This window comes from Notothenia rossii (assembly GCF_949606895.1).
Source record: "Notothenia rossii genome assembly, chromosome: 1".
NCBI classification, from domain to species: Eukaryota; Metazoa; Chordata; class Actinopteri; order Perciformes; family Nototheniidae; genus Notothenia; species Notothenia rossii.
In genome coordinates this window covers 20502193-20559158 of record NC_136912.1, presented here as the reverse complement: position 1 = coordinate 20559158, position 56966 = coordinate 20502193, and the positions used below count along the sequence as shown (strand labels likewise).

At 40.0% G+C, this 56966-nt stretch overlaps 1 protein-coding gene across 2 annotated transcripts; it reads right to left on the bottom strand.

Moving 5' to 3' along the window:
* Nucleotides 1–33482: 33482 nt before the first annotated feature.
* On the bottom strand, nt 33483–46655 carry LOC307036834 (activating transcription factor 7-interacting protein 1-like). Of its 2 annotated transcripts, none has more exons than XM_079677450.1 (14): nt 46592–46655; nt 43186–43238; nt 41783–42292; nt 41108–41630; nt 40585–40763; nt 40322–40459; nt 40135–40206; nt 39134–39258; nt 37828–37889; nt 36097–36750; nt 35406–35507; nt 35194–35271; nt 34945–35009; nt 33483–34371 (listed from the first exon to the last, which is right to left on the bottom strand). In XM_079677450.1, exons 3-14 carry the CDS (start codon nt 42284–42286, stop codon nt 33913–33915), a joined length of 2961 nt encoding a protein of 986 aa, XP_079533576.1. In that variant the 5' UTR covers nt 42287–42292; nt 43186–43238; nt 46592–46655; the 3' UTR covers nt 33483–33912. The 2 variants fall into 2 exon arrangements, with proteins under 2 accessions (XP_079533576.1, XP_079533577.1); XM_079677451.1 differs by having other exon boundaries at nt 36097–36720.
* Nucleotides 46656–56966: the final 10311 nt, after the last annotated feature.

The window sequence follows — 56966 nt, the reverse complement described above, 5'->3', positions numbered from 1 at the left end:
TACACTGGCATTGAGGGTTTTAAAGTCATCTTTAATGTTTAAAGTTGAAACAGCTCAAAACCAAGTCCTCCTTTAACCCCCAGAAAAAAATCCCGCTATACAGCCTATCCACCTTTACGAATGTCTCTTGCTCTATAAATGATATGTGAATACTGATTCGATAAAAACACAGGCTTTGAAGATATTTATTTATACATAATCCCATATATAAACGATTGTTAGCACTGAAGACGCTTTAAACATGTGTGACATTTATGAGATTATCATACCAACAGAAATATCACACAACTACAAATATGTTGACACTGCTATAAATACATACTTCACATGTTGTACACAGAACAGGCATGACTAAAATTAACACCTTCAGATCCTGAGCCTAAAGATTCAAGTGCAACCAGGTTCAAACAATGTTTGAATAGCATGCGCCACACTGCTATCGTGCACAGCGCTGCGGCTAACAACATGTATTTTCCATTGTCAGCTACATTAGAATTAATTTACAGTAAACTCCTTGAAACACAAAGAAAGACTGAAAGTGATGTTTCGTGTTAAAAAAACAACTCACAATACAAATTTAACAACAAGCCAAAGCTCAATGTACTATGACTAGCATAGCACTCTGAGTAAGTATCACAATCTAATCCAGAACAAGAGTGAGGATGCAATGACAAACATTGAGTTACTTCCAAATGACAGACAGAAATGTTAAACATGCTTTAAAAGAGAGGGAAAAAAATCAACCTTTAGCAGTACGTGTGGGATTGAGGCCTTCCATGTATTTGTTGGTTGTGGAAGCAGGCTGAGAGGCCAGAAGGAACACAAAAGAAATTAGGAGGGAATCATTTAGGACTAGTCCATCTTGTTAATGGAGGGGGGGGGGGGGGATGGGGGGATGGTACTATTAAGGATGTGTTGCCCACATGAGCCTAGAATAGAAAACAATTTAACCTATAAAAAGAAAAAGTCTGTTCATAACTCCTGACAGAGCATTATATAAAACTTTTTCTTTCTTACATCAACTGCATAATATATTTGAAGGTCATATCTTTATACAAATCTTGTGGGTAAAACATTTTTTAACTACAGCGTGGTGATTTCAACACCAGCCCTAGCTAGCAGCGCACAGACTGAGGGTAAGTACACTGCAATGATTGTTGCTTGGCAACACCCATCCCCCAACTCTAGCACAAACTAGTCCACAGTATGGAAGTCTACAGCCAGCACAGACTAAACCATTCGGGTAAGAGGAAGGGGAAACTTTCCTATCTAAAAAAAACACCATAGGCAAGCAAAGGTTAATGACAAAACAAAAAAAAACAAGGACAACACTGCAAAACAGGAATACTGCAGCATTTGACCTTAATGTTGATTATTTTCCCCACCCAATAGGTTAAAATATAAAACGATTTTTCAATGAACCATTTACATAGCATTGTTGTAAGTCGTCTGCTTGTGCTATAACAATCTTCTCAACAGTTAAACTAAAGTCAAAATAAGAAACCCTGACACTGCTGTAAATAAACTATTTCCATTCAAATGTATTTTGCCTCCCCTGTCCTCTGAAACTTAGACATAATTTGTCTGAACCGAAAACATATAACATAGTCCCTGGAGGGGCTGTGCACTAAATGCACCAACTTATTTTATGTAAAGCGCAATAAAATCCAATGTATTATTATTATTAAACCGGGCACACGTGCCGCTGCTCACCACGTCGCGTCAGTCAACTATACCCTAAATTACTTCAAGACTTTGGACCAAAGCTTACTGACAATGTCATATGATATTGCATATCTACCCTCGTATATATATATCGAGCTTATGCTAACATTTGCTGTTAAACTGCAGGAAGAAAAAAGAAAAACCCAAGGATCCCTCTGGCTGGGATCCCTTTTTATTTCCAACGGTGAGGCAATCCACAGCATGTTTCCTCAGTTCTTGATGGAAATTGCTAATACACTGGCATTGAGGGTTTTAAAGTCATCTTTAATGTTTAAAGTTGAAACAGCTCAAAACCAAGTCCTCCTTTAACCCCCAGAAAAAAATCCCGCTATACAGCCTATTGTGGTGATTGACATTATTCACCCACTGAACTATGGGTTGGGGTATTGTTCCGCACGGACATTAGTGAGTTGACCGGACTTCCTGTTTCCCCCGGTCTTACCTTCCCGGGCTAAAAGCTGTTTACATGTTGTTCTGATGTTAAATAAAAGTCTAGCTTGTACCTTCGATACCCCGCCTCCGACTCCCGTCTCTCGGCACTACACTATCCACCTTTACGAATGTCTCTTGCTCTATAAATGATATGTGAATACTGATTCGATAAAAACACAGGCTTTGAAGATATTTATTTATACACAATCCCGTATATATTTATGCTGTTGGTATGACAATTTGGAGGGGGACAATGAGAAACAAAATAAAAAGATAAAAACGTATTACATGTGCCATCAAACTTAAGCAGGTATAACATGTAAAACAAATGAAGTCAGTTTAACATGACAAAGCAGAACAACGTGCACTAAAGTCAGGGCCTAGCTAGCAGCACGCAGCCAGCGCTAAACTGCACACACACAGCACACTCAAGAGGCAGCTGCACCCACCCTCGCCCATCTTTCTATCTGTTACACACACACACACACACTCTCTTCCTCTCACAACCTCTTGAAGTCAAACATGGACTCAACCATTCTTGTAGGGGGAGGGGTGGTAGGGGGAGGGGTGGGTGGGTGGGGGAGGGGCGTTAAAAACAAACTAGATAAAAGGAAAAATGGTTCAAGTAATTGATAGTCAAACTTCATTTGAAAATGTGCTTAATCACTAGTTTTTGTTTATGATTTTCTTTTGTAAAAATGCATTTTTCATTTAATATAACAAATGTAACGACCTGTCATTCTTGACTTAATGACCACATTGGAGATTTAAAGATTGTCTCAGTAAAAGATATACCACGTTTTTTTATGTACTTGCAATACATTTTGGTTTTAGGCACCCAGTCCTGTGCTAGCTACGCACAGCATGAAATTAGAGCCCTGGTTGACACAGTTAGCAGCCTCTCCCACCCTGTCTCTCCCACAGCAGGAAGGACTGCTGTAAAGCAGACTGAACCATTCCAAACGGGGGTGGTTGCTTTCTCAAGGGGAACAATAAACCCACCTAAAAACGTATTTTGTGAATTATAACTTTTTCTTATATACGTTTTTTCCAGTGTATTTCTTTAGAAAATAGTTTATTTTAAGTAATTTCCTGATTTGACTTTGGGATTTAAAACAGAAACGATTATATTAGACTGGACATGTAATGCGTTACTACAATCAACTTTTTTGCAACTTTCATCTGACATTATTAAAAGCCCTGTTTTGGAAGTCAATAAAACCACTCTGAACTGCCCTCATTTCTGTTACTGCAGAAACACAAAATGGCCACCAGCGCTGCTTCGAGCAGCATGCTGAGCACAGGCTGAGCAGATCCTGTAACAAACCCCGCCTCCTAAGAAAAAAGGAGAGTATCTGCATACTGGATTTATGGATCTATATCTGACACCTAAAAGAGATAATGTTTATCTCGGTCATTTTGCTCTAAATCTTTGTTTAGCTTCACTGTTTTCTAAGCTATGACTGAGAGTAAACAAAACTAAATACTTTTCTTTTTTTTTCACCTCACATGCATTCAGAACTGCTTAATGTTTTATGAACCTACATGTAGATAACCTGGTTATAAAATACTTGTTTTCTTTCTTTCAAGCTGCAGTTACTGCTTCAACACAAATGCCAAACAGTAAACCTTATACTTAGCTGTTTTCCAAAAGAAAGTAATATGGATGATGGTGGTCCTAAGATTAAAAAAAACTTTAACAGTTGTATAATATTAAACATTTTTGTATGCAGGCTAAATACTGTGTGGAAAGAAACTGTCAGACAGTAAGAGCAGATCACGCATTCCAAAAAGTCTGCGCACAGTGCGCAGTCCTCCCCTCCCCCACACTCACTGACTGCATCTGGATCCACTGAATCTCAAAATGGCCACCTGGTCCACTCTGCACAGCGACACACAGCCAATAGAGCTTGCCATAGCTAGAACAACAAAGGGACATGGTGTGGCAGCAACCTACGAGTTATTCTTATGTGCAGGCCCAGGTGTAGTTCTCACCTGGACATTGAATTGGAGGTTTAGGGTTAAGGAAAAAGCACATTTTGCCGTTCAAATGTTGCACGTTGCCTGCTTACGAAGCTGTTCCACCAAATAGGGCTAAATACATGCACTGGCTGTAAACATTTGGTTTTGTTTTCCTATTTTAAAAAAGGAATCCATATTATTATTTTATTGATTTGATTCGAACATTACTTTGTCAACCGTTCTCCCAAGACATGCTCAAAGTATAATAATGGTCAGACTAGTCCATATTTATATTCTCTCCGCTACTGATTGCACCTCATACTTACAAGCGGTGATTTCAGTAATCAGTATGTTTTTTTTGGGGTTGATTCTGATCACAGTTAATAATCATGTAGGTCAGTTGAAAACAGTGCCCAGGGGTATGGTTGTGAGTGTGGAAATGTTGGCTGTCTAGATTTTAGCTCTGTGACGGACTGACAACCAAGGGGATACCCTGCCTTTCACTCAATGCATGCAAAGAGAGGCTTCAGTCTCCAAGGTAGGAAGAATAAAGCAAGTGGTGCCAATGCAGGCTGTACGAGGATTTAGCTCGATCATCAATATATGTATAAATACACAAGCTAAGTGAACTGTCAGGAAAAGTAATTTGCTGCCATTGCATTTTATCTTCACTTATGGTGTTAAGAACTCTGAACACAATCCTGTAAACTATCACCTTTTGCTTCCTATACCATCAGCCGGCTTCATGTTTGCAGCTATTCGTAAAAGCAGGAAACAAGATGAAGACTTTTGAGTTATTCCAAGCTGCAGTTGATTATTGATCTTCCAGTGACATTGTTTCGTGGTTATATATATCCCAGTCTTTCGTACAACGTGTGTCTGCTGATTATACCACATTGATCCAAGAGTTTCCATCCCAATGCCAGAGAGAGTTTCCTTGAAGCCCATTGACCAGGGCCGTTTCTAGCTTTTTGGGGACCCTGCCACTGACTACAGCTGCAGAGGACAACGCATCACTGACTGTTCTCATTATGACAAGATCTTGAGACAAACTTGTCTTAGACTGTTCAGACTCTGAAGAAATCATGCAAGGATTTTACAGCATAACTGTGCAAGAGTTTTCCAGAGGGTGGTGTAGAACAATATGCTTAGTGTTTAAGAAGAGAGGCTGATTGTCTAAACGATGGTTTGGAATGCTGAAAATATTAAAGTTTAATATCCTTGTTTAGCAAACAAGACATTTGATTATTATGTCACACATAATAATCTTGACATAGAAACTAGCTATGGGTAAAACGTGTGGTCGTTATACCATTGTTATCATGAACAAAAAATAAATAGGGAAATAGTATCTGCTTAAAGATGAACGGATTTCATATCCTAGAGAGGATTAGTTATATTGTGAATACTCCACAAGGTATTTACTAATGTATTTTAAAGAACCAAATTTAAAGAAATTGAATTGACTTGATAAATTAGTAAAGATAAAAAGTTGTATTACCCATTAATCAATCAATTGGTAAATTAAAAATAGCAGTAAAGAAGAAACTATTAAAGTAAAAGGAGAAAATAATCCGAACACACACTGAAGGTACTGTGGGATAAAGGGGGAGACATGATGGAAATATTCACTAAACTTTCCGCAGTGGGTGTTTTGGAGTTAGGAGTACAGAGTAGAACAGATTCTTCAATCTTTTCATCATGTGTACAAATTATTCTTTTCGAGTTTTTATTCATGTGAGAATTGGGTAGTGTTTTAAGTTGTTACAGTATTCATCTACAGTTTAAAGGGAGAGTTTTAGTAACCACTCAATAAAATCAGACAAATATTTATTTATATAGGTCATGTTGAAGGGAAAGCTAGTTCTAAACAAAATATAGTATTTCAATTTGAGGTATTGGTTTCACCATTGTGGCATATATTACAACAGGAGAACTTTTTATGGGGAAATAACTGTTGTTTGTAGTCCAATATGTAGAGTTTAAAATAAAATTAAAATTAAAAACAGCTAATTTAATTTTGGAAAAGCAATATAATGAGTTAAGAAATATATGGTAGAGCTTTACAGATCCTAATAATGTTTTGATGCAAGAAGATAATAATATGCACAACTTTCTGAAATAGATCTATTAAACATTTTAATATAGATTAGGTGTCAATAAACAGCAGTAGTAATACTATAGGGAAGTTACATTTTTGGCTAACGAGTTTCAGGAAATGTGGGAAGCAGCTGTCCCAATGAAAAATTAGAGATATCTTGAAAATTAAAGTTGTAATCGTGAAGTAATAAATTATGGCGCTCCATATATGACAGATTTTTGTAGACAAAGGATACTGGCCTATGCTGAAATTGGAAAAAGTTTTAGTGATTTGCATGTCGTAAACAAATTGATAAAATTGATTATTGTTATTGATTCATTTGGAATATTAATGTAAAAGGCCGTTATCCGCAGGTTCACTTAAGAATGCCTTGCATGAACATTTGTCAGGCTTTGTGTTTCCTAGCGGCAGTATATTAATAAAGTTTATTGATCATTTGTTTCTTTAAACATCTGAAGAAAATTGTGCTGCGAACACAGGAAAAACTTTGTTGCATTGTTTGACATCAACACAATGATGTCACTAGTAAAAACTCCAGCTGGTAGAATATCAAAGTGCACTATAGGACATGAGATCTCGAGACTGACTTTGCAAAGACTGAATGAATGTGAATTGATTTGTCAATTCCTGTCTGTTACATTAACACGGACCCACCGACAAAAGGTGATTTTATTTTGGCAATGGATTTTTGACTATGCCATATTAGTTAAACCATTGTGAGACATGACGCATGAACTTTGTCTGACTCTGCATGATCCCTGCATGGCTTGATGACTATGTAACTTGATTTTTAACATTGCTGATTCTTTTTGACAGGTGAAAGTTTTCCTGATGATGAGTCATAGGACTTTGAAATAACTTTTGTAGGGGAATATGAGTACTCTGAAGTATCTTATTTGGGAAACATGGTCTCTATAGTTTGGAGGACAATGTTTCCAGGAGGGGTATAATGGATTTATTGTTCAATTTAGTAATTTCATTTTAAGAACCATGACCTACGCACAGTAGAACAGTCCTTAGGGCTAAGACACAGTTTAGTAGAACATTCCTTAGGACTAAGACACAGTTTCGGAGCCGTCTATCACCCCCAATCTCAGGCAAGGGTAGAAAGGATAAGCCAGAACATCAAACAGAAACTCAGCAAAGCATGTGAGGAGACAGGCATGAAATGGTTAGACGCCTTGCCTCTGGCCCTTATGTCAATCAGGAGCTCTATTAACCGAGGGACAGGTTTCTCCCCATTTGAGCTGACCCATGACCATCAGTTCCTGGGCCCAGGAGCCCTGAGCGTAGGAAAGGAAGTAGAGTTCATGAGTTCGAAACCTTATTGCCAGCAACTTGAGGGGTGGGTATCAGACTTCTCCACACAGGTTGCTGACGCCAAAGGGGGACCCGAGGAGCACGAGGCCAACACAGCAGAGTTCGTCCAGGCCTAAGTGGCTCAACCCCAGGTTCTCCGGCCCCCACCGAGTGACCCAGAGGACCTATCATGCCGTCCGCCGAGGAGGAGGATCGGGAGGACATCTCTCCAGCATCGACCCGGAAGCCACCATCAGCGGGCCGGAGGAGGAGGATCCAGAAGACATCTCTCTAGCAGGCAGCCCAGAAGCCGCTGTCAGCGGGCTGGGGGGACAAAGACACGGCAAGCTAAGACGGCACAGGGGACTCCACTTTCCGCTGAAACAGGTTGATATAGCCGGTGTGGAACTTTGTTTTAATAACCCATTTTTGGAGAGACTTTGTTTTAAAAACCCATTTTTGGAGAGACTTTGTTTTAATAATCCATTTTTTGAGGGACTTTGTTTTAATAACCCATTTTTTGAGGGAAAAGCTGCCCCTTCCCCTTCGTACCAAATGCCCTTGTTGGCTTACGCGTCGGAGGGGGAAGACCACGATGACTCAGCCGACAAGGCCTAATTTTTTTAACATATTTGGTTCTCCCTCCACTGTCATAAGAAGTTGTTATGGTGGACTGTTCCTAAAGGTTTAAATTGCTCTAAATCCCAGATTCTGATGGATTTAGATAAATGTTGGGGGACAGACACAGTAGAAAAGAATGACAGTGGTTATGTTTCAAATGCTTAGTATAAGTTGATCTCTTGAGGTGAGATCAAATGGGGGAATTAAAGTGAACAGATATTGTTCTAAATTGTATTAAAGTAAACATGTATTATTTTTAAACTGTATTGAAGTGAACTTGTACTATTTGGGACTGTTTTCAAGTAATCCTATATATATAACCTTCTCACTTACACTCACTGACCCAGATACCAGCACACACACACATATTCTTTTCAAGGTCCTTTCTGGGCATCAATACATCTGTGTACAATGTTTGATTGTCTGGGAAAGAATAGTTTGTGTGAAATATTCCTGAGGAAAGTAGAGGAGTGAATCCAGGTGCAAGATAAGATTGACTCTGTCCTTGTTTACTTCCGAAGCTCTCACGCTCTGTTCAGAAGTAAAATACTTTTTCCTAGAACTCTGATCCGCTGTATTGGGCCAGACCAGAAGTGAATCCAACCAGTAAGAACACCTAGGGGAGTGAGCAACTCCTCCCCACGGACTCTCTGATTCGCTTAGGAGTGAAATCGACCAATTAGGGATTTGGGGGGGCAAATATGTCAATGAATACTGATGTTTATTCATGCACGATGCCCCCTGTTTCTGACTGGTTGGTCCCGATATCTGTATCGCACGGCAGTAGAGCGGGGAGCGCAGAGTGCTCTGTTTAGGGGGCACTCTGTAACTTGTATTGTTGTTTTTTACCATTAAAATCAGATTATTGTTATAACTTTTATTCCGGTGTTTTGAACTCCTTCTCTTATTAATGTGACCAGACTCATCTAACGGACGGTGCGGAGCGGAGGTGGGCTTTAAGCCACCACCACTGTGTTGCTCCAACATTATATTAAATGACTTATAAATAATTTGTGTGATTATATTAAATGATTTCTTCTCTGTACCGCTGTATCACCCTCTCCACAATATCAACCAACACCGATTTCACTGTGTCCATAAACAGAGACGTCTTGGCCCAAGGAGCAAAATCAGCAGCAGTAGTACTGCAAGATTTGGGTGTCCAAAATGGTGGTGATGATGGTAGTCCAGGAGTTTGTTCCTGGCTGCAACTCGCGGGGGGAGACTTGGTTTTTCTCAGATCCTTGGCTAGTTTTCAACGGTCATCTTAGGTGGGTCCTTAGTTTTAGATGATTTGCTGAGTTGAGGGTGGGACTTATTGAGTTGAATGGGGGGAACCATCTGTAGAATTGAGAGTTTTAAAAAAGTTCTTTAAGCTTTGTAGCTTTTTCATCTATCATCTCCAACCAAACAGCAAGAGGTCAAATTTTAGAATAAGTAATAGTTTGTGATGATTTTACGGAATAAGTCAAAAGTATAGTTTGTCAGAAAAAATATATATATAAAAAAGTCATTGTGTACAATAGTATGTTGAAAATCAAAAAAGAAACTCAATTCATTAGAAATTAATTAATATTTTATCCAGTTCTAAAGTTTTGAACCCATTAAAGAAAACCCCATTCCTTACAAAGTACTTCATATTATACCCTTTGTTAAGTGTTGCGTACATCAAAGTGTATCCAAAAGTATCTTGGTAGCAGAAAATAACTAAAATATGTAAGGTTATCAGAAAAAAAAACCATTGTTTAACTGAACAAGTGTTTAAAAAAACGGCTATTAAAAGAAAACAGATTCCTTACAAAGTACTTCATATTCTACCAGTTGTTAAGTGTTGCATGCATCAAAGTGTGTCTAAAAGTATCTTAGTAACACAAGAAAAGAGAAAAAAGCATTGATGTTAACAAAACTGGAGTGATCCACTGAAATAGCGTTAAAATCAAGTGCCTTTAAAGAAAATGTATTCAGACAAAGTATTTTATTTTCGAAAATGTTTAAGGTTTTGCATACATAAAAAGTGCATCTTACAGTTAATTTGTGAGAGAATTACACACAAATCTGCCGAGTGTCAGTAAAAAAGTGTTAAAATCACAAACTTACCTTTTAGAGAAACAGTCTTTAAGAAAAGATCTAATCAGACAATGTACTTCATTTTCTAGTTTGAAGGTTTTGCATACCTCAAAGTGTGTCTAAAAGTATCTTGGCAATAGAAAAAAGGCAAAATCTGCCTAGGACTTTAAAAGAAACCGAATTCCTTAAAAATTACTTGATATTCTACCAGTTGTTAAGTGTTGCATACATGAAAGTGTTAAATTAAATATTAAATTAAAAAATATATATTTCAAATATTATTATTTTTTAAAATATATATATTTCATATTTCAAATTTTTAATGAACAAGGTAAATATCATACAATTGGTATCAGTAAAATGTATAATCTACAATAAAATCTTGTTTAAAATTGTGTTACGATGTCTAAAGTTACTGATAAGTCACATGTTTCCTGCCTGGCCTTGCCCTTGGCATTAGTTTATCATTACGGGGCGCTGCCCCCGAGCCAAACAGCAGCAACCAGCACGTTGCAAAAGTCTCAATAGTAAACTGTGCCGCCGAAACATAATTTCAGCCAATCAGCGCCGTCAAATATTTTGGTCACGAGAGCGCTCACGTTGGCGCCCACGTTGCTTACGTGCGTTGACGTGAGTTGTTTTTTAGACTCGTGAGGAACTGGGGTAGTATCTATAGCAGACCTGGGCACTGTACGGCCCCCGGGCCACATACGGCCCTTTGGTTGACTCTGACCGGCCCGTGTAAGGTTAATTGGAAATTACAAAATAAACATATTTTCTAATTTTACCTCATGCATGGACTAAAGCTGCAATGCTTTTATTTTGAAGTTGTTTTTTTTCACGTACATAATGACGCAATACGTCAAATCAAGACGTGCGCGTTATTGGATAATTGTCACAAGACGACTTTAGCGCTCAAAAATGTCAGCTGATGCTAAAAAAAGAAAGGTAGATGCCGAATGTAGGGTTTTCAACAAAAATTGGACTGCTAAGTATTTATTTACTGAAGTCGGAGGTAAAGCCGTGTGTTTAGTTTGCGGGGAGCAGATCGCCGTGTTCAAGGACTACAATTTGAGTCGGCATTACGAGACGAAACACGCGGAGAAATACAAAAACTTGACTGATGCTGAAAGGGCGCGCACATCAAAGGCTTTGCTAGCTAAGCTGCAAAAGCAGCAAGGCTTTTTTACCAAGCTTCACACATCCAAGGATGCAGCAACCAAGACCAGCTTCGTGATATCCCACAAAATAGCTAAACACAGTAAGCCATTCTCAGAGGGGGAGTTTGTCAAAGAGGGCTTAGTGGACTCTGCAGCACTAATATGCCCTGAAAAAAAAGAAGCCTTTGAGCAAGTCCCGCTGTCCAGGCGAACCGTGACGAGAAGGATCGAGGACATTGCGGGGAATCTGGAGCTTCAGCTGCAACATGAAGTGGCAAGTTTTGACTTTATCTCCTTGGCTTTGGACGAGAGCTGTGATGTCCGCGACACAGCGCAGTTACTCGTATTTGTCCGTGGGATAACGCCGGACTTCAAGATTACGGAGGAGCTGGCAGCAATGCGGCCGATGAAAGGGACGACGACAGGGAGCGATCTGTTCACGGAGGTAAATGCGTGCATGGACACGCTGGGACTGAAATAGGACAGACTGGCAGGTGTCACAACAGACGGTTGTCCAAATCTTACAGGTAAAAATGTTGGACTTTTGAAACGTATGCAAGATAAAGTGACTGAAATCGACGCAGATCAGAAATTGGTATTTTTGCATTGTATTATACACCAACATGTGTTGTGCAAGTCAGTGCTAAAAATTCACCATGTTATTGATGTTGTTACTAAAATAGTAAACTTCATCAGGGCACGGGCATTGAATCACAGACAGTTTGTTGCACTTTTGGAGGAGCATGAGACTGAGCATAGTGACATCGGCTACCACACAGCTGTCAGATGGCTCAGCCTGGGCAAAGTGCTAAAAAGAGTTTGGGACCTGAAAGCAGAGATTCAAGAGTTTTGTGAGAAGAAAGGCAAAGACATCCCAGAGCTCTCAGACGAGGACTGGATGGCAGATTTTGCATTTGCTGTTGATGTGACTGCACTGATGAATGAACTGAACACCAAACTGCAAGGCAAGGGCCTTTTTGTTCATGAAATGCACAGCCTGGTGAAGGCTTTCATGAGAAAGATGCAGTTTCTTTCAAGCCAACTGGAGAGCAACACTCTCACTCACATGCAAACCCTGAAAGAAGTCACACCATCAGCTGATCACCTCCGCAGGTACTCATCCGTGTTAGGAGCATTGCATGGTGAGTTTTCAAGGCGATTTGAAGATCTCCGAACAATCGAGGATGAAATGCTCATGATTTCCTCTCCCTTTACCTGCAGTATGGATAATGCACCCAGTGATGTTCAGCTGGAACTCATTGACCTGCAGTCTGATGCAGTACTGGCAGAGCGCTTTAAGTCAGGATCTCTGCTGGATTTCTACTCTTCTCTCGAGGAGGAGAACTTTCCAAACATGAGGAGACATGCTCAGAAGATGTTGGTTCTCTTTGGCTCTACCTACATATGTGAACAAACATTTTCAAAGATGAAGTTTATGAAATCCAGGTATAGATCCTCTCTCACTGATGATCATCTGTCAGCTGTGCTTCGCATCTCCACCTCAGACATTCAACCTGACTTCGATGCATTCGTTAAAGCCCAGCAGAGACTAGATTTCTCTCACTGAACAAGAAAAAAGAACTTAAAAACACCAAATGAGGTGGTTAGACTACAAATGTAGGCATGTAAAGGAACCAACTTGCAGTGAACTGGGACACTTTCTTTGGAAGCCTTTTCTCAAAATCACAGTTCAGTGATGTTCAGTGACAGTTCAATATGATGTATCTTGCTGAATGTTTGGAGCACAAAGACAATGTTGTGATGTCTTAAGAATGCTAAGAACCTTTACACAACTTTCCAACAGTATATGAAACTCAAAATTTGTTTTGTAGTGAATGCGACTGAAAATGTTCACTAATATGAGTCAGAAATGGTGAAAAACGTTCACATTTTGTTTACCATTGTTTTGGGAAATTTGATTGAATAAATTACATTTTTTGTAAGGCAACCTCACTTTTTCATTGCTCAACTATAACATATACTCTTACCAGCTTGTCAAAACAATGCTATTTACTGCTTTTTATAAAGAAATACAATTAATATTATGCAGAATTGAGTTCAGCCTTTTGGCCCGGCCCTCCACAATATTTTTTGTTTCTCATGTGGCCCCATGGAAAAAATAATTGCCCACCCCTGATCTATAGTAACGCAGTGTAGGCGGAGCCGTGACGTCATTTTCAATGAGCTCCCCAGAAAAACCACACAGCTCTTAGCTCTTAGCACTCAGAGCTCACAGCTCTTCATATCTGTTCAGAAACTAGACAAAAGTTAAACAAGTACAAACCAAATACTGTCTGTGTCATGGCGAATACAGTCGCTGGTTTATTTATGTCTGTATAGGCCGTTGTTGTGAGTGTGGACGGTCGGAGCATTTACAACGTTAGCTTAGCCAAATCTCCATTAGAAAACACAAATTTAAAAGGTTTTTCGCCTGCCGTCTGTCTGCAGACTTGTCAAAGCCTTAATTCATGGTTTTTACTATCCGGTATCAGTATGTTGTTACTTCGGCATCATTTTGAAACGTGTATTACAATTAAATCAAGGTCAAATATGTTCATCTTGTTGTAGTTGTAGCCCCCTTGAAAGCGATTCTCTCTCTAGTTTAGACTGCGGTCAAGCCAGCCTCCACTCGGAAAAACCTAGTGAAGCCAGCCCTCACGTGATATTGCGGTGCGCGAATATCCTATGCATTACGGTAGAGTCAAAAAAAAATCCTCCCTCTGTGTTTAGATGAGAATAAAACAAAAACTGTCAAGTATCAAAGACTCATTTCACTTCAGGGTGATAGCAGGACATCCCATCTAGTCACTCAGAAAAAATCAGGACATTCTGATGTAGAGTTTCAAAATAAAAGACCTTTGAAATCTCTATTGTATGAGTTATCATCCATGTTTTTAGATGAGAATAAAACAAAAACTGTCGAGTATCATAGATCCATCTCACTCCAGGTTGATAGCAGGACACCCCATCTAGTCACTCTGAAAAAATCAGGACATTCTGATGTACAGTTTCAAAATAAAAGACCTTTGAAGTCTGATATATGAGCTATCATCCCTGTTTTTAGATGAGAATAAAACAAAAACTGTCCAGTATCATAGATCCATCTCACTCCAGGGTGATAGCAGGACACCCCATGTAGTCACTCAGAAAGAATCAGGACATTCTGATGTACAGTTTCAAAATAACATACCTTTGGGGACAGGGATGATAGCTCATATATGAGACTTCAAAGGTCTTTTGTTTTGAAACTCTACATCAGAATGTCCTGATTTTTTCTGAGTGACTACATGGGGTGTTCTGCTATCACCCTGGACTGAGATGGATCTATGATACTGGACAGTTTTTGTTTTATTCTCATCTAAATACAGGGATGATAGCTCATACAATAGAGATTTCAAAGGTCTTTTATTTTGAAACTCTACATCAGAATGTCCTGATTTTTTCTGAGTGACTAGATGGGATGTCCTGCTATCACCCTGAAGTGAAATGAGTCTTTGATACAAAACAGTTTTTGTTTTATTCTCATCAAAACACAGAGGGATGATTTTTTTTGACGTAATGCATAGGATATTCGCGCACCGCAATATCACGTGAGGGCTGGCTTGACTAGGTTTTCCCGAGTGGAGGCTGGCTTGACCGCAGGTAGTTTAGCATACTCAGCCCGACTCAGCCTGGTTGTTCCTGGCCCAAGAACCACGATTTTATGGGGCCATTACATCACCAGAAGTCCCAATTTAAGGGGTAATTTCTCTCAAAAAAATGTTTTACTATCAACAGCCCCACCAAAAATATTTTACACCAGCCGCCACTGCATGCCGGTGCGAAATCACACCTGCCTGTTATAACACCTCAACCCTCACATCAAAGGACAGACATCAAAGGCTAATTAGATTAGACAACAAAGGGATGTGAGGGGATGGGGGCGAGAAAGTCTCACGCACAACTTCAAAGAGACTGCCTTAATCAACACCTAGATTAACATCATAGGCTTATAACACACCGGTGTGAAATCACACCTGCCTGTTATAACACCTCAACCCTCACATCAAAGGATTAGACAACAAAGGCGCTACACAGGGGGGCATTTCACACCTACATATGATGACACCTAACCCCTCACATCAAAGGATCTCACAGCTAGGTTTGACATCCAACTCGAACAAAGGGAGGCGGGACTTAGCTCATTAGCATAATTGGGGGCAGGCCCACCTGTCTCTTTTTATGCATACTAATGAGACGAAAGGGGTATCATTATTACTACTCACACACACTCACTATCTTCTGCTCAACTTCATCGAAACTGTCTTAATTAACACATAGATTGACATCGAAGGCTAATTCGATTGACAACAGTAGGTAGACTACAATGGGGCATATCAGGGCGGCATGTTATAACACCTCGAACAGTGGTTCTTTATAGATAACACATGGAACAATGGGTCAATATGGGGGTCATTATAGATAACAGCTTGAACAATGGGTCAATATGGGGGTCATTATAGATAACACCTCGAAACAATGGGGTCATTGTGGGGGTCATTAGCAAACAAAGGGGTCATTAGAATAAGTAGTCACAGTCTCAGGCACCTGTCAATTTATAGTAGTAGCAGGTGTGACCTGTCACAGTTCCTGTCACTTTTTATGCATACTAATTTAATTGAAACAGGATTGGTAATACTACTCATTGATGGTCCCCAATGAACAGATTATGGCATTTGTTATGTTTTGAAACCAAGCAAGTTTCACACATTTCAAGTGAGTTAAAAGTGCAATCCTGAAATATGTCATATAGTCCAAAGTGGACTATGGCAAGGAAAAGCACAAAAGCTTAAAGCTTCAAAGCTGTACTGATAAAAGAAATGAGAACATATTGTAAATCAAGGCAAATATTATTTGAACCAGCTCATGGTTTGAAATGGCAAACATTGAAAGGCAAACATTGAAAGGCAAAAGTACCTCATCACCTTGGTCCCATCATATACGCTGGGAAGAGAATATTTACTGTGCTTGAAAACTGGTATCACATCATCATATGAGGTTGACTTTGTGACCTGGAGAACATTTCAGCTGCAACATTAGCTCGTTGATAAGCTTGGGATATGAGATCTTTTTGTAGCCATTCGTGGTGAAGGCATCTGTGCTATTGTATGCATTATTTTTGACCCAACATTTCTACATGCATGGCAGAGTATGGCACTATTTTCACATGAATATTCTAGCCATTGTCTATTCTTATGCCACGAGCTGCAAAATGACCGCCTTACCCCACTGTACTGGCGGGTACTTGTTTAGATATACCTGGGCAGGCTCTGTTTTGCCGTGTTATCCCAACCCAGTCTCATAAAAAAACGTGCAATAACTACGTTGGTCCACAACTTGGGACGTAGTATTTCTACAAAAACGCCTCTGAAGTTGTAAGATCCCTACGTTTTTTTTCCAACACACTCTCACTCCATACACGTCCGGGAGCGACGCTTGGTCAGGGTCCCCGAGGCGTGCAGTTGTGACACTCCTAGGCTCCTCCAGCTTCATAAAGGGACGCAAATAGCTTTCAACTGATTGCAATGTATTCCCATCTGCGGCGGGATTTGACGCTCATGGAAGCACGGCATTCGTTTGTGTCGGCTGCCCTGCCCTTAAAGGCAATGTGAGCGTCCATTCCCATTGGATAATGGAGAATTGTACACCCGGAAGTACAGATTGATTTTACAGTGATATCTGCACTACTCATCGACTAAAAAACACCAGATTATCCTTGTTACACAACGTTGATTGGTTTAAATTGTGTGCAATGCTTTTGTATTTTTCCCCTTCGATTCAGAGAAACAAATATTTGTTCTGAGTAAAGGGTGGTAGAAGACACTACACTACCCAGAATCCCCAGCTATCGTTTAGGACTACACCATGTGCTCTGTTTGACAAACCCCATGATTAGTTCTCAAGCTCTGTGATTGGATGTTGGAGTGGCAGTGCGCGAAGTTTACACGCGTCAAACAGCACTTTGAAATGGAATGAAACCCATCGACGGCACACTATCCAAATCAAGACTCGAACGTCAAGACCCCCCCTTAGGTCACAGGCTTCTCCAACAGTGCAACACAATAAAACAGATACACAGAAAAGATAGTGCAAGTAAATTCAAAAAGAAAAATAGTAAAATGTTAAATAGTGCCATAAGAGTCTATAAGTGATTGGAATATGATATATTAGACAAATAATTTCTAAGTAGCAGCCAGATGAATGTTATGGACTTTGTTTCAAAGTTCAGGTGTTTAATAGTCTTCTGGCCTGTGGGATGAAGCTGTCCCTGAGTCTGGTGGTTTTAGTCCGGATTCTGCGGTACCGCCTGCCAGACGGCAGCAGACAGAACAGTTTGTGGCTGGGATGATGGGGGTCTTTTATAATCCTGAGGGCTTTCTTTAAGGTTAACCTGGTATTTTTACTCCACTACATTTATTTTAGTTACTTTACAGATTTGGATTAACGATGTGAAATATAAACAACCCTTAAATCAGACTTTAGTTACACCTGAGCAAAATTCAGGGAAAGGTGATTGTCAAGTACCAACAACCAGGAGAGATATTTGATAGTTGGTGCTTGAGAAGACTAAACATTTATCTGCAGATCCCTATAAAGCATATTCATTACTCGTTATTCTCTAATTGTTCATCAAAAACTGTATATGACGGCTATTTTGCACATCCCTTTCAAGATTTCAAGATTTTCAAAAGTTTATTGAAATATCATACACAACTAACTGTAGTTATGCAATGATGACAAACTTGGGTCATAGGTTCCTCAACAAGAGATCTATCAATATGTGTGTACCTCCACCATTAAACTGTCATATTCTGCACATTTCTTATTCTATCTACATACATCTTAGAAGAGTATAATAAATATGTATAATATCGGTTAAAATAAGTGCTTCAACATAGTTAACATTGCAGGAAAGTTGATTGTCCAACCCAGTCTCATAAAAAAACGTGTAATAACTACGTTGGTTCACAACTTGGGATGTAGTATTTCTACAAAAACGCCTCTGAAATGGTAAGATCCCTTTTTTTTCACCATTCATTCCAATGGCTGGCGTCTATGTCACATGATCTTAAAATTTCTCCCTGCAGAAAAAAACATGGCGGAACTTCGTTTTATTCTCGGTGGAAAATGCCTATTTTAAGGTTAGTTTGGCCATTAAAGTTTTGATGTCATTTGATGTGAGAAATATGAGTTGTTATTTCAGATTATGTGTGCAGTGGATGTACATGATCTTTAGTTTGCGAGTTATTACGAAGATTACTTCAGGAAAATGTGTCTATACAACGTTTTAATTGTTACCAAGGTGGTTGCTAGGGATGCTGCTATCGATATTATTTCTGGTACGTTAAGTAACTGTTTAATGGTGTTATCTTTATTGCTACCCCCTTCCCCGTCAATTTATAGTGTTGGTCCACAGCGCAAACGTATTAGTTTAACAAAATCTGCATCTAAAATTGTTGCATCTATACGTTATTTTCCCGTTTTCGCCATTGGAATGAATGGTGAACAAAAAACGTAGGGATCCTACAATTTCAGAGGCGTTTTTTTAGAAATACTACGTCCTACGTTGTGGACCAACCAAGCGGCAAACTCTGGGGAACAGCCAGGATGCCAATACGGAAGTGCAACACACTGCAGTTCATACATGGGCCGCTAGGGACTGACTGCAGAAAGGAGCCATTTCCATAGACCCCCATGTTAAAATGCCCAACTTTACAGCAGAAAAAAACATGTTTCTACCCATGGATGCAATAAATATTATTATCGATATAGTTAGATTCCACCTTCATGATTATGAATCTGTGAGTGAATTGTTTTCTAACACGACCCTATTTATATTAGGTCTTAAAGTTTTTGCATAAATTAGGGCGTGGTCACTTTGATGGACATGTACATGCCTCACTGTCAGCTAACAGCAACGTGTCCAATCTGCTAGGCTACAACCATAGAGGCTACAACGTTAGTTAGTCATAGTACTGTTGACCCTTTAGCTTTAGCCGTCTTCATGGTGATTGTGCCTTTTAGGGAATATTGTTAAAAATACCAGACAATTAAAATGTTGTGCTGTGCGCTTGAATGTACTAACAGAACTCCCAAGAAGTCTAAAATGATAATATTATACATGTTAATCCCGTTCGCAGGTGTTTGTGTGCTTTGTAGCTTATCTTGTTACTTATTATTAGCCAGCTAAGGACGTAACCCTTTATACATTTTAGTTTATGATTCAGCCTTGGGTAAGACTTTTATAGTCTATGGCTATGACGCCCATAATGCTAAATAATAGGGGACACAATTATCCCAGTGGTGGCCGCCAGAGCTAACGGACTCAAGCCGCAGGAGGCTAGCTCCAGCCGGCGTCCCGGAGCTAGCCCACTGCGGCTCCGTTAGGTCCGGGCGATGGAGTCCGACGTTATAACTGGAGATCAAGGAATGCAGCGAAACGCAGACTTGGTTCGCCCGCTGTAGTATTAGCTAAATAAATTATGTTGAACAAGGCTCATTAAGCTGAACATCGCCACAATTGTTCTGCTATGTATCGGTACTTCTTTTCTTAACGTGTGAATGACAAGCATTAAGAATAACAAAATATAGCTAATTCTGTTGCAGATTGTCTCATTTGATCATGAATGTAACGTTTATATAGGGGAACTACACTGTTAGCAGTAACTTGGTATGCATGTATTTCATGTTAGCTTAGCTTCTTAGCCTGAGCTAGCTCTGTTTACTTCCAGTTCGGAGGCAGCAGGTCCCGCCTCGGCTCCGCTTCTTTGCCCTTATTTGGAGCAGGCGGGATTAGACTCTGACGTCGCTGTCAAGCGTTAGTGGCCGACTCCGCCTACTAAGGGCTTCTCGGCAACTCTGCAGAATCCTATGGTTGACGTCACGGACACTACGTCCATTTATATATATAGTCTATGGGACAAACGTAGTTATTACACTTTTTTTTGTGAGACTGGTTTGGGTGTCCTGGCACCTGCGGGCCGCAGACTCAGAGGGGCGGCGTAGTTTCGGGCGACAAAGACTGCTGCTCCGGGGGCGAGAGCGGTGAGTCAGGCGGGAGTAAGCTAGTGTCCACAACGGAGGGTAACGTGATGTCCCCATCTGACCTGTTGCTACTGTCTGCAGTAGATTCAGTGTTGCTGGCGTTTAGTGATGGTTGCTTTAACCATTTTACTATAAATGATTATCCACAGATGTGTGCCACTGCTGTGGAAGCACTTTGGAAATGATGCACGCGCAGTGGAGCAGGTCACGGCCACCTGACACAATTTTTTTTCTTTGTATTTTTCGCTCCGTTCTCTTTTTTGAATAGAGGGTGCATAACATTCAATTGGGGGTGCAATGCATGCCTATGCATCCCCGAAGATCCCGACGCGAAGCCTAAAGGGTAAACACACAATCTAATCTACCCGCACAATTTGTCCCTGGTGTCGGAATATCTCGCTATGTTAGCACATTCTTATAAAACAAAACCAGGGTTGCCAACTCTCACGCATCTGGCGTGTGACACACGCTTTCACTCTCAATCTCACGCTCTCACGCTGCCCAAACTATTCTCACGCCAAAAACAAGAATACCAAAGACGAGAAAAGGTTTTGAAAACTTTTGTCACGTTGATCGTCTTCTCAATAGAACATCTTTGATAATGTCTTCTGGCCAATCAGAATCAAGATAACGGCGTGGTGTTGTTGCAGGAAGTCCCGACGGAGAATACTTTTGCTGTAGTACATCTCTATAAACATCGATACAACATTACGTGTTGATATAAATCAACACGTAATGAAATAAGACACCACGGTTTGATGATTTTTTATTATTATTATTTTTTATTTGATGAGGTGTGTGGGCTGTCTTTCATGTAGCTGTGTCCCAATTCAGAGGCTGGGTCCTCCTGGGTCCTCCCCCGTCACCCCGTCACCTAGCAACCAGCTGCATTCACAAGTGCCGGTAATAATTTCTGACAACAGGCAAAATATTTTCAAACTGTTTTCAAAACTGTTTTCAAAACTGTTCAATATGGAGTCAGATCTAGCTGTACTTATTTTGGTGTTATGTTTAAATTATTTTCCCGAGGTCGCAACAGGCCCCCGTGAAGAGGGCTTCATTGTCCCCGCGCATCTGGATAAATTGCGCAGTCTGCTCCTTGCTCCCTATCAAAACAAAATAGTTGCAGTGAGATTTGTATAACAAAAGCAGTTAAATAAATAAATTAGCTTTATAATGAATCCCAACAATATGAAAACCAAACAGGGTTTAGAAATATTTTCACTTCATATTATTTAACATGTAATATAAAGAAGAAATCTCCAATTGCCCGTATATTTAAATACACAAATTAAATAGGTTTACTTTTCTTGCATGTCGTTTACTATTTGGGTGAGTACATTTAAAAACGAATCCAGCTGAAACCGTTGTAGCCGTTGATGGGACGTTACAAGCCATATATTTTTTTTAAAACTCATTCGTCACCGTCACCCGTTGCATCCTGGGATATGGTAGACCGCGGAGTGTACATCAGATGTATACTCTAAATCTGGGGAAAGAAGGCTGCATTTGCGGGCCGCATTCGGAGGAGTCTTGTCTTTTTTTTTAATTGGGACAGCCTTCGTTTGGCGGAAGTGACGTATGCGGTCTCCGAATGCATCCTCAGGAGGATGCGTCCGCTGAATTGGGACACAGCTACAGAACAATGGAGGCTATCCACCCTTGTCCACAATGTAAAGTAATTCACACAGCCTCTTCTCTCAGTGAGCAGCAGGTTCAGCTTTCAGAACAAAGTAACAAAAAACTAAAATGGCATTAATTTTTTTTAATATCTCGTGTAGTAATACCTAGATTAATTTTTTTTCTTCTCAAGAGAGTACCAGAATGTGTATTTTATGTTAGTATTTCAAAAATATTCCTGGGGGAGAATACCCCCAGACACAGGGTTCCTGCAGGTTTCGCCAACTCAAATTTAAGACTTTTTAAGACCTTTTTAAGACCACTTTGAATAGAATTTAAGACCTATTTCACGGCAAAAAAGTATGAAGGAAAATTGCTATGAAAGAAGAAATACGTCCCATAATTACTTACAAAGTAAATGTATTCATGTTCAACATAAGAACAATGACTGAACATAACAGCATAACAGTACAGAACTGTGTTAGCGTGTTAGACAAAAAATGAGTATGTGTGTGTGTCTCTGTGTGTGCTTGTGTGTGTGTTAGGGCTGTGCAATTAGTCGTATTTTAATCGCAATTACGGTTTTGGCCTGCCACAATTACGAAAACAACATAATCGGAAAAAAAGATAATTTTGCTTTGCTACTGTGTGACAACATATTTGATCTAATTTATTTTAGTCTAATTTATATTTATTTATGTTTAGTAGCTTGTTTGTTGAACTTTTTTATTGGTATTTATTATTTTTGATATTATTTATTTAAATGTATCATTTATTTCATTTATTTTTGCATTGGTTTTTCAGTTGAATTATACGTTCAGGGTAATCAAAAGTTAAAAAGATACTGTTCAAATTATTATTTGTTTTAAAGTTCAATAAAAGGATGTTTTCAAAGTCAATGGATAGTTGTATTTAATAATCTTGATATCAATTATTGACCAAAATAATCGTGATTATGATTTTTGCCATAATCGAGCAGCCCTGGTGTGTGTGTGTGTGTGTGTGTGTGTGTGTGTGTGTGTCAAGAGCTCTGCTGCCTTGGCTACAATCTTTCATTGTTGCTGTTGTATGATTGGTTTTTAACTACGGTATTTAGCGTCTACAGCACCTCCACTTTTAGGGTTGATGTAGTAGACTCAAACGTCGCCCGCAGGTCCCCCGGTGTTGTTGTGGGAGCAGCTGCACTAGCTAACGCTGCACTAGCTAACGCTGCATTAGCAAAACAGACGCTAATTTATTTTGCAAAAGGTGCAGCGGGCTTCAAACACGTTCCCTTCACTGGTTTCAACCAAGTACTAAATTCGATGTTTTCCAAACAAATACGGTTGAACTTCCCCATATTTATTTGTAAGTAGATTCGAAATACCTGAGTTTCTGACTGCCGCTAGCTGAAGCATGGTTGCTAGGTTAATAGCTGGGTGTTCTCCGATAAGGGGACGGGGGAAATAAAGTTAGTGATTACTGGTTCCATGTTGATTTATTTCAATACAAATTGTTGGGGGGAAATGAAAGGCTCTTACCGTACTGGTTACTTTGCAGCCCGGACATTTCCCCCAAAACACATTTAGACGCTATCGCAACACAGAAGTACCTGTCAAATCCGATCATTTTTAAGACCTTCTAAATCATATTTAAGACCTCTCTTATTTTTTTGGTCATATTTAAGACCTTTCTAAGGCCTTAAATTCAGATTATCAAATGTAAGACTTTTTAAGACCCCGCGGGAATCCTGCAGACACCTCTGCAGGGGTTGGGTTTTCAGCATGTCAACTCTTTCACCTGTGGGGAAATTGCAAGATTGGCTCCAGATCGCCCTTTTTATTTACTACAGTTCAATTTGGATTGAGACAGGGAAATAAACTAAACCTCACGCGTGGCGTTTCACTGTCAAGGGGAGCGTGTATGTAATAGGCGCTTTCACACCGCGGTACTTTTCCCACAAAGGTTCATGAGAACTTAGTTCATCAGAACTCTTTAGTTCTGATCGTGTTCATCAAAACTCTTTAGTTCTGATGAACTAAGTACAGATCTCGTTCACACCGGAATATGTCCCTGGGGGTGGATTAGGCCAGAGCCCTAGAGAGAAAGAGTTACGACACTCTTTGATGTCGCCGCCAGCCGGTCACGTGGTTTATGTATGCCGGGATAGTTCAAAACGCACTTCCGGGGCAATGCTTCTCTATGGGAAAAACAGCACGAACATGGTCAAAATAGTCATAGATTAAACCAACCCTGTTATTTTTTAAAGATTGCTTTCATATTTAAATGATGTGGTTACACTTTGTATGGATTGGCACTATTTCCAAGTTTCGTTATTTAACGATATGTTGAGGGGAAAGTGTGGTAGCACAAGCAGGCTATGTTGATGTCGCTGCCAGGGCAGTCACGTCCGTAGTATAGTTGCGCTGCGCTGTCATGTTCTTCTATGGGACAGACATGTAACGATCAACTATCTAAAAATAGTTCTGTTAATTAAACGCACAAGGGGTTCTTGAATGAAATATTATAAAAGGTAAACAGAAATAATAAACGGATAATCTGCTCTTCCCACAAAATAGTCCCCACGGAAATGTATTAACTAAAGTCTATATGCACACATAATAAACAAAGACAGGTTTTCTGCGTTATTCAAATGTATTCAAAGTTTTTCGAGACAAACAAAACAAACAAAACCCAACAAAAAGTCCACTCGCGATACATTGAAATTGCCTTTACCGCCTAATCCAGGCCATAGTGTAGTTCATTGATACAAAAAAAAGGCTGTTGCTCCTGCGCCGGTCTGCGGCAAAAACAGAAATGTTTGTAGGCCTTTTTAGGCTATAATCCACAAAAAAGGAAAACACGATGATCGGCATGGCACAAAGGAGCGATCTCACAATAGAGGTTTCTCAATACTCAAATTTCCTCTCCTCGACTCCTTTCCTCGACTCCTATCCTCGATACTTAGTCCCACCCACAGGAGATGCGAGCGGAGGACTGAGGAGGGAAACCGAGGAGAGAGGAGGGGAAGCAGCAGGCGTTTAGAGAAATGAGAACTCCTCTCCTTTGAGCGGTAATTTTAAAGAGACGTCCATCGATGATGACAGGAGGCACAGCAGCACTTTGATGGACAGATGTGTTCATGACGACTTATATATATTTACTTTTAATGCATTGACAGTGCGGTATAATGAGACAATAACAGGCTACAGATGCGGACGTATACACACACACATATATTTATATAAATATATACAATTTCAGAATCAAACAAATATGAGAGCACTCTCATAATAACGTAACAAAATCAGAGACTGGATATCCCCCCAACCCCCCCCCCCCCCCCCCCCCTCTCTCTCTCTCTCTCTGGTCGCTGAAATGGGGAATAGAAATTACGGGCCAAAAGTTGTATTTACAAGTATTTAAAGTAAGCATAGGATACCAAACCAACTGAGACCCGTCTGTCCGCCGCATCTACGGACTGTACAACACACACACCTACACACTGTACCACACACACCTACACACTGTACCACAAACACCTACAGCTCCTAAAGCATAATCAGGCTACAGCCGTTGTGTATTTTATTATGTGAAGCACTAAATGGTCTTAGAAAGATATCGACTCTTTGTTTGTAGTTATCTACTAAACTAAAGCAAATACAGAGAGTAGGCCTGTTATACTGAGTGATATATATTTTACACACTGCTCTGCTTTCTGCATGGACCTCACAGCTGTTCTCACTGTAAACATCGCGTCGCGATGAAAGCAGTTACTACAATAATATCCAGGGGATGCATGCAGAGCTGTCATTGGCTGAGATAAGTCCGGCCGTGCGTCACGCCTCCACCGTTCCCGGAAATGCATCCGTGGAGTAGCCGTGTAATGTTGTGAATCGAGTGGCCTGTGTTCGTCGTCCATAACATACGCCTGCCCATACCATAACCCCGCCACCACCATAGGCCATTCGATTCACAACATTACCCTAACCCTAACCCTAACCCTAATCCTAACCCTCACACCAGATACTGACTAGTTTTCGGACCCCCCCAGACCCCCCCAATAAAGCAAAAATGCACGTTTCAGTGACCTTTTATTGTTGCCAGCCTAAGGCACACCTGTGCAATAATCATGCTGTCTAATCAGCATCTTGATATGCCACACCTGTGAGGTGGGATGGATTATCTCGGCAAAGGAGAAGTGCTCACTATCACAGATTTTTTCAGATTTGTGAACAATATTTGAGAGAAATTGTTATTTTGTGTATGTAGAAAATGTTTTAGATCTTTGAGTTCACCTCATGAAAAATGGGAGCAAAAACAAAAGTGTTGCGTTTATATTTTTGTTCAGTGTATTTACAAAAAAGGGTTAGGGTAAGCAACTATTTACAACAAAAAAACATCTGTTTCGGGGCCTGAAGATCGGTCCCAAGGGCAGATGGAAACCATTCCAGACAGGACTGGTGATGGCCACAACAACATTCCTGGAGGTCCAGCATGACCTGTTGAGACAAGGGCACAAATTTGTTCTCACAAGCCGCTTCACTCAAGATTGCCTGGAAAACACATTTTTGTCCATTCGTCTGAGGAACTCTGTCCCAACACCTGTAGAGTTCCAATATGCACTGCGCGCTGTCACCTCCGCCAGCAGCAGCAGCAACAGCCATGGCTGACATATGAGGCTGAATAAAAAAGTGCTTTTTTTTTTTTTAAAGTGTTTATTTTGTTAAAAATAAACATTTTGGATGCATGAACATGTTTTAGGCTCATCCTTCATTCACTGCTGTAGAGTAGCCTGTTCAGTATGCTATTATTTTTTGAAGACTGAATAATACCTTTGAAGAACAATCATTAAACTAGTGTGTATATTACAATACAAAGGAATCTATCCTTGCATACCATCAAGCATTAAAAAGTAGCGCTAGGCTAGTTGTACAGTACAGATGAGTTAACACGGAACAGTACAAAAAAAACGAAGTACATTAAACATGTCACATAATGAAATGTTAGTATATATCCCAAAATGCAATGAAATATTAAATGAAATATTTATCACAAACGCCAACTCATTTCTACTAGTGCTAGCAGTTAAGACATATCATACAGCAAAAGCCGACTAAGGATGGCTGACACGGTCAGGTTCAGCAGATAAAAAACAAAAAAAACATGATCAATCTAAATCCTGCTTGTTAGTTACCCAGCATCATATAAGCTGCTAGCGATTCATTACTGAAATCTTACCTTCAAAGCTGACGAAGTCGCGCTAGCTAACTAGCAGGTAATGCTAGCAAAATTGGTTGTAAAAACCAAGATAAAATATAGATAATTACGCTGTGCATATACAAATGAAGACCAGTATAAGCATCATAAAGGGCCTCTGAGACAATATAGACAGTTGACAATTCAAAAGAGTTCGATATTTCAGCAACTTACCTCTGGAACTAATCGACGCACCGTAAGTCGCTTTGGATAAAAGCGTCAGCTAAATGCAATGTAATGTAATGTAAGTGAATGAGGTCCAACGCCCAAATGACAATATTTGGAACTATTTCGATGTCCATACCCCGCCAATTTTTACAACGGAGGTCTATGGGAGTGCCGTAACTCTTATCTCTCTATAGAGGTTTCTCAATACTCAAATTTACCCTCCTCGACTCCTCTCCTCGAGACTTGGTGCCGCCCACAGGAGATGCGAGCGGAGGACTGAGGAGGGGAACCGAGGAGAGAGGAGTGGAAGCAGCAGGCGGTTAGAGAAATGAGAACTCCTCTCCTCTGAGCGGTCATTTTAAAGAGACGTCCATTAATGATGACAGGAGGCACAGCAGCACTCTGATGGACAGATGTGTTCATGACGACTTATATATATTTACTTTTAATGCATTGACAGTGCGGTATAATAAGACAATAACAGGCTACAGATGCGGACGTATACACACATACATATTTATATAAATATATACGATTTCAGAATCAAACAAGTATGAGAGCACTCTCATAATAACGTAACAAAATCAGAGACTGGATATCCCCCCAACCCCCCCCCCCCCCCCCCCTCTCTCTCTCTCTGGTTGCTCAAATGGGGAATTGAAATTACGGGCCAAAAGTTGTACAAGTATTAAAAGTAAGCATAGGACACCAAACCAACTGAGACCCGTCTGTCCGCCGCATCTACGCACTGTACAACACACACATACACACTGTACCACAAACACACCTACACACACCTACTGCTCCTAAAGCATAATCAGGCTACAGCCGTTGTGTATTTTATTATGTGAAGCACTAAATGGTCTTAGAAAAATATTGACTCTTTGTTTGTAGATATCTACTAAACTACAGCATACAAATACAGAAAGTAATGTAGGACTGTTATACTGAGTGATATATATTTTACACACTGCTTTGCTTTCTGCACGGACCTCACAGCTGTTCTCACTGTAAACATCGCGTTGCGATGTAAGCAGACAGTTGCTAAAATAATATCCAAGGGATGCATTCAGAGCTATCATTGGCTGAGATAAGTCCGGCCGTGCGTCACGCCTCCACCGTTCCCGGAAATGCATCCGTGGAGGAGCCGTGGAGGATGCATCAGTGTCTCCTCGGTTAGAGCTCCTCCAGAGAGCCTCCTCGATGCTCGACGCTCGGTCCTCGAAGTGCATTTAGAGAAATGAGATGTCCTTCAAAATTCCGCGCTGCAATTCATTTCCGGGTCACTACCGGAGGACTGAGGAGTCGTGGAGTCGAGGAGGGGAAATTTGAGTATTGAGAAACCTCTTATGACTCTGGATTAGGCAAATGAAGCCGCTGACGTCACTTCTTCTTCTTCTTCTTCTGCTTTGGGTTTACTGGCAGGCCGCAAACCACTTCACGGCGTATACTGCCGCCCAAAATCCCCGGCCGGAAGTCCCCGGAGTTGGGGACTGGCTTCAGTAGAAGCTGCTGGGTTATGGCTAGAAAGGATCCGTCTAGTGTAAATATGACGTCACGTTCTCGTTGTAACTCTCGTTGTAATCGGAGCGGCTCGGAAACACATCTACAGCAGTAACATGATGCAACATACACATTAATGCAGCAGCAATATTAATAGAGAAACATCAGACATAATAGTAAAACACTGCAAGGGAACATTTTATTGCACCAGGAGCTATCTTGGGACTTTTACTGCGACAACGTTGACTTGCCTGTGAATAAAAAATAAACCATAGTGTTGGTGATCTACAGTGTTGTCATTCTTCTTTGAACACCAGCAAGACCGCTTTTCAACAATCACACATGTCAATCACACATGTCATTGACATAATTAATAGATAGTTTAGCTTCTCACCATCATTTGCTGTGGCCAACTGATGTTAACGATCCTAACTGAAAGGCTGCCTGCCAAACGTAAACATTCAGCCACGTGACATTCAGCCGAACTCTCGCGAGAGTTTTACACAAGACGGATCCTTTCTAGCCATAACCAAGCTGCTGGGACTCCAAGCAGCTTCTAATGAAGCCTTCCGAGTAAATCTCCAGAACGCCGACACCTCCTCATCTCCACCGCTTTATTTTGTGTTGCCATAAGTTAGTCTCTCTGCGTTTCTGCGCTGGGCTAATGCTAATGCTAATAATGCTAATGCGAGGATAATAAAATGGTGGCTTCACAACACTTTTTTTGAGTTTTACGGGGCGTGGTTTGCAATCCACCCGGCCAATCAGAAATATAGCTCTTTTCTCACAAGAGAGCCGCATGAGAGTCCCTGCTCTCTAGCAGGGACGGAAAAGGGGGGGAAAAGGTTCTCATGAATTAATTTTAGTTCCGGCTCTTTTTGGTGTGAACGCGACATTTCGGAACTATATCGGAACTAAGGTGGGAAAAGTACTCCGGTGTGAACACGGCTATTGCAAATACTGACTTGAGCCCCACCACTGTTTGGGTTATCCCTACTACACAACAAAAATACTCTGGAGCCGCAACTGCCGACCCGTATTGCGCATGCGCAGATCTAAGGTCCAGTAGAAATGATAAAAAAGTAAAAGTCTGCTGCTTATTGTTCTTCTAGGCCAAAATATTGTCAAAGAGTATATGAGAGTGAGAGTGTGTTAATTAATATATTTGGCAGTTTGGAGTAAGTCTGTAGGTTTGTCTGTGTGTGTGTCTTTCATGTATAGGCATCTCACGATAAATAATTTTGTTGGATACATTTTCCCGGAAATTATTGCGATAAACGATAATATTGTTGGCACTGTTGTATGACCATTTTAGACCACTGACATAATGATAATATATAATAATAATTCAAGTACATCCTTTCAAACTGCTAGTCACATCCTCATGTAAATGGCAATTTATCGAGTTCATTTTTATTTATCGTACTATAAGTCCATTAATTGCTTATGGCAAACAATAAAAGGCACACAATAAAACAGTGGAAACAAACATGTGTTTGACTTTCATTAGTGAATGAAACTGTTTGCCCTTTATAGTCTGTGTCCAATATTGTGTATTTGTATATATTGTATATATATGCTAAGGTCCCGCTGCTGACACGATAGCAGTCATTTCGTGCGCATATGTGTAATTAAACCCATGATATCAAAATCTCACTCCAGCCAGGTACCCAAAGTTGGCAACCCTGACAAAACACCATTTAATTTCGGGTTAAAATGTGTTGTAACTGCGTTACTGAGCATTCTAACGGGTAATATATTACCCACATTTCATTAGTAATGCGTTACATTACTTCGTTACAGCAAAAAGTTAGATATTACTGTAACTCTGTTACTTTTGTAACGCGTACCAACACTGGTTACAATACGTAACCCTCTGTTTTATTGGATTTGCATAACCGTTGAGTAGCAGTAAAGCACTTCTGTGTTGAAAACTCTGTTTTACAATTCAGGGCTTGACATTAAGGCTTGTCCGATTGTCCGGGACAAGTAAAAAAAATGGTCGGACAAGCATAATACAGTTTAACTTGTCCGAACGGACAAGTGCATTTTTTGGGGGGGGGGGGGGGGGGGAGAATCACCCAAACGAAATAGTAACGTTATTCCATCTGAAATGCCTGTCTCGCAGTGTCGCAATCTCCGTACCTGTACGTCAATATTATGACTGCAGTGATTGGTAGAAATATTTGACCCGCGGGAAATTGGTGTGAACACGAACCCGCGAGTGCCTGCTTGCGCGGCTGGTGTGTATGCGCTGTCACGCTCGCGACTCATCTATCCTCGATATCCAGTCAGTGAGTAATGAGTTCAAGATGTCCTGGCTGCAGGCGCCAAAAGCGAACCAAGCCCCAGGAAAGCGACCTAGGCGAGATCCTGAAAAATCGGCTGCCTCCAAATTAGATTATGAAACAAAACGCAAAAGAAACTTCCTTCCATCATGGACCGAGAAGTTTCCTTGGCTCCGGTACACCGAAGAAGCGAATATGATGTACTGCTCAACCTGCCGCAGTTTGCCCGACATTGCAGACACGTAAGTGACAACTTTTATTTTTGCTAACGTTAGATAATTGACTATTTATCTGATGTGTGAAGATGATGAGATTCGAAATAAACTGAACTGTGTAGTCTAGCTAGTTATCCTGACTGACGTTCACAGTTGACAAACGTTGTCTAACATTTTTTGCCGTGCAACCAATACATTTTTGAAGAACGTTTATTTTTCATTTCGTTTTGTAAACTCATTTGGAGGCAGCCGAAATTTGCCGCCTTTCAATCGTTCTGAATGAATGGCAGCGGAAGGCCATTTTGGAATTATTGCGGTACACACATTACAAAATACACACATTTTCCATGGGATTTTTATAGACTTTGGACCTGTATGATTAAGTTTTCAGGCTATGGAACCGTTATGTTTTCCAGCTCCTACCTCTCAGAACACAAAAGTAAGGAGCAACTATTTTATTTCAGTGTTTTCAAACCTGTTTCTCTTTTACATTAGCACTCAAAGTGATATTTTTAAACATAAATGTTTAACATGATTACATAGCATGATATTTTTTATTAGCACCCAAAGTGAAACTTCAGAATGTTACCTTTCAAAAGAGACCATCTTATGCATGTGCTATAAGTATAAAGTATTATAAATAGCTAATTACTTTGGGTATGCAATCGAATGGCGTTTTATGCCAGACTGTTTATGTTATAAAATGTGCCTGATTAAGTTATTAAATCATATTAATTGTCCAAATCTCTTGTCGGTTTTATTCATTTTTTTTTTAAATAGGCTTTTATTTTCACAAGTAAATTTCGGACAAGTGGGTTTAGCCTTCGGACAAGTAAAATGGCTGAGCCACTTGTCCGAAGGACAAGTGGCTCAAAAAGTTAATGTCAAGCCCTGCAATTGGCTTGGAACTTCAAAAGGGCAGGTGCTCAAGTCCCTTTTGGAGTCTATCTGTAAATAATAAAAATAACAAACGTATCTTTTAGAATTAAGGTAGAAGTAAGATTTCTGCCGTTACTAAAACATGTGACATTTCTACTTTGCATATGTGTCAGTTTTGTGGTTGGTTACCAGAAGCTCCAGTTTTAAGCCACATTTTTGCGAGTTATCAGATATACAAGCTTAGCATACGATAGCTTTAAGCTCACAGCAATCATGAGATTTAATTGGTCAGTTTATAATTCAATGTAATTTTTATCTTAAAAGTATTGTTATTATAGCCTACCAATTTAATATAATTACAAAACATTAAACAAATATTAATAAAATATTATTATTTTGTGTTTTATTTGAACCTGCTAAATAATTAGATCTAGAATAAAACAACTGAAAGGCACATTTATGAGATCAGTTGTACCAGTAGTAGTAGATCAGAATTAGAGTAGGTTGCATTTGTTGGCAAATAAAATTCTTAAATACTAAAATTGAGGCAATGTGGAAACAGACCACTGTGGAGGAAATGCAGGATGTAAACACAACTCCTGAATACTGTTGTCTTCCCCTGAAAATGTGACAACTTATCTTATGAGAACTTATGTGATCCTTTGAGAGACAGAGGATATATGTACAGACATTAAAAATGAAGATACTAATGGGAAAGAAGATCACAGTATTGACGAGAAAGCCCTTTTATGAACACCTTTGAGTCAGAAACCATTAGTAGTCAGTTTTCTTACTGAGTCTTTTGATACAGTCAAGGAGCAGATCTGAGACTTTACAAACTAGCCAACATATAATAAATATGTTTCCACTGAGCAGCCGTGAGATGGTTTAGAATCAGCCCAATTATCTGCATCACAATGCATTGGGAATACAAATACTTTTAATCATTTGGATATGTAAATGTCAACAAATTACTTTTGTTCACCAACATATCTGTATCCTGTTACCAGAGTGCCAATTTCTCTGCATTCAATGTGGTAGATTGGTATTGTTATTGGCGATAGAGCTATGAACCTCAAAACAGATAATGGGATTCGTCATTAAATTAATAAGCCAAGACTTTAATAAAACATTTTATTGTGTTTTTCAAAGTCTGGTTGCCAGACAAAACTTAAAAAAATGATCATTCAGTTTCTACCGCACATGTATACAGTTCTGTGCAATTTACAAGGATAATCCTTTCACCTCTTCTCAACTCAAGCAGAAGACATCCGGATCAGAGTAACAGGGGATAACAACATAAATATCTGACCCGGTGGAGAGGTAAAGTAATTCAATTATATACAACAGTAACATAAAATACAATTCATACATGAACCAAACAAAACCAACAGTTTGCTGCTTCAATCCTCAAACTCAGTCAGAAGTCCCATTGTTATGTAGAGAAGTATTTACAGATACTGTAAGAGTTCCACGCACATTATTTGAGTTCTTAACACAAAATGACGTTAAGGAAGTCATAAAGAATTTTTTTTCCATTCCTTCACTGTTCAGCCAGAGTTGGAATTGATGACATTTGTGCACTGAGGTTCACAGAAGGAGCCGAAGCGCCCGCAAATGTCTTTGGCTCGAACAGCGAAATGATACGTGGAGCCGGACTGGAACTGGGTCAGCGTACAGGCCATGGGCAGCGGGAGGGCCTTCACCTCCCCAATCTTCTTCCAGTGCTGCTGCGCTGTACCACTGTTGGAGTTGTCTTGATGGAAGGCATAGAGGTGATAGCTGTCCACAGCCGCACAGGTCCGATCCGTTTCCGACACACACCAGGACAGCACTATGCCGGTCTGGCTGGGCACCAGCTTCAGCTGAGGCTGCTGCGGAGGAGAGGAGCGCTCCGCCTCGGGGGGTAAGCGTGCCAGTGCAGGTGCAGCGGGGAGCGGGGGCAGCACCACAATAGAGCCCCGTGTCGGCGTAGTAGTGGTTACAGCGCGGGATTTCAGAGGAGAGTCCTAAAAAAGACAAAACTAGTGTCATGAGTTGTTCCTTGAGCAAAATGGGCTAAATATGATAATGTCGGCTAAAAATGTAACAATACAATGGAGAGTGCAATATGGTTTCAGGCAACAGCTTATAATTGCACTAAACTACATTAATTATGTTTGATTCGACTGTACTATAGTTTAATTTGTACATATTACATGAGATACATACATTGACCCAATCTGGCGGTTTCATTACTTTATATTCATGTAATAAATAACCAAAGTCAATCAAATTGTTATCTGCATGAGAAACATAAATGGTTTTAATAATCATCCGTTTATAGGGATCAATCTGACCCAGATAGACGTGATCTGAGGTTTCAGCTGAGAAAAATAATTTCTCAACTACTTAACAGCTGGCAACAAAGCTTTTATACTGCAAGATCAACTGGTAGCCTTACTAGGCAGCCTTTAAGGATAGGATCCACAGATGTATCAATACGTTTGAATTTATATGCAATTAACAATATACAGAACAAAACGTATAAGCTACAAAACACATTTGTGCAAAATGTGTAATGTGCAGATATAGATCCTCACCAGTGGGGGGCGATGGTGGACCGTCAGCTGAGGATTGCTCTGCGGGGACGATCTCGCTCCTGCACCTGAGGACAGAGTTTACAGATGTAAAACGCATAGTATTTATGTGTGTAAATAAATGTAATTATATTTCTTAAAAATCATAATGGTGCCCCATAGAGAGGAGGAAGCACTGGTTTATGGTATCACATGTATGTACAAAGTGATCCTTTCATGTCTTGATTATATGATATAATAATGGGGTCTTACTGGAAGGGGTGCTGAGGACGGGATTCGGACGTTGGGTGGGTGAGGGAGCTGCAGCTGTGGCGTTCTTCACTCCGGTCACTGGACAACAAGGAGAACAACGTAATTAAATTACATTAATAACTAAAGCCTGCTTTTCGGAACAGTGCGTGTTAAGGTATACCGATCCTAAAATAAAAATCTATTTTGTGTATGGGGGTTAAGAGGTGACTGACCTTGTACATCATCATCGTCCTCAGTGAGGTCGATGACGGAGCCTTTTGGTCGCGAACTTGGAGCAGCTGCTTTGGACGGAGTAAAAACGGTAGCCTGGTTGTCTGAAATCAAATAAAAGGGATAAATGTTGAGACCCAAAAATCGACAAACAACTTTACTAATACTAAATACTTTACTGATACTTTGCCAGGATAAAGACAATGGATCAGGCAACACAAGTTACTGTTGAGATGACAAGGTAACAATACACATACATGTCTGGTAACTCTTTAGAATAACCAAAGGGTTTATTGCTAGTCAATCAAACTTTGAATAACAGTAATAGATCAAATGGTAATATTACTAATTATTAGGGCTATGATTTACCGTTACAAACATTATAACATTGTATAAAGTATATTAAGTATTTGTTAGTAACGAAAATATTTGTAAACCTTTGAGAAATCACTTGTAAAACATCTTAAAACAGATAACACAGATATTTGGACCAGATATTTGTTACACTTTGTTAATGGTTAATAATTGTAAGTATTATAGAGACATCACTTCGATGGCTAATGTCAAGTTGCATCGTTTTTGGGACTGGCCTAATGGCTTGACAGCCTGAGTTTTACAAGTTGCAGATTGCCGCAGAGACACAATATACACTTTTGAAAGACAACAGCCTTTTTAATCAAAGTGCCACCCTACCTGTCTTTGATGTGAGGGACGTCCCTTGTGAGGGTCCTGGAGCGGTGGATCCTGTAGCAGCGGGCGCAGAAGCTGCCGGTGAAGAGGCTGAAGACATGGCTCCCGCTACAGACACAGACTGAGCCGGGGCCCTGGCTGTGGTCACAGATACCCCTGCATTGGGTGTGGTTATTCCCCCAGCACCACCCTGGAACACAGCCCGGGCGATAGAGATCTGGGTGGGGGACACCATGCCAGTGGAGGCCTGGAATGAGGGGACGGTAGCGACAGTGGGACCAGAGGCCGAGGAAGTGGTAATAGCGGAAGCAGGCTTGAGTATAAAAGTGGTGGTGGTAGTCGTGGTTTTGGCCTTGCTGTGGGACGTGGCTGCAGACAGAGAGGAGACAGGGATGTTGACGAGCATTCCTCCCTGGCCGTTGGTCATTGATAAAGGCAGCTGGATGAGGAGCGGCTGGCCCGCTGCCATCATGCTGCTCCCGCTGGGCGTCTTCAGCAGCGTGCCGGTGGAACTCTGGGTGGTGATGCCACCGGTCAGGGTGGAGCCAGCATTAGAGGTGGTGGTGATCAGCTGGAGGATGGGAGCCTGTGAAACCATGGCAGTGGAGGTGGGCGTATGGATCAGACCTGTGGTGGAAGCAAGCAGGAATGGATTTGCTGTAAATAGGAAAAAGTAAAAGTTTTTTGGAAAGTCAAATGAAGTGAAACTGAGGATTTCAAATGAACTGTATTTTGTGCTTATAGGCTGTAAACAAATCTTACGATATATGGACACGACCTTGAATGTTTGCTGACCTTGATATTGCTCGTTGTGTTTAAATGCATTCCATTTGACATAAAAATAAGATTTATAAGAGAAAAATATACATCCAAAAAATTCTTAAGAAATGTTATATTTAAGGTTTACATGCATTATTATGCCATGTATACCAGTGACATTGTCAAAAAATTAGGAAAATATATTTTTCTCTATTCTTTTTTAAGTTATTGTGACAGGCCTGCTCCTTTTTACTAAAGCCACACGAGGACGATAACGCAAACAGACCGCAATCGTAATCAAAAAAGTATTCCGTCCACACGCAGCAGGAAATTATCGTATAGGCATAAACACGGAGCCGTTTGCCCCCCCAGAGCGGTTCGTTTGCAGATCTACCCATCTTGGGACCCGTTATCTGCGTTTCCATGTCGGCCATGTGTGGCTGAACCGTCTATCTGATAGTGAACTGTAGCAGATACGACCGTTATCGTCCTCGTGTGGCCGGGGCTTAAGAGTCAACTTAAGGGTGCAGTAACCAGAAATGGATCAGTTATCAAAAATATCCATACATTTTTTATTGTGAGCAGCACGCATTGAAGTGAAGACCTATCCTGGCATCTCATGGACAAAAGACAGGTACGCATCCACGGCCGTCAAATTCAAATTACAAGCTGACAGGACACTTAAAGAATGAGTCTGTAAATGTTCCATTACTATTATTGTCAATAAATCCCAGACCAAAACCAACAATGAGTTTGTCAATTCTTTCTCACTTTCTAAGCCTGTATGTGGCACTCAGCTCCGTACGACGTTTTCACACCAACTTTGAATGAATTTGCTCGTAAGTCTTTAAAGCAGAAGGGCAGCGTAGGTCAAATTGATTCAGCGACCGTGTTAATGTTGATGAAGGCACATGTGCACTGTGTTTGGCGACAAAGGCAATACAACATCAAGTATAAAAAAGATCTGCTACTCACCACCTGTTGAGGGCGAAGTAGTTGTTTGGATCTGCTTGAGCTCCATGGAGGTACGAACTGGCCTGTTTAGAAAGATCACTCATGCTTAGAGCTATTTACAAAAGGACAATGGACTGAATGTGGCATTGTGCTGACATGTATTTTTATTACATACTTTAATTACATTAAAGAACGTTGACAGAATGAACGAATTATCTTGCAACACATACTCGAAAAAAATCCGCTTTTTTCTTAACTCGCAGTACTTCATTGATAACGTTTTGAATGTCTCGCCACTGGTAATAAGTCAGTATGGGGAACCGACGGTCGACGTACATCCTCATCGCCCTCCTTAGATTCACAGGCAATGCGTCCTTGCCATTTGAACCTATATAATTGACCTTCAAGAGCCAGTCACAGTAGATTTCATATGTGACTAGATAGCGGAAAATATAGGATGCGTAGCGGTCATGTCTGGGTTTCCCTGAGCTTCTCTGGCAGTAGTGGTACAGCACGGACTCCATGTGGGGCGTGATTGAGCGGAGTTCAATGTCTGCCGTGCATTTTCCTTCACTTAATTCCGCCAGTTCATTTGCCATATCGACATTATTTGATGTATCTTTATTGTCATGTTTCTCCTCTGTTTCCTGTTCTTCTTTCTCCTTCTTGATAGACAGAACAGGTAGCTCTCCACCAGAGGGCGCCACTTCCTCTCTGGGCCCCTCAGGCTGCAGCTCTACTTTCTGCTGGAGCACGCTGTTGGGAGGAGAGGTGCAGTTTTAACTACACTCTGCACGGCCTGAGGAAACGCTTAGGCTTCACATTGTAGAACGTCACAAGACTCAGGACCTGGACCCAGGTGGGGTTACTGTGCAGGTGCAACACACAGACTGTCATGTGTGTTTGTTTATTCCAAAACAAGTCTTAAGAACTATTTGGAAGAGTTTTATAAAGCTGATCCAGACAAACCGAACAAGGGGCATGGAATCTTGGTTTCCAAAACGGTATTTGGAAGATATCTTTATTCTGTATCTGTGATTACAGATAGCTACCCCGGACAATATCATCTATACATGCTGTGAACGTCTCCATGTGTAGTACTGGCTTCAGTCCGGTATTGTCACGTTCATACAAAGACCAAATGATATTCACTGACAAAAACCAAACAGCAAGTATTGCTGTATGATTCAAATATAGCATGTTTAATGCATTTATGTTGAGAATGTTAATAAATGTTTTGATTTGAAATGTTTAGTCAGAGGTTGAAATGGTCTGGCAATACCAAATAAATCCCAGACAAGGACATGGAGGTCATGCAGACACTTACCGTTGAGTTTGAGAGCTGTTTGCAACAGTCACAGTCTTGGCAGCAGCAGCAGCAGTAGCAGCAGCAGCAGAAGCGGCAGCAGCAGATACAGCAACAGATACAGCAGCAGATACAGCAGCTAGCGCCTGTGGAAATCAGACAGTGTTAGATATATATCAGAAACAAACACTGGAATACTAGGTGTGTAGCAGGGTTTCCGCTAGGATTTTTTCTTGACGGTCAAATGTCTGGAAATAATTTATTATACCAGACAAATTTGAAACTTACCGGTCATGTTTCAATAATAATAATAAGAATTGTGTAGCAGAGTTTCCGTTAGCAGGTAATTACCGGACATTACCGGACATGACCGGATATGCTGATGTTTAAAACTCAGTTAATGGGGCTCTTTTTTATATTGCTTCAGTTTATAATCGTAACAGATCGAAAAATTCAGATTCATTCTTCAATAAATGATTCCACAAACAACAAACAACATAATTATTACATTCAAACAAACTACTTGTAGTAGATGAAGTATATTATTCAAAAGTTTACATTAACTTTGAATAATAACACGGGAGAAACGGATCCTCTCTTTTCCCCTCTCTCTCCCTCCCTCTCTCCAGACAGCCCTCTCATGCAGCTCGCTAAACAGTAGGCGGGGCTTCAGGTGATCATGCAGAGCTGTGTGTCTCCGTCAGACTCAGCAGCTGATCTCTCTCTCTCTCGCGTCCGGTTATACTTCACTCGCGCTTATGTCCATATCGATCAGATCCAGCTCTCCTGATCGGCCTTCATAGAGAGCACCGATCAAACTATTAAGAGTCAATATCGGCCGATAATGGTCGGCGGCCAATCGATCGGAGCATCCCTAATTATTACCGGACATTTTGACCGGCAGGTTTTGAATTTACCGGTTTTTAATCAATTTTATCAGCTAAAAAACGGTAATTACCGGCTAACGGAAACCCTGGTGTGTAGGAGTGTTTAGCGTGCAACAAAAGAAAAATATGTCTTACCTCCTGTTTCCTTTTGTTCTCTGACGCCTGATTGGCCTCACCAAACTTTTTCGTTAGTCGGTTTATCTTGGCCTAAACAAACAGTAGAGAGGAAGGCACTTAACTACATAGCACTAACCAGCAAAAGAGCATCTTACACTACTGTGTTTAAATGTAGGTTTACTTAACAATGTTACAGTCTACTTACTTGGAGTGTGTTAATGGCGGTCTGGTGTTTAGTGGCACAGTCAATCTTGTCGACTCTTTCCTTCAGCTCATGGAAATGTTTATCATAAAGGCTCTGCTCCAAGGCCTTCAACCGCTCTTCTACGAGATGCTGCACAATCTGGAAAACAATATTAGAGGAAGGGGTTAAAAGGCACAATTAAGTAAAGATGTATCCATTGGTTTCCAAGGAAAGTTCACTTAGACTGAAGAGAAAACATGATGTTTGTCAGGGTAGGTGCAAACCTTTTCAAGTTTATCGTGACTGCCAGCCTTTGTAGTGAATTTTAATTCCAGTTGTGCCTCCAACTCCTCACGCTCCACTTTGGGTCTCTTCCCCTCACGTTTCACGGCTTCTACATCATTTTGAGATCCCTCTGATAAAGTGCGCTTCAGTCCGGAGGTGGAGCCCTTTTCCTCTTGCACTTTGGGAAATAAAGGAAAAAGAGATCTGTTATTCTATGTGAGCTTTTAATTTCCCTAAATACTTTATATTGATTTGCTTTAAGGATGTCTCAGTCACCCATATGCAAAACTTATTTCTAAAACAACACGAACATATATCCAGGCTTCGGATTGTAGACAAAACATATTTAACAGAAAGCCTTTCCATTGCTTTACATTCCAAGTCTACAATGGTACAAGGTCTGCATTTATACAATATTAAATGACATGTCTAATATAACTGCTTGTGGTTCATACCCTGTATCAATGTAGAGAAACTATCTTGAAGCTATCAGGAAGATTGTTGCAATTCACTCTCTCATACCTGTATTAGATGGTGGAGTGGAAGATGGTCGAGAAGTTTTTTTGGTTTTTCCAACATCAGCTTTTTCCTTTTTGGTCTCTACTTTCATTATATCCACATCCATCTTTTCCTCATTCATTGATCCTTTCTTAGCAGCATCCTTTTCACCCTTTACATTTTTCCCATTCTCTTTTTTCCCATTCTCCTTATCAACCTTTCCTTTTTTCCCATCCTCCTTTTCAATCTTTACTTTTTTCCCATCATCCTTTTTGACATCCTTCTCTTGTTTTATATTGTTGGAAGAGGAAGCTGGTTGAGATGAGGAAGGAGGAGTATTTGGGGAATCAGAAGTGGTAGTTTTGGGGCAAGAAGGCTTTTCAACCTTCGTTTTGGTTGTGGGCGCCTCAGTGTCCTTGGCCTTTGTAGTGTCTGTATCCATTGGTTCTGCGCAGTTAGATCCTGGAGGGGGCAAACATGGAGCCAAACCTTCAACCGAATCCTTTTGCAAATCCTTAGCGGGGTCCTTTGTTGTAGTTTTGTCATCCTGGCGAAGAACAAAATAAACCATTGGTTACTTACTTAGAAGGTTTTTGGATTCTCTATCTATCCACACCTCAACATTAACGTAGGTTGTCTGAAAAAAATCTTGAATAAATCCCTATGAGACAATGTCGGGGAAAAAACGTAAGCATTTACCTCTTCCTTTTCCAGGGCCGGTGTCACCTCAGATTCTTTTTCCTTGTTTTCCTTAGATTCTGCTGAGGATACTGGAACGGATTCCTTTGATGAGGACAAAGACGAACCTTTCTTGGGCTTTTCCTCCTCAATCTTTTTGAGTTCTAAGTTCAAGGAGTGGAATGGAGATGTGGAAGGACTACAAGTCTCATCCTTAGCCTTTGAACTTTGTGAAGAGGAAGGGGAAGGAGACAGATTTAGGGAAAGGAAAGTAGACGGAGAAGCAGGGGATGCAACTAGAGGGGAGCCTGAGTCCGAGGCGTTGCTTGGCTCTTTGGACCCTGCTTTTTGTCCATCCTCCTTGTGCGTGCCATTCATTAGAGGTGGCGAAGCAGTTTCGGACATCCCCGCAGCTGCTGTCAACAAAGTGCTGTGAAGGGTCTCCAGTTGCTGTCGGTCACTGATCTTCATAGTTTTCCTAGCACGGAATATCTTCTTCTTCTCCTCGGTCACAACAAGTTCCATTGCTGCCTGTGGAGTGAAAGGAGAGATTAAACCCCTATTGCTAGCTGCAATAGGAAGCAGCATAGTGTCTATCGCTTATGAACCTGCCCTGGACTTAACGCACTGCATAGGGGAGAAATGGCTGCGGAGCTTCAGAGCAAACACTAGAGGTCTCTGTGGAGCCCTTTGGCTTTATTGTTTGTTCTTTTCTAGAAGGTTCTCCTGTCACCAAGATATGATTCCAAAACTGGTCTGTTCCCGACAGTCTGTTTCTTTACTAAAATGTGACACATTTAGACAGCACCTTCCTGTGTGAACACCTTTTGGTATATCTGTGCTATGGGGGGGTGCAGTTAAGGTGCAGGTCACTAAGCAAGAAAGGCTTTTTAATGTAAGTGATTAAAGCTTTAACTGATCTCTTCAATTAATTTTTTCTTAATTTCTTTTGATTAACCGGTTGATTTCATGTTTACCTAAGCCCCTGATTCAGAGACTAGAAATTACATTGAAGTTAAAAGCAGCAACCCAAATCTGCCTCCCATCCCCCCACGTTCCTATTGGTTCAATCTTCAGCCAATCGGAACAGGCGTTTAGAGGCTGTGTCGGCAGCAGTTAAGAGGTTATGCAAATTCAGGAGGATTTTCCGTACATATATTTGAATGTTTCTCACATTGTAGTGTTGAGGCTAGTTGTGAGATTGTATACATGTTTATTCAATATATATTCATCTCATATGCACATATGAATGTGATGATTAAAATTAGATTTTATGAGAGTCAGACAAAATGATGATGAATATGTGTGCTCCGGGAGAAAATGAAAAGTTAAAAAGACAATTTACACTGAGTAGTGAAATGGAGTTGCTGTGATATAAAAAACAAGGCAGCAGAAATTATTGAAATAATCTGTCAGTAACTCACCTTCAACCCGAAAGGTTCTTGCTCTTGGGTTTACCACCAAATTCTTCGAAAACCTGAAAGAAAAAAAGAGAGATTTTTTTAGTACAGTTTATGTACCGTAACTATTCAAAATAGGAAATGTAACTGAGCCCTTAAAAGACTTCAAAAAAGGAGATGAATGTATTTGAGGGTTACTTTACATTTCAGCAAACCTCACTGTTTTATTTATTTAGAATGAACTGACCACCCATCTAGTCACAAAAGACAAGTATATATCGAACGATTAGGTATTTTCTGAGAATGTTGCCAAAACATCTTTACAAAGTGATTAAGCTATTTTTCCAAGCCAAAGAGCAGGTAAAGGGATCCCAATTTAAGACGTGACACGTTAACCAATCACACAAAAAGGTGAAGAAGAAAAAGATTCCAGACAGAACGGACAGTACGAGGCCTCAAACTGCAGGAGAGGTTTTCCCAAGCCGCAGTTGGTCCACAGCAATCAGCGTTAACAACAAAAAGCAGACATATTCTAGATACTAGTTAAATCTGTCTGTTGGTATAAGCCAAGGAACAGAAAACAAAGCCGCTTATCATTAACATAACCGCTCAAATCTTATCTGGTCAGAGCTGCTTCCGCTTCACACCGTAAAGTGTGTTCGCTTTACTGTTACCGCATTGCTAACAGAGCCATCTGAAGGCCTCGATCTCCAACATGTTTGAATTAGATATGTGTACTATTTTTGCAATTTGGCAGATTGTCACGTGCATAAAGAAAATACAACTTCACTCAGGAGACTGATCTGGACTGACTTTACACAGTAAAACTCAGCAGCACTCTGAAGTTGCTTGCGCATACACATATCTCCTTCTCTGCTTTCATACCAGCTACCATGATTCCTGCATTGATAACAATCCCTGATTTTAAAACTAGTGAGAAGATATTTCTGCAAAGTTGCATTCAACTTGACCTAGGAAAGCAGCATGCAAAAAGGTAGCATTATCAGATATTAATCAATAAATAAAGAGCGTTGCAAGTTGTGAGCACGATTACTGGTACATATAACATTCCCATGTTATTGCACACTGCGCAGTGCACAGTTCCCCCTCCCCCTTCCTACGGCCTCATTTGCTGCGCCTGGTTTCAGTGCAGTAACTCAAAATGGCCGTCAGCTCTGCTGTTTGCTGCCAGACTGAGCTCTCAGAAGCTAGCTGAACTGGATTCTCTGTCAGTCATCAGGTTGCAGCACAACCTCGATTAATTACATTTTCTATAAAGCCAGATGCTTAAGAATGTTGACAATGCAATGTATATGTAGTATAAATTATATTTAATTAAACAAATAGATATAAAAGCCAAAGTTAAAAATGATTAGAGAGTGATATTTATCTCTTTATTCAGCTCTGTAGAAAAATGCTATAGCTAATCCTCAGACCTTTTAGTTGCACTTTGCGACCTTTCTTATATATAGGCAGTTATGTTTGAGTCCTGTTTAATGGTATAGATTATATGTACAGTATCTACAAAAGCAGCATTCCAAGCAATAGCACGCATTCTTATGTCAAGCTTATAGAAAGCTTTCTGCAGCTATGTAAGTGAGTGCACTGCTGACCCTCGGAGACCCTTGAGTAATGCAGAAGACAACCATTATGCGATGGGATCAGTATATGCACAGGCTGGGTGTGGCATTAACTGCGCAACTCAAGTTATGTCTAAAAGTCTTAAAAATAAAAATGCCTACTCAATTAACCTAAACAGCATAGATGCACACAGATCCCCACTCGTGCTTTAACACTCCAGACAGCATGATAACCACATAGGAATATTCATTTCCAAATTGTATTCCCAGCCCAGACAACCTTTTTGTTCACTAATGTGTCAAATGTTATGTCTGAATATGTGATGCCATACATGAGAAGATTTTTTTGTCATGTGACGCTGGAGGAATCGGGTGACAATGAGAGATGTCCATTGTCTCTCTGGGTTACAACAACTACTTTCCTTCATGATGCAACATTGGTGCTTGTTATTGTATGAGAAGTTTGAGTCTGCAACACACTATTTCGACACCAGGTGACTAGCCATGTAGTTGCTAATCGTATGTCACAAAGTTGCAGGTCTCTCAAAATCAAAACAATTGGAGAACTGGGGGACCAGGGAGTCACCCCTGCAGCAGGAAGTTAAGCCTCTGTAATGCCAAGCTAAAAACAAACTTGGCATTCCTACCACAAGGTGAAGAGGAAGATGAAACCTTTCTCTTTGGGGAAAATCATATCACATTAATGGTTGAAAATGGGTTCATGGAGATGAAACCCCTCATCCAGATTCAAAGCTTCTCAGAAGACAATGTGAAAATAGAACACAAACTCAAAAGTAAAAGTCACTTATTGTACGGTACATGTGCAACTTGCCAAAACTTGTAGGCCTTCCAATAACAGCATCCAGGTGGTGTTATGTTTTTAATGAGGCAGCGTCCCTGATACCAGTTATTCCTAGGTACATTTGATTAGTACGTGACGCCAATCAATTTTTAAAACTTTTGTTTGGAAATGCATTATGCTACAATCAATAAAGGGAATTTATCACCAAAATATAAAACTAAATGCGAGTGAAACACAGCGGTGCATGAATAAATACAAAGCAACAAGCAAGTTTAATAAACGTATCTAAACTGGCCCTGTGTGTCAACCAGCAGAGCAATTAAGCCCACTTCAGGCAAAAAATTATTAGAGCACCATTTTGATGGTTCCTATCGACTCTTACGTGTAGTGGCTTCTTTGACCCGTATAAATCTACAATTTGTTTGTGATGATTAATAGATGCCCCGATCCTGGCAAAAAGCTGACAAAAGCCTCGGACCATAATGAGTTTATGTGTTGCCAGACTGGCCGACCAAACGATTGTTAGCACTGAAGACGCTTTAAACATGTGTGAAATGTATGAGATTATCATACAAACAGAAATATCACACAACTACAAGTATGTTGACACTGCTATAAATACATACTTCACATGTTGTACACAGAACAGGCATGACTAAAATTAACATCTTCAGATCCTGAGCCTAAAGATTCAAGTGCAACCAGGTTCAAACAATGTTTGAATAGCATGCGCCACACTGCTATCGTGCACAGCGCTGCGGCTAACAACATGTATTTTCCATTGTCAGCTACATTAGAATTAATTTACAGTAAACTCCTTGAAACACAAAGAAAGACTGAAAGTGATGTTTCGTGTTAAAAAAACAACTCACAATACAAATTTAACAACAAGCCAAAGCTCAATGTACTATGACTAGCATAGCACTCTGAGTAAGTATCACAATCTAATCCAGAACAAGAGTGAGGATGCAATGACAAACATTGAGTTACTTCCAAATGACAGACAGAAATGTTAAACATGCTTTAAAAGAGAGGGGAAAAAATCAACCTTTAGCAGTACGTGTGGGATTGAGGCCTTCCATGTATTTGTTGGTTGTGGAAGCAGGCTGAGAGGCCAGAATGAACACAAAAGAAATGAGGAGGGACTCATTTAGGACTAGTCCATCTTGTTAATGGGGGGGGTTGGGGGGATGGGACTATTAAGGATGTGTTGCCTACATGAGCCTAGAATAGAAAACAATTTAACCTATAAAAAGAAAAAGTCTGTTCATAACTCCTGACAGAGCATTATATAAAACTTTTTCTTTCCTACATCAACTTCATAATATATTTGAAGGTCATATCTTTATACAAATCTTGTGGGTAAAACATTTTTTAACTACAGCGTGGTGATTTCAACACCAGCCCTAGCTAGCAGCGCACATACTGAGGGTAAGTACACTGCAATGATTGTTACTTGGCAACACCCATCCCCAAACTCTAGCACAAACTAGTCCACAGTACGGAAATCTACAGCCAGCACAGACTAAACCATTCGGGCAAGAGGAAGGGGAAACTTTCCTATCTAAAAAAAACACCATATGCAAGTAAAGGTTAATGATACAAAAAGAAAATCAAGGACAACACTGCAAAACAGGAATACTGCAGCATTTGACCTTAATGTTTATTATTTTCCCCACCCAATAGGTTAAAATATAAAACGATTTTTCAATGAACCATTTACATAGCATTGTTGTAAGTCGTCTGCTTGTGCTATAACATTCTTCTCAACAGTTAAACTAAAGTCAAAATAAGAAACCCTGACACTGCTGTAAATAAACTATTTCCATTCAAATGTATTTTGCCTCCCCTGTCCTCTGAAACTTAGACATAATTTGTCTGAACCGAAAACATATAACATAGTCCCTGGAGGGGCTGTGCACTAAATGCACCAACTTATGTTATGTAAAGCGCAATAAAATCCAATGTATTATTATTATTAAACCGGGCACACGTGCCGCTGCTCACCACGTCGCGTCATTCAACTATCCCCTAAATTACTTCAAGACTTTGGACCAAAGCTTACTGACAATGTCATATGATATTGCATATCTACCCTCGTATATATATATCGAGCTTATGCTAACATTTGCTGTTAAACTGCAGGAAGAAAAAAGAAAAACCCAAGGATCCCTCTGGCTGGGATCCCTTTTTATTTCCAACGGTGAGGGAATCCACAGCATGTTTCCTCAGTTCTTGATGGAAATTGCTAATACACTGGCATTGAGGGTTTTAAAGTCATCTTTAATGTTTAAAGTTGAAACAGCTCAAAACCAAGTCCTCCTTTAACCCCCAGAAAAAAATCCCGCTATACAGCCTATCCACCTTTACGAATGTCTCTTGCTCTATAAATGATATGTGAATACTGATTCGATAAAAACACAGGCTTTGAAGATATTTATTTATACATAATCCCATATATAAACGATTGTTAGCACTGAAGACGCTTTAAACATGTGTGACATTTATGAGATTATCATACCAACAGAAATATCACACAACTACAAATATGTTGACACTGCTATAAATACATACTTCACATGTTGTACACAGAACAGGCATGACTAAAATTAACACCTTCAGATCCTGAGCCTAAAGATTCAAGTGCAACCAGGTTCAAACAATGTTTGAATAGCATGCGCCACACTGCTATCGTGCACAGCGCTGCGGCTAACAACATGTATTTTCCATTGTCAGCTACATTAGAATTAATTTACAGTAAACTCCTTGAAACACAAAGAAAGACTGAAAGTGATGTTTCGTGTTAAAAAAACAACTCACAATACAAATTTAACAACAAGCCAAAGCTCAATGTACTATGACTAGCATAGCACTCTGAGTAAGTATCACAATCTAATCCAGAACAAGAGTGAGGATGCAATGACAAACATTGAGTTACTTCCAAATGACAGACAGAAATGTTAAACATGCTTTAAAAGAGAGGGGAAAAAATCAACCTTTAGCAGTACGTGTGGGATTGAGGCCTTCCATGTATTTTTTGGTTGTGGAAGCAGGCTGAGAGGCCAGAAGGAACACAAAAGAAATTAGGAGGGACTCATTTAGGACTAGTCCATCTTGTTAATGGAGGGGGGGGGGGGGGGGGGGTGGGGGGATGGTACTATTAAGGATGTGTTGCCCACATGAGCCTAGAATAGAAAACAATTTAACCTATAAAAAGAAAAAGTCTGTTCATAACTCCTGACAGAGCATTATATAAAACTTTTTCTTTCCTACATCAACTTCATAATATATTTGAAGGTCATATCTTTCTACAAATCTTGTGGGTAAAACATTTTTTAACTACAGCGTGGTGATTTCAACACCAGCCCTAGCTAGCAGCGCACAGACTGAGGGTAAGTACACTGCAATGATTGTTGCTTGGCAACACCCATCCCCCAACTCTAGCACAAACTAGTCCACAGTATGGAAGTCTACAGCCAGCACAGACTAAACCATTCGGGTAAGAGGAAGGGGAAACTTTCCTATCTAAAAAAAACACCATAGGCAAGCAAAGGTTGATGACAAAACAAAAAAAAACAAGGACAACACTGCAAAACAGGAATACTGCAGCATTTGACCTTAATGTTTATTATTTTCCCCACCCAATAGGTTAAAATATAAAACGATTTTTCAATGAACCATTTACATAGCATTGTTGTAAGTCGTCTGCTTGTGCTATAACACTCTTCTCAACAGTTAAACTAAAGTCAAAATAAGAAACCCTGACACTGCTGTAAATAAACTATTTCCATTCAAATGTATTTTGCCTCCCCTGTCCTCTGAAACTTAGACATAATTTGTCTGAACCGAAAACATATAACATAGTCCCTGGAGGGGCTGTGCACTAAATGCACCAACTTATGTTATGTAAAGCGCAATAAAATCCAATGTATTATTATTATTAAACCGGGCACACGTGCCGCTGCTCACCACGTCGCGTCATTCAACTATCCCCTAAATTACTTCAAGACTTTTGACCAAAGCTTACTGACAATGTCATATGATATTGCATATCTACCCTCGTATATATATATCGAGCTTATGCTAACATTTGCTGTTAAACTGCAGGAAGAAAAAAGAAAAACCCAAGGATCCCTCTGGCTGGGATCCCTTTTTATTTCCAACGGTGAGGGAATCCACAGCATGTTTCCTCAGTTCTTGATGGAAATTGCTAATACACTGGCATTGAGGGTTTTAAAGTCATCTTTAATGTTTAAAGTTGAAACAGCTCAAAACCAAGTCCTCCTTTAACCCCCAGAAAAAAATCCCGCTATACAGCCTATCCACCTTTACGAATGTCTCTTGCTCTATAAATGATATGTGAATACTGATTCGATAAAAACACAGGCTTTGAAGATATTTATTTATACATAATCCCATATATAAACGATTGTTAGCACTGAAGACGCTTTAAACATGTGTGACATTTATGAGATTATCATACCAACAGAAATATCACACAACTACAAATATGTTGACACTGCTATAAATACATACTTCACATGTTGTACACAGAACAGGCATGACTACAATTAACACCTTCAGATCCTGAGCCTAAAGATTTAAGTGCAACCAGGTTCAAACAATGTTTGAATAGCATGCACCACACTGCTATCGTGCACAGCGCTGCGGCTAACAACATGTATTTTCCATTGTCAGCTACATTAGAATTAATTTACAGTAAACTCCTTGAAACACAAAGAAAGACTGAAAGTGATGTTTCGTGTTAAAAAAACAACTCACAATACAAATTTAACAACAAGCCAAAGCTCAATGTACTATGACTAGCATAGCACTCTGAGTAAGTATCACAATCTAATCCAGAACAAGAGTGAGGATGCAATGACAAACATTGAGTTACTTCCAAATGACAGACAGAAATGTTAAACATGCTTTAAAAGAGAGGGGAAAAAATCAACCTTTAGCAGTACGTGTGGGATTGAGGCCTTCCATGTATTTGTTGGTTGTGGAAGCAGGCTGAGAGGCCAGAAGGAACACAAAAGAAATTAGGAGGGAATCATTTAGGACTAGTCCATCTTGTTAATGGAGGGGGGGGGGGGGGGGGGTGGGGGGATGGTACTATTAAGGATGTGTTGCCCACATGAGCCTAGAATAGAAAACAATTTAACCTATAAAGAGAAAAAGTCTGTTCATAACTCCTGACAGAGCATTATATAAAACTTTTTCTTTCCTACATCAACTTCATAATATATTTGAAGGTCATATCTTTCTACAAATCTTGTGGGTAAAACATTTTTTAACTACAGCGTGGTGATTTCAACACCAGCCCTAGCTAGCAGCGCACAGACTGAGGGTAAGTACACTGCAATGATTGTTGCTTGGCAACACCCATCCCCCAACTCTAGCACAAACTAGTCCACAGTATGGAAGTCTACAGCCAGCACAGACTAAACCATTCGGGTAAGAGGAAGGGGAAACTTTCCTATCTAAAAAAAACACCATAGGCAAGCAAAGGTTAATGACAAAACAAAAAAAAACAAGGACAACACTGCAAAACAGGAATACTGCAGCATTTGACCTTAATGTTTATTATTTTCCCCACCCAATAGGTTAAAATATAAAACGATTTTTCAATGAACCATTTACATAGCATTGTTGTAAGTCGTCTGCTTGTGCTATAACACTCTTCTCAACAGTTAAACTAAAGTCAAAATAAGAAACCCTGACACTGCTGTAAATAAACTATTTCCATTCAAATGTATTTTGCCTCCCCTGTCCTCTGAAACTTAGACATAATTTGTCTGAACCGAAAACATATAACATAGTCCCTGGAGGGGCTGTGCACTAAATGCACCAACTTATGTTATGTAAAGCGCAATAAAATCCAATGTATTATTATTATTAAACCGGGCACACGTGCCGCTGCTCACCACGTCGCGTCATTCAACTATCCCCTAAATTACTTCAAGACTTTGGACCAAAGCTTACTGACAATGTCATATGATATTGCATATCTACCCTCGTATATATATCGAGCTTATGCTAACATTTGCTGTTAAACTGCAGGAAGAAAAAAGAAAAACCCAAGGATCCCTCTGGCTGGGATCCCTTTTTATTTCCAACGGTGAGGGAATCCACAGCATGTTTCCTCAGTTCTTGATGGAAATTGCTAATACACTGGCATTGAGGGTTTTAAAGTCATCTTTAATGTTTAAAGTTGAAACAGCTCAAAACCAAGTCCTCCTTTAACCCCCAGAAAAAAATCCCGCTATACAGCCTATCCACCTTTACGAATGTCTCTTGCTCTATAAATGATATGTGAATACTGATTCGATAAAAACACAGGCTTTGAAGATATTTATTTATACATAATCCCATATATAAACGATTGTTAGCACTGAAGACGCTTTAAACATGTGTGACATTTATGAGATTATCATACCAACAGAAATATCACACAACTACAAATATGTTGACACTGCTATAAATACATACTTCACATGTTGTACACAGAACAGGCATGACTACAATTAACACCTTCAGATCCTGAGCCTAAAGATTTAAGTGCAACCAGGTTCAAACAATGTTTGAATAGCATGCGCCACACTGCTATCGTGCACAGCGCTGCGGCTAACAACATGTATTTTCCATTGTCAGCTACATTAGAATTAATTTACAGTAAACTCCTTGAAACACAAAGAAAGACTGAAAGTGATGTTTCGTGTTAAAAAAACAACTCACAATACAAATTTAACAACAAGCCAAAGCTCAATGTACTATGACTAGCATAGCACTCTGAGTAAGTATCACAATCTAATCCAGAACAAGAGTGAGGATGCAATGACAAACATTGAGTTACTTCCAAATGACAGACAGAAATGTTTAACATGCTTTAAAAGAGAGTGAAAAAAATCAACCTTTAGCAGTACGTGTGGGATTGAGGCCTTCCATGTATTTGTTGGTTGTGGAAGCAGGCTGAGAGGCCAGAAGGAACACAAAAGAAATTAGGAGGGAATCATTTAGGACTAGTCCATCTTGTTAATGGAGGGGGGGGGGGATGGGGGGATGGGACTATTAAGGATGTGTTGCCTACATGAGCCTAGAATAGAAAACAATTTAACCTATAAAAAGAAAAAGTCTGTTCATAACTCCTGACAGAGCATTATATAAAACTTTTTCTTTCCTACATCAACTTCATAATATATTTGAAGGTCATATCTTTATACAAATCTTGTGGGTAAAACATTTTTTAACTACAGCGTGGTGATTTCAACACCAGCCCTAGCTAGCAGCGCACAGACTGAGGGTAAGTACACTGCAATGATTGTTGCTTGGCAACACCCATCCCCCAACTCTAGCACAAACTAGTCCACAGTATGGAAGTCTACAGCCAGCACAGACTAAACCATTCGGGTAAGAGGAAGGGGAAACTTTCCTATCTAAAAAAAACACCATAGGCAAGCAAAGGTTAATGACAAAACAAAAAAAAACAAGGACAACACTGCAAAACAGGAATACTGCAGCATTTGAACTTAATGTTTATTATTTTCCCCACCCAATAGGTTAAAATATAAAACGATTTTTCAATGAACCATTTACATAGCATTGTTGTAAGTCGTCTGCTTGTGCTATAACATTCTTCTCAACAGTTAAACTAAAGTCAAAATAAGAAACCCTGACACTGCTGTAAATAAACTATTTCCATTCAAATGTATTTTGCCTCCCCTGTCCTCTGAAACTTAGACATAATTTGTCTGAACCGAAAACATATAACATAGTCCCTGGAGGGGCTGTGCACTAAATGCACCAACTTATTTTATGTAAAGCGCAATAAAATCCAATGTATTATTATTATTAAACCGGGCACACGTGCCGCTGCTCACCACGTCGCGTCAGTCAACTATCCCCTAAATTACTTCAAGACTTTGGACCAAAGCTTACTGACAATGTCATATGATATTGCATATCTACCCTCGTATATATATCAAGCTTATGCTAACATTTGCTGTTAAACTGCAGGAAGAAAAAAGAAAAACCCAAGGATCCCTCTGGCTGGGATCCCTTTTTATTTCCAACGGTGAGGGAATCCACAGCATGTTTCCTCAGTTCTTGATGGAAATTGCTAATACACTGGCATTGAGGGTTTTAAAGTCATCTTTAATGTTTAAAGTTGAAACAGCTCAAAACCAAGTCCTCCTTTAACCCCCAGAAAAAAATCCCGCTATACAGCCTATCCACCTTTACGAATGTCTCTTGCTCTATAAATGATATGTGAATACTGATTCGATAAAAACACAGGCTTTGAAGATATTTATTTATACATAATCCCATATATAAACGATTGTTAGCACTGAAGACGCTTTAAACATGTGTGACATTTATGAGATTATCATACCAACAGAAATATCACACAACTACAAATATGTTGACACTGCTATAAATACATACTTCACATGTTGTACACAGAACAGGCATGACTAAAATTAACACCTTCAGATCCTGAGCCTAAAGATTCAAGTGCAACCAGGTTCAAACAATGTTTGAATAGCATGCGCCACACTGCTATCGTGCACAGCGCTGCGGCTAACAACATGTATTTTCCATTGTCAGCTACATTAGAATTAATTTACAGTAAACTCCTTGAAACACAAAGAAAGACTGAAAGTGATGTTTCGTGTTAAAAAAACAACTCACAATACAAATTTAACAACAAGCCAAAGCTCAATGTACTATGACTAGCATAGCACTCTGAGTAAGTATCACAATCTAATCCAGAACAAGAGTGAGGATGCAATGACAAACATTGAGTTACTTCCAAATGACAGACAGAAATGTTAAACATGCTTTAAAAGAGAGGGGAAAAAATCAACCTTTAGCAGTACGTGTGGGATTGAGGCCTTCCATGTATTTGTTGGTTGTGGAAGCAGGCTGAGAGGCCAGAAGGAACACAAAAGAAATTAGGAGGGAATCATTTAGGACTAGTCCATCTTGTTAATGGAGGGGGGGGGGGGATGGTACTATTAAGGATGTGTTGCCCACATGAGCCTAGAATAGAAAACAATTTAACCTATAAAAAGAAAAAGTCTGTTCATAACTCCTGACAGAGCATTATATAAAACTTGTTCTTTCTTACATCAACTGCATAATATATTTGAAGGTCATATCTTCATACAAATCTTGTGGGTAAAACCATTTTTTAACTACAGCGTGGTGATTTCAACACCAGCCCTAGCTAGCAGCGCACAGACTGAGGGTAAGTACACTGCAATGATTGTTGCTTGGCAACACCCATCCCCCAACTCTAGCACAAACTAGTCCACAGTATGGAAGTCTACAGCCAGCACAGACTAAACCATTTGGGTAAGAGGAAGGGGAAACTTTCCTATCGAAAAAAAACACCATAGGCAAGCAAAGGTTAATGACAAAACAAACAAAAACAAGGACAACACTGCAAAACAGGAATACTGCAGCATTTGACCTTAATGTTTATTATTTTCCCCACCCAATAGGTTAAAATATAAAACGATTTTTCAATGAACCATTTACATAGCATTGTTGTAAGTCGTCTGCTTGTGCTATAACAATCTTCTCAACAGTTAAACTAAAGTCAAAATAAGAAACCCTGACACTGCTGTAAATAAACTATTTCCATTCAAATGTATTTTGCCTCCCCTGTCCTCTGAAACTTAGACATAATTTGTCTGAACCGAAAACATATAACATAGTCCCTGGAGGGGCTGTGCACTAAATGCACCAACTTATTTTATGTAAAGCGCAATAAAATCCAATGTATTATTATTATTAAACCGGGCACACGTGCCGCTGCTCACCACGTCGCGTCAGTCAACTATCCCCTAAATTACTTCAAGACTTTGGACCAAAGCTTACTGACAATGTCATATGATATTGCATATCTACCCTCGTATATATATATCGAGCTTATGCTAACATTTGCTGTTAAACTGCAGGAAGAAAAAAGAAAAACCCAAGGATCCCTCTGGCTGGGATCCCTTTTTATTTCCAACGGTGAGGTAATCCACAGCATGTTTCCTCAGTTCTTGATGGAAATTGCTAATACACTGGCATTGAGGGTTTTAAAGTCATCTTTAATGTTTAAAGTTGAAACAGCTCAAAACCAAGTCCTCCTTTAACCCCCAGAAAAAAATCCCGCTATACAGCCTATCCACCTTTACGAATGTCTCTTGCTCTATAAATGATATGTGAATACTGATTCGATAAAAACACAGGCTTTGAAGATATTTATTTATACATAATCCCATATATAAACGATTGTTAGCACTGAAGACGCTTTAAACATGTGTGACATTTATGAGATTATCATACCAACAGAAATATCACACAACTACAAATATGTTGACACTGCTATAAATACATACTTCACATGTTGTACACAGAACAGGCATGACTAAAATTAACACCTTCAGATCCTGAGCCTAAAGATTCAAGTGCAACCAGGTTCAAACAATGTTTGAATAGCATGCGCCACACTGCTATCGTGCACAGCGCTGCGGCTAACAACATGTATTTTCCATTGTCAGCTACATTAGAATTAATTTACAGTAAACTCCTTGAAACACAAAGAAAGACTGAAAGTGATGTTTCGTGTTAAAAAAACAACTCACAATACAAATTTAACAACAAGCCAAAGCTCAATGTACTATGACTAGCATAGCACTCTGAGTAAGTATCACAATCTAATCCAGAACAAGAGTGAGGATGCAATGACAAACATTGAGTTACTTCCAAATGACAGACAGAAATGTTAAACATGCTTTAAAAGAGAGGGGAAAAAATCAACCTTTAGCAGTACGTGTTGGATTGAGGCCTTCCATGTATTTGTTGGTTGTGGAAGCAGGCTGAGAGGCCAGAAGGAACACAAAAGAAATTAGGAGGGAATCATTTAGGACTAGTCCATCTTGTTAATGGAGGGGGGGGGGGGATGGGGGGATGGTACTATTAAGGATGTGTTGCCTACATGAGCCTAGAATAGAAAACAATTTAACCTATAAAAAGAAAAAGTCTGTTCATAACTCCTGACAGAGCATTATATAAAACTTTTTCTTTCTTACATCAACTGCATAATATATTTGAAGGTCATATCTTTATACAAATCTTGTGGGTAAAACATTTTTTAACTACAGCGTGGTGATTTCAACACCAGCCCTAGCTAGCAGCGCACAGACTGAGGGTAAGTACACTGCAATGATTGTTGCTTGGCAACACCCATCCCCCAACTCTAGCACAAACTAGTGCACAGTATGGAAGTCTACAGCCAGCACAGACTAAACCAGGCATCCTCAAAGTCCGGACTCCGGTCCGGATCCGGACCGAACGACAACTGTCTCTGGACTCTGAGCGAAATTATACTTTTCATATGTATTATCTGTATTATCTGTGTTATT

Excerpts from the sequence above, each read along its gene's own strand:
- LOC307036834 (XM_079677450.1), bottom strand. The coding sequence starts at position 42,286 with ATGGAACTTGTTGTGACCGAGGAGAAGAAGAAGATATTCCGTGCTAGG. Across the intron at positions 40,207-40,321 it reads CCGCCATTAACACACTCCAA|GCCAAGATAAACCGACTAAC; the intron begins GTAAGTAGACTG and ends CTGTTTGTTTAG. Across the intron at positions 39,259-40,134 it reads AGAACAAAAGGAAACAGGAG|GCGCTAGCTGCTGTATCTGC; the intron begins GTAAGACATATT and ends TGATTTCCACAG.